Source organism: Sphaerodactylus townsendi, linkage group LG05 (genome assembly GCF_021028975.2).
Source record: "Sphaerodactylus townsendi isolate TG3544 linkage group LG05, MPM_Stown_v2.3, whole genome shotgun sequence".
Classification (NCBI taxonomy): domain Eukaryota; kingdom Metazoa; phylum Chordata; class Lepidosauria; order Squamata; family Sphaerodactylidae; genus Sphaerodactylus; species Sphaerodactylus townsendi.
The window spans coordinates 7,778,646-7,840,051 of record NC_059429.1 but is presented as its reverse complement, the minus strand read 5'-3'; the positions used below and the strand labels follow the sequence as shown (position 1 = coordinate 7,840,051).

The window sequence follows — 61,406 nt, the reverse complement described above, 5'->3', positions numbered from 1 at the left end:
GTCTGCCCTCCCAAGCTGCTGTTGGCACGGAGGGAATTGGTCTGTGTTACTGGAGATCACAAGCCCACCCCACCCTGACCCTGTTTTCTTGGCCTTCTTGGTTCTTGGCCTCTGGACTACTGCCCTGGCCATTAATGGCGCTCTAGAAACCCAGTGGACATTGGCGGCTGACTAGTACTTCTCTCCTCTATGGAGGATTCTAAAACGGTTGCTTATGTAGAAATGTGGTACACTTTCTCCTATTCCCTGTTCTGTGATGAAATTTGAACCAAGTTTAAACTCCATTTTAAGACAGAGGGCTGAGTTTTCTGATAGTTCCAAGTCCTCCGTGGCGAACCTTTGGCACTCCAGATGTTATGGACTACCATTCCCATCAGCCCCTGCCAGCATGGCCAATTGTGAATTGTAGTCCATAACATCTGGAGTGCCAAAGGTTCGCCACCACTCTTAGAAACATGTATGGTAGCTATATTTTTGCTGAAAACCGTCACGCTCCGTCCTCCAATGAAAGGCTGCTTATTTTCACTCTGGTTCTTTTTATGATGGTATCAACTCTTTCCTCTTTAACTCTGTGCTGTGTCACATCCTGGGATATCTGTTACCTATTTCAAATGTCGGCATATTTAATTTTTTTGGATATGCTTTTTAGCCTAGAGGCCAATAAAGTACTGATTGACCAGTACTTCTGAATTTACTTATTTCTGTATAGGAAAAAAATCCTCGAAGATATACTGGGCCATTGCTGAGAAGTGCCTACATTGTGGACTTATTGGGCTTTTCCCCACTTTTCCTGCTGCCACCGTCGCTGCGCACTGCTCTCAGCGCGCAGCATCCCTGGCGGGGTCATCAGAAGGCGCCGTTTTCGCCAGCGCCAGGGATGCCGTGCGCTGAGGGGGCGTGAGAGCGGCAGCGTCGGGGTGGCTGCGCTGTTGCCGCCCCTGACGTGGGGAGTGCAGTGGGACCCCGCGCTACTTGCGGAGAGTAGCGCGGGGCTTAAGGTAAGTGGGGAAGGGGCCATTGTGGAAGGAGCAGCAGCGGCGTAGTACACACCCCAGCTGGTTAAGAGCAGGTGCGCTCTAATCTGGAGGAACCGGGTTTGATTCCCCGCTCTGCCGCTTGAGCTGCGGAGGCTTCTCTGGGGAATTCAGATTAGCCTGTGCACTCCACCACACGCCAGCTGGGTGACCTTGGGCTAGTCACAGTTCTTCGGAGCTCTCACAGGATGTTTGTTGTGTGGGGGACGGGAGGAAGGGGATTGCAAGGAGACTCAATGGGGGGTGGGGGGGTATAAATCCAACACTACTTCTTCATTACTGAGGTATAGCCCCAGAAGTGTCTATATTGTGGACTTATAAATTATATTCATAATTATATTATATTCATAATTATTATATTATATTATAATTATTAATTATATTATAATTATTATGTTATATTCATACTTTATAAATTATATTCATAATTAATGAGTATAAATTCTCATATACTCACAATTTACAAACGCATAAATTATACAGTCCAGGATTGCTGGTGTGCCAATAACGGCTTGCTTGGTAGCTTCCCGGTGCCGGTGGCAGATTTGGGATGGCCACCAATCTCCAAGGGGGCAAGAGAGACCATGGACACGGAGAAAATGGCTACCGGGGCAGGTAGGCATTCCAGCTCCTCACCTGGCCCCGCCCCCCGAAACCTCCAGGAATTTCCCAGCTGGAGCTGGCAACCGGCGGAAGGCCACCGGGGGGGGGGCAGCGGTGGACCCCGTGCGCGCGCGTCCCCCCGCAGCCCCTCCCTCCGGGCCAAGGTGCCGCGGGGAGGGGCGGGGAGGGGAGGGGAGGGGGCGGCTGGAAAGTTCTCCGGGGGCGGGGCCGTCGGGGCGGGGGCGGGTCGGCAGAGCCCCTTAAGCACCGGCGCCGGGCTGGGCTGGGCTGGGGGGCAGCTGGCGGCGCCGGAGCGTGGGCGAAGGTAGGCGCCGGGCCACCCCCTTTGTCTGCCCCTCGGGGTTGGGGAGGGGGGCTGCAAGGGGCGGCTCCCCCGGCGGAGGGCATCCCTGTAGCCGTTGCGCCGGGCTGGCTCGGCCAGGGGCGCGCCGGGGTCCGCGGGAAGGAAGGGGGCGCGGTTGGGGAAGGGTCGCCGGCGCCTCTCCGCGGCTCCCCCCTGCCGCTCCTGGGTAGCCGGCTGAGGCCATCGGGGACGGGGACCCCCCCAGTCTGTGGGTCCCCCCCCCAGAAATCCCAGTTGGCCGGCAAATAGCGGCTGGCTGCCCAACGGCCTCTCTGGGACTCCAGGGGTGTCAGCCCCTCCTGGTGCGGGGAGCAGCAGGCGGCAGTGTCGCGGAGGGCGCCTGTTGCGCCCCTGCGTGAGTTGATGATCGAGGCCTGCTCGCTCCCAATTAATCCGGGGGTGGGGGTGGTACTGGGGGGTAACGTTGAAGCTTCTCTGCATCTGGTGCTCCTCCTGATGTGGCGTTTCCCCCCTTTAGAAGGGCTGGGTTCCTTCCACGTCTCTTGTGTGGGGACAATTATTTATTCATAGGATGGAGTGGGGCAGGATGGTGAGGCGAAGGGAGTCTGCGCCTGTTATTGTGTGTGTGTGTGGGGGGGGGGGATCTTGTCTTGCCTTTTGGAAGCCTTGGCAGAGGGCTGAGCTCACAGGCATCCGTTTTTATTTCTCTTTCTTTCTTTCTTTCTTTCTTTCTTTCTTTCTTTCTTTCTTTCTTTCTTTCTTTCTTTCTTTCTCTCTCTCTCTCTCTCTTTCTTTCTTTCTTTTTCTTTCTTTCTTTCTTTCTTCCTTCCTTTCCCTCTTTCTTTCTTTCTTTCTTTCTTCCTTCCTTTCCCTCTTTCTCTCTCTCTTTCTTTCTTTCTTTCTTTCTTTCTTCCTTCCTTTCCCTCTTTCTTCCTTCCTTTCCCTCTTTCTTTCTTTCTTTCTTTCTCTCTCTCTTTCTCTCTTTCTCTTTCTTTCTTCCTTCCTTTCCCTCTCTCTTTCTTTCTCTTTCTTTCTTCCTTCCTTTCCCTCTCTCTTTCTTTCTTTTTCTTTCTTTCTTTCTCTCTTTCTTTCTTTCTTTCTTTCTTTCTCTCTCTCTCTCTCTCTTTCTCTCTTTCTCTTTCTTTCTTCCTTCCTTTCCCTCTTTCTTTCTTTCTTTCTTTCTTTCTTTCTTTCTTTCTCTCTCTCTCTCTTTCTTTCTTTCTTTCTTTTTCTTTCTTTCTTTCTTTCTTTCTCTCTTTCTCTCTCTCTCTTTCTTTCTTTCTTTCTTTTTCTGTCTTTCTTTCATTCTCTCTTTCTCTTTCTTTCTTTCCCCCTTTCCCCCTTTCCCTCTTTCTTTCTCTCTTTCCCCCTTTCTTTCTTTCTTTCTTTCTTTCTTTCTTTCTTTCTTTCTTTCTTTCTTTCTTTCTTTCTTTCTTTCTTTCTTTCTTACCCCCACCCCTCCCAATCCAGGGCACACACCATGGCTACTTCGTTTGTGGTGGAGGCCCCCAACGTCGCCTACACCCCTGATTTAATTGAGGCCAAGTACACGTACAGTACCACTCTGGTGTCCCAAGAGGAAGGTATCACTAAGGTAAGGGGGAGTTGGCAGGAGTGGGGGGTATGCCTATGAATAAAGTTGCAGGCAAAGTCCCATGCATGCAGCAGAAAGCTGGGATCAGAAGTCAAGATTGGTTGTTAAGCAATGTGGTGGGGGGGGGGGATGTTGTCCAAAGGTAAGGATGTGAACAATGGGTGGGATTTGGGGCTGGGCTGCTGGCTCGGCCACCGGGTGGTATGAAGCCTCGAGCGCGATTGGCTGAAGGGCCGTGTCTGCCTGTGGCGGAATGTTTATGGACATTCCACTCTTCTGGTTGCTCAAGAGGCAGAGCTGTCAGATGTGAGGGGCGAAAGGGTTGTTTGGCTGTCTGTAAAGGCCTCACCTTGCCCTCCGGGAGAAACTTTTATTTCTGGGGCTGACCGAGCTCTTGAGACACAAATTGGGAGTCTTGAGTGGAAAAGTCAAACGGAGACGAGGACCAAGGAACCCTTGAGCATCTGTTTCTCTTGCTGTTGTTTCAGTCCGGCAATCATACTGTTTATTGACTTTAAACGTTTCTATGCTTCCTTTCTGGCCCATCATGGCCAGAAACATATTTGAAGAAGAAGAAGAAGAGTTTAGATTTATATCCCCCCTTTCTCTCCTGCAGGAGACTCAAAGGGGCTGACAATCTCCTTGCCCTTCCCCCCTCACAGCAAACACCCTGTGAGGTAGGTGGGGCTGAGAGAGCTCCGAGAAGCAGTGACTAGCCCAAGGTCACCCAGCTGGCATGTGTGGGAGTGCACAGGCTAATCTGAATCCCCCCAGATAAGCCTCCACAGCTCAGGCGGCAGAGCGGGGAATCCAACCCGGTTCCCCCTAGATTAGATACACGAGCTCTTAACCTCCTGCGCCACGGCTGCTTTTTGATTGATAAAAGCGCGGTTAAAATTATAAACATTGAAACCGTGCTAAAAAGAGGGCCAGAAGCCGTTACTGGGGGTATTCCAGATGAAACCCAAAAGACCTTCAGCTGCTGGCAAAAGACGTGGATAGAGGGAGTCACTCTCCCTGAGGTGGGAGTTGCACATTTTGGCACCACCACCAAGAAGTCCCTTTCTCAGATCATGACCCATTTAACCTCAGCAACTGATGCAAGACCTCCAACGATGATTGGGGTGTAGAGGTAGGTCCAAGATAATACCAGAAGAGGCTAAAGCTTTTCCTCCCTACAAACTGGGCCCCACTCACACCTGGGAAGTAACTGTCCAGCGTGGAAATCCGGGCACTGAGTCCACCCCATGTGGACTTCATGATGCCTGGCGATTTCAGTGGACTTTGCACTTATACATGCAACCCACTGTGGAAGTCTTAGACCAGTGATGGCGAACCTTTTTGAGACCGAGTGCCCAAACTGCAACCCAAAACCCACTTATTTATCGCAGAGTGCCAGCACGGCAATTTAACCTGAATACTGAGGTTTTCGTTTAGAAAAAATGGTTGGCTCCGAGGCGTGCGTTACTCGGGAGTAAGCTTGGTGGTAGAAGGTGGCTTTGCTTTGAAGCAACTGTGCAACTCTTCCAACGGGTGAATCACGACCCTAGGAGCAAGCCACATTGCCAGCAACCGAGCTTACTCCCAGGTAAAGGATTGTGCTTTAGTTCTTTGCATGAAAATCAGTGGGGTTTAACAGCCCTTAACAAGGTTACCTACGCTGCTTCCCCAAAACCAGGACCAGCAGTGGCGTAGGAGGTGAAGAGCTCATGCATCTAATCTGGAGGAACCGGGTTTGATTCCCAGCTCTGCCGACTGAGCTATGGAGGCTTATCTGGGGAATTCAGATTAGGCTGTGCACTCCCACACACGCCAGCTGGGGGACCTTGGGCTAGTCACAGCTTCTCGGAGCTCTCTCAGCCCCACCTACCTCACAGGTGTTTGTTGTGAGGGGGGAAGGGCAAGGAGATTGTAAGCCCCTTTGAGTCTCTTGCAGGAGAGATTGTAAGCCCCTTTGAGTCTCTTACTTGGACAGATTTATGGAGGAGAAGTTGATTTATGGCTACCAATCTTGATCCTCTTTGATCTGAGATTGCAAATGCCTTAGCAGACCAGGTGCTCAGGAGCAGCAGCAGCAGCAGCAGGCCCTTGCTTTCACATCCTGCAGGTGAGCTCCCAAAGGCACCTGGTGGGCCACTGCGAGTAGCAGAGAGCTGGACTGGATGGACTCTGGTCTGATCCAGCTGGCTTGTTCTTATGTTCTTAACAATACTCTGTGTTTTATTTTCTTCCCCCATTCTGCACACAATAAACTCCATCTTGTGGCACGGTAGTGGGCTTGGCTGGAGGCTGCTGCTAAGCCCAAGGGGTGATTTCCATGTGGCACGGGAGCAGCCCTGTGGTTTGGCCTCTCTGCTGGCATCCCTTAAACGCCGTCCTTTCATGATGGCATGCTGGAGGATGGCACTGTGGCTGGCTCTGTCTGAGGTTTAAGGAGCAGCAATGGCGTAGGAGGTTAAGGGCTCGTGTATCTAATCTGGAGGAACCGGGTTTGATGCCCAGCTCTGCCGCCTGAGCTGTGGAGGCTTATCTGGGGAATTCAGATTAGCCTGTACACTCCCACACACGCCAGCTGGGTGACCTGGGGCTAGTCACAGCTTCTCGGAGCTCTCTCAGCCCCACCTACGTCACAGGGTGTTTGTTGTGAGGGGGGAAGGGCAAGGAGATTGTCAGCCCCTTTGAGTCTCCTGCAGGAGAGAAAGGGCGGATATAAATCCAAACTCCTCCTCCTCCTCCTCCTCCTCTTCTTCTTCTTCTTCTTCTTCTTCTTCTTCTTCTTCTTCTTCTTCTTCTTCTTCTTCTTCTTCTTCTTCTTCTTCTTCTTCTTCTTCTTCTTTATGATGTCTACATTGGGGGGTTCCCACAGGTGAAGCCCTGCGACACTGCCCTCACCTTCCGGACGGAGAGGCATGTCCCAAAGCTGGGAGTGATGCTGGTTGGCTGGGGAGGGAACAACGGCACCACGGTGACGGCCGCTGTCCTGGCCAATCGTCTGGGACTGTCCTGGGTGACTAAGACCGGCACTAAGGTGAGTGAACGCCATTCATATTTTGGTATGTCTCATCCCTCCCTGCAGCTTTGAAACCTTAAAGGCCATGATTGACGCCTGCTCTCTTGAGCTCTCCATAGAGACCAGAGTGGCGGGGTCTGTTCAGGAGTGGCCCCTTCTGCTGGAGAATGCCCTCCCTTTATGACTCCTCCCCTTCAGGAAGATGCGGAAGGCGGAGTCTTCTTGTGATCTCTGGGCAGACTGCCTTGAGATGGCTGTGGGCTACCTGGTGGCATGGCAAGAACGCTGTGGCCAGAGCCGTAGTGAGGGGGAACTGCGCTCGGGGCACGCATGCACCCTGAGCCCTTGCCATGCCCCCACCCACCCCGGAACGCCCCTGCACCGGCGTGCACCCGGTGTGTCACGCCCCCCTCTCTCCCTTGGCGCTACGCCACTGCCTGTGGCACAGAGTGGTAAAACCGCTGTACTGCGGTTAAAGCTCTGCTCACAACAAGTTTGATCCCAACCGAAGTCCATTTCAGGTCTTCGGCTCAAGGCTGACTCGGCCTTCCATCCTTCCAAGGTCGGTAAAATGAGTGCTTTGGTTGCTGTGGGAGGCCAAGATGCCAGGGTAAGGGACACAAAGAAATAAAACCAAATGAACTTTCAGATACTGCCTCCAAATGAGTTTAAAAAAAAAAACACCACATTTTTTTCCTGTAACCGCCGCAGGATTAGGCAGGGGTGTGTTTATTTTTTCTAAAAAAAACTGGTTTAATTTTGGGATGTTGTGTGGTTTCCGGGCTGCATGGCCGTGTTCCAGTAGCATTTTCTCCTGACGTTCCGCCTGCGTCTGTGGCTGGCATCTTCAGATCCTCTCGTGAGCAGCCTGGGGATTGAAGCCCAGGTCAGACACTGTGCCTTGCTCAAAACTTTCTGAAGCCAGAAGTGTCTCAACTGTTGGAAAATGTTTGGCACGGCAAGATTAGGGGAACGTCCCCCTCCCTGCCTCTGCACTGACGCCAGCTCTCTCTCCTTCTGGTCCTCAGCATGCCAACTATTATGGATCCCTCTTGCAAGCCTCCACCGTGTCCCTGGGCACTGGCCCTTCTGGAGAAGTGTACATTCCCTTCCGGGATCTCCTCCCAATGGTGCATCCTGATGACATCGTTTTTGACGGTAGGCGTGGGGCTTGCTGTGTCAGCTGTGAAAGAGAATGCACTGGTTGTGGGTGGTCAGAATGAGGGTGGCCAGCTGGGATTGGCAAGCTAAGCAAAGGGGCGGCAGCTAAGAACATGCACCTGCACCATTTTTTAATGTGGTTCTGGTTCTGGTATGTTTCTTCTTGAGCCAGCGTGGCGTAGTGGTTAAGAGCAGGGGCACTCTAATCTGGAGGAACTGGGTTTGATTCCCCACTCGGCCACTTGAGCTGTGGAGGCTTATCTGGTGAGCAAGGTAAGCTTGTGCACTCCAGCACATGCCAGCTAGGCGACCTTCGGCTAGTCACAGTTCTTCAGAGCTCTCTCAGCTCCACCCACCTCACAGGGTGGTTGTTGTGGGGGGGGGGGGAAGGGCAAGGAGATTGTCAGCCCCTTTGAGTCTCCTTACAGGAGCGAAAGAAAAATATAAATCCTCTCTTCCTCCTCTTCTTCTTCCTCTTCTTCCTCCTCTTTTTCTTCCTCTTCTTCCTCCTCTTCTTCCTCCTCTTCCTCTTCTTCTTCCTCTTCTTCCTCTTCCTCTTCCTCTTCCTCTTCTTCTTCCTCTTCCTCCTCCTCTTCTTCCTCTTCTTCCTCCTCTTCTTCTTCTTCCTCTTCCTCTTCTTCCTCCTCTTCTTCTTCTTCCTCTTCCTCTTCTTCTTCTTCTTCTTCCTCTTCCTCTTCCTTCTTCCTCTTCCTTCTTCCTCCTCTTCTTCCTCCTCTCCTTCCTCTTCTTCCTCCTCTTCTTCCCTCCTCCTCCTGCTGCTGCTGTGAAAAAGGAGGATTTTGAAGTTAGTAGGCCAGGCTTAACAAGTAGCCCTCAAGAACAAATGCCAGACACTCAGCCGCACAAAAAATAAACCCCCATTTGACTTTTAACCGGAGGGCAATTCGGCTGGCTGGCTGCTCCTGGCTTCAGGAGTGCAGTGTATGGCTGTTCACACTCGCAGGTTGCGCAGAGGGTCTGTCTTCTCTCCGCTAGGGTGGGACATCTCTTCGATGAACCTGGCAGACGCCATGCAGAGGGCTGCAGTCTTGGACTGGCCGCTGCAGCAGCAGCTCCGGCCATTCCTGGAAAGCCTGAAGCCCCGGCCGGGCATCTACAACCCCGAGTTTATTGCAGCCAACCAGGAGAAGAGAGCAGACAACGTGTTGGGGGGGACCAAAGCTGAGCAGGTGGGTGTTGCCGAAACACAAGAGCCTGTAAGGGTCTGTTACTCCAGTCCATAATTGAGACTCAAAGAAGATTCGAGAGCTTTATTGAACCGTGTCAGAATCCCTGGTGCAAAGAAGCCGGAGCTGGGCTCTGGCCTTTGCGAGGGGGATATATCTTCACACATTGCTCCCCCAACGGTTCCCCCCTCCCTCGGATTCCCAGGGTTAGTTACATGTTTAAAACAGCTTTTGTTACGTATTCTTGTCCAGGGTTGCTATAGAGCTCAGCCTCCTCTAGTGAGTGGAGGAGGGAAGATGTCTGCATACTTAACTACAGTACAACCTCGGTTTTCCTTGGTAATCCGCCCGAAAAGAATAGATGAAAACCGAGGCAAACCTTTCATAGGAATCAATGTAAATCCAATTAATTCATTTTAGGCACTCCAAAAAACATACCAAAAGCACATTTTTTGGGGGAATAAACATAGTGTTTAATGCTGAAAACGGTAACAAACAATAACACTAGGACCAGCTTCAGAGCCAGTGGACCAATGTCGCACCAGAAAGCTGTCCAAAGAGGTCTGTTTCTGACGCCTCTTTAAGATTTGTCTGAAATGGGGCAAGACGTTGTCATGAAACAAGTTGCAGACACGGCCTGCAACAGCTTTGTCCGGGTGATTTTTCTCCACAAACCCCTGCACCTGACTGCAAATCGATTAAAACCGAGGCAAATTTTTCACTGAAAAAATAGATGGAAACCGAGGAAAACCGAAGGCAATGAAAACCGAGGTTCCACTGTAGTTACAAGCAGCAATAGAAGGCAGGAAGGCCCCTAGGCCCGTGGTGGCGAACCTTTGGCACTCCAGATGTTATGGACTACAATTCCCATCAGCCCCTGCCAGCATGGAGTGCCAAAGGTTCGCCACCACTGCGGCCTAGGCCACAGATAACAAACACTGCAGGTATGAGTTTTACCCCCACCCATTGATGCCAGGCTGGGCTAGGCTGAAGCCTGACAGAGTCGATGAATCTCTTCAGACCCTAAGCCCACACGTGGACTTGGACTGCCCGTGGCTTTCAAGGGCCTCAGTCTTTTACTTAGCAGCAACTCGACCTGCGAGTTTCTGCCTGCAGAGGAGGGGCTGCACCACAGACCTATTATGCGTCCCCACAGGGTGGTGGTGATAAGAGCCCTTTCGGGCAGGCCCTTAAATGGGTTTAGAATAGGCATGTTCCTCTCCAGTTGGGGCTTGGGCATTTCCCAGAATTACCACTGTTATCCAGGCAATTGGTTAGTTTCCCCGGACAAAATGGCTGCTTTGGGGCACAAACCCATTTCTGATGCTCGCTTGGGAAACTTCATGATAGGGGAGAGTCCGTGCCTCCCGAGTTAGTCGCTCCCAAACTTTACAATGGAATGTTTCATCTTCTCGATGCTTTCCCCAATCTGTTCAAGACATGTTGTGTACACCCCTGTAAGGTAGACCTAGTCTTATCCTTCTGTTTTTTTAAATCTGGAAACGGAGGCTTGCCACAGCGGGGAAAGACGTTTTCAGCAAGATGTAACTTCATTACATGATTGTGCTATTTTCATGGTTACTCACATGCTAAATGGGTGGATCCAGAGATGGGATCCAGCAGGTTCTCACCAGTTCCCGAGAGTGGGTTACTCATTATTTGTGTGTGCTGAGAGGGGGTTACTAATTGGGTCCGCTTTTCTGTTAGAAATCCCATTAGGTCCAAAAATCATCAAGTCTTGTTGTTTCCTCTGTGGCTGGTTAGCGAAGGTAGAAAACGGGATCATTCTCCCGGTTGGGCTGTTTTAAAAACATGTTTTAGAAATAGGGTAAAGTTCCTTGTTTAAGGAAAGTCTCCTTCTTTTGATTTCTAGAAACAAAATCAAGTATTTGAAAGTATGAAGTATTTGACAGGCAGTCAATTAGAGGAGAAGTAGTTGTTTCTGTTGGCAGTAGACGATAGGACTTGCTATAATGAGTTTAAATTATGGACAGAAAGATACCAGCTGGAAATTAGGAACTTTTTTGTTTACAGTGAGAGTTTTTTACAGTAACAGAGAAATTATTACTGCCCCGCCCCCGGAATGCCCGGCCATGCCCCCATCGTGCCCCGCCCAGCCCCATTGGTGCTACGCCACTGTTTGAATCCCACCACCTTGGTAACCTGTTACTAAAATTTTTGGATCCCACCCAACACATGCAAATCAAGCTTGCTAATCGCACCCTTTACGCTTCAGGCAAACGGTTCTTTCTCCCACCCTGGACATTCCACAGGTATATAGACTCCACTTGCTTTACTACCATCAGATCCTCTGAAGATGCCAGCCACAGATGCAGGCGAAACGCCAGGAGAAAATGCTACTGGAACACGGCCACGCAACCCGGAAAACCCACAACACCCTAGTGATTCCGGTTGTGAAAGCCTTCGACAATACATTGTTAACTTTTTTTTCTTTGGGGGAGGGTCGGGTTATAGAAAAAAATAATTTGTGTAGGCGAAAGCAATCTGTCAGAATTGAATCGGGTCCCGAAGTTCAACTGCTGATGGTGAGCAGTTCTCAGAAATGCACCCGGGAAATGCCGAAAAGCTTCTGTTGCAAGGCTGGTGTACAACAGGTGCTGTCGCAAATATTACACCAATGCGTACTCCAACTCACTGAGTGAGTACCAGTTCAATAATTTCAGAAGGTTCAAAATTGGCTTGACAAAGGACTGTCGAAATAAAACCTAATCTACAGGTTTTATAGCAGTGATGGCGAACCTTTTTGAGACAGAGTGCCCAAATTGCAACCCAAAACCCACTTATTTATCGCAAAGTGCCAACATGGCAATTTAACCTGAATGCTGAGGTTTTAGTTTAGAAAAAAAGGTTGGCTCAGAGGCGTGCATTACTCGGGAGTAAGCTTGGTGGTAATCAGTGGCTTTGCTTTGAAGCAACCATGCAACTCTTCAAACGGGTGAATCACGACCCTAGGAGGGTTTACTCAGAAGCAAGCCCCATTGCCAGCAACCGAGCTTACTCCCAGGTAAAGGATCGTGCTTTAGTTTTTCGTGTGAAAATCAGTGGGGTTTAACAGCGCTTAACAGGGTTACCTATACTGCTTCCCCAAAACTAGGTCTTAGGTTTAATGCTAATAATCGAGCCCAGCGGCCCAGGCTAACCTACATGTGTGTGCGAGGGGGTGGGTGCGATTTCCCCCTGTTTGTGCATGCCCACAGAGAGGGCTGTGAGTGCCACCTCTGGCACGCGTGCCATAGGTTCGCCATCACTGTTTTATAGCCATACTTGATGGTGTACTTACCTGTGGAATTATTTTTGAATCTTTTGAAATTATCATTTGTGATAGAAAGATACTATTGAAATGATACTCACTTAGTGAGTTGGAGTACGCATTGGTGTAATATTTGTGACTGTATCTGTCGCAAGGCTGGCAATTCAGTGGGGCCGTCTGTGGCACGAATCTAAACCTTTGAATATCCGCACCCCTTTCCCCTCCCATCACTGTAGATGGCTCAGATTCGCTGTGACATTCAGGACTTCAAGAATTCCAGCGGCGTGGACAAGGTGATTGTCCTCTGGACAGCCAACACGGAGCGGTTTTGCGACGTGCAGCCTGGCGTCAACGACACGGCCGCTCATTTGTTGGAGGCCATTGAGGTGAGGATCCCACACATTTCTTCTGCTCTTCGCTTGGATCCAGAGACGTAGCTCGGGGAAATGAAGCCCGATGCAAAATCGGAGTTTTGCTGCACCCCCCGCCCCATGTTCATTTGTGTTTTTTGTATTTTTCTGTGTTTTTTCAGTTTTTGGCCTGCAGGGGGCGCAGTTTTTAGGCTAGCAGCATCAAAATGTCAGGGTATCTTTAGGAGACGCTCCTGATGATACCACCCAGGTTTGGTGAAGTTTGGTTCAGGGGGTCCAAAGTTATGGACCCTCAAAGGTGTAGCCCCCATCTTCTATTAGCTCCCATTGGAAACATAACTTTGGACCCCCAAACCAAACCTCACCAAACCTGGGCGGTATCATCAGGAGCGTCTCCTAAAGATACCCTGAAATTGTGGTGCTGCTAGTCTAAAAACTGCGCCCCCTGCAGGCCAAAAACTGAAAAAACACTAAAAAAAAACAAAAACCCCACAAACAGGGGGGCGGAGCTTGGGACATGTAATGGGGGGGTTGGACCTACATCCTTGGCGAGTAGCAGAGTGCTGGACTAGATGGACTCTGGTCTGATCCAGCAGGCTCTTTCTTGTGTTCTTACGTTCTTAACACTCTCAGCCTTACCTACCTCACAAGGGGTCTGTTGTGGGGAGCGGAAAGGAAAAGGAGTTTGGAAGTCACTTTGAGATTCCTTACAGAAGAGTTTGGAAGAAGAAGAGTTTGGATTTATATCCCCCCTTTCTCTCCTGCAGGAGACTCAAAGGGGCTGACAATCTCCTTGCCCTCCCCCCCCCCCCTCACAACAAACACCCTGTGAGGTAGGTGGGGCTGAGAGAGCTCAGAAGAACTGTGACTAGCCCAAGGTCACCCAGCTGGCATGTGGGGGAGTGCCCAGGCTAATCTGAATTCCCCAGAGAAGCCTCCACAGCTCAGGCGGCAGAGCGGGGAATCAAACCCGGTACCTTCAGATTAGATGCACGAGCTCTTAACCGCCTATGCCCCTTCTGCTCTCTCAGGAGAGAAAGGTGGCTGTAAATCCAAACTCTTCTTCCTCTAGGCCCGTGGTGGCGAACCTTTGGCACTCCAGATGTTATGGACTACAATTCCCATCAGCTCCTGCCAGCATGGCCAATTGGCCATGCTGGCGGGACAGGAAGTATGAAGTCCATAACATCTGGAGTGGAGATACTCTCACAGGCTTAGGCTGGGCCTCTGCTCTTGATCAGGAGCTGCCTGGTGTGATAGCCAGGACTGTAGTTACAGTTTTGTCGAAGTAGTTGCAGTGAAGGTATCCTGCCCCCCTGAGAAGGGGAAGGCCTCTGCTGCTCCCTGAAGTTGTGGTTGTTTTTCCTCAGCGTGGCCTGGAGGTGTCGCCTTCTACCCTCTTTGCCGTGGCCAGCATCCTGGAGGGCTGTTCCTACATCAACGGCTCCCCACAAAACACCTTCGTGCCGGGGGCTGTGGAACTCGCGATCCAGAGAGGGGTCTTCATCGCGGGCGACGACTTCAAGTCTGGCCAGACGAAGCTGAAGTCCGTCCTGGTGGATTTCCTGGTCAGCTCGGGGCTTAAGGTGAGGATGAGGGCAGAAGCGGGCCCTCATCAGGTAGGTGAAAGATGCTCACCTCTAAGGATGCTGAATGTGCTGAATATGCTGCCACAGGAGGTGGTGACGGCCACTCACCTGGATAGCTTTAAAAGGGGCTTGGACAGATTTATGGAGGAGAAGTCGATCTGTGGCTACCAATCTGGATCCTCCTTGATCTGAGATTGCAAATGCCACACCACCATGTGCTCGGGAGCAGCAGCAGAAGGCCCTTGCTTTCACATCTTGCAGGTGAGCTCCCTAAGGCACCTGGTGGGCCACTGCAAGTAGCAGAGAGCTGGACTAGATGGACTCTGGTCTGATCCAGCTGGCTTGTTCTTACGTTCTTACGTTCTTAAAAGGCTGCGTGATCCCTGCGACCCTGTTCAGAACTGGGCTTCTGTTCCTGATGGTCACTCATTAAAGGCCAAGTTAATCTAAACGTAAGAAGAAGAAGAAGAGTTTGGATTTATATCCCCCCTTTCTCTCCTGCAGGAGACTCAAAGGGGCTTACAATCTCCTTGCCCTTCCCCCCTCACAACAAACACCCTGTGAGGTAGGTGGGGCTGAGAGAGCTCCGAGAAGCTGTGACTAGCCCCAGGTCACCCAGCTGGCGTGTGTGGGAGCGCACAGGCTAATCTGAATTCCCCAGACAAACCTCCACAGCTCAGGCAGCAGAGCTGGGAATCAAACCCGGTTCCTCCAGATTAGATACACGAGCTCTTAACCTCCTACGCCACTGCTGCTCTCTATTAAAGGAATTGCTGTCCCTAAAAACATAATTTTTGGTAGAAGCAAATTTTGGATAAAGAGATGTACTAGGACGCACAATCCTCTTTCCCATTTCCCAATGCTCTAATCTGGAGTACTGGGTTTGTTTCCCCACTCTTACGCATGCAGGCCTGCTGAATGACCTTGGGCCAAGCACAGTTCTCACAGAACTCTCTCAGCCTCCCCTGCCTCGCAAGCCTCTGTTGCGGGGAGAGGAAGGGAAGGAGTTGGCAAGCCCCTTTTGAGACTCGTTAAGGTTGAGAAAAGTGGGGTACAAATCCAAACTCTGCTTCTAAGGCACAGCTGATGACAGTCAGTGGGGCACAGAGCAGAGGTGGGATCCAGCAGGTTCTCACAGGTTCCCGAGAGTAGGTTACTAATTATTTGTGTGTGCCGAGAGGGGGTTACTAATGGGTGATTTTGCCACGTGATTTTTGCCTTCGTTACGCCCCTCCTCTCAGCAGTAGCACGCAGAACTTGAAGCAGTCTAGCAGGAGGGGCACCGGCGTGCGTGGCAGCCTGCGCCTGCGTGCATTCGTTTCCCGCCCAAGGACCGGCGCAGCGGCTGCGTCCTTGCCACAGCCCCGCCCAGGAATGCCCCGCCCCAAAATGCCAGGCCACGCCCCCGCAGTGCCACGCCCAGCCCCATTAGCCCACCATGGGAACCTGTTACTAACATTTTTGGATCCCACCACTGGCACAGAGGCTGAGGCCTTCCTGCCACTGGGATTCAGAGGTAGAATGCCTCTGATTGTGGAAGTTCCCTTAGTCACTATGGCTGGTAGCCCCCTGAGAGACCTCTCTTCCACAAATCTGGCCCCCTTTTAAAGCCGTGTAAGATGGCAGAGGCAAGCGTTGCACCAGGATTTGTTGTTCCGTCTCGTCGCGCAGCGCTTCGGCTTTCTCAAGGGCTGGAAACTTGGCCCGGGCCTCCTTCCCTTCAGCTGACCCCTCTTTCTCTCCTTCCCCCGCAGCCCGTCTCCATCGTCAGCTATAACCACTTGGGCAACAACGACGGCTGCAACCTCTCGGCCCCGGCCCAGTTCCGCGCCAAGGAGGTCTCCAAGAGCTGCGTGGTGGATGACGTGGTGCAGTCCAATCCGCTCCTGTACGGGCCGGGAGAGCGGCCGGACCACTGCGTGCGTGGACAGCGTCCCTGGGTTTAGCACAGAGGTGTCAAACTCGCGGCCCTCCAGATGTTGTGGACTACAGCTCCCATCATCCCCTGCCAGCATCATGCTGGCAGGGAATGAAGAACTGTAGTCCACAACATCTGGAGGGCCGCGAGTTTGACACCTGTGGTTTAGCCTGTCAAGCGGGGGGGGGGCGGGGGGGAAGCCACCTCCCTCCCTGTTGGGTGGGATTCCCAGTCTCCGGGGGGCTGAAGGTCTTCAATTCCCCAACCTGGAGCAGGCAGCCTTACTGTTACGGCTCTTCTCGCCCCCCTAGGTGGTCATCAAGTACGTGCCCTACGTGGGCGACAGTAAACGGGCCCTGGATGAATACACCTCTGAAATCGCCTTGGGGGGCACCAACACCATTGTCATACACAACACTTGCGAGGTGGGTGAGGAGCTGTGCCATGGCTGGGCGGGGGGGTGCAGAGGATGTAGGTGTGGCTCAGGTGAGGCCGCAGGGCTGTCCTTTCTCCCACCCCCCCTTCCTTGCACTGAGCAGCAGCAGGAAAGAGGGGGTGTTTGGGGAGATTCCCAATGGGGACAGCTTCCTTGCAACGCCCTCTCTCCTCTCCGCAGGACTCCTTGCTGGCCGCCCCCATCATCTTAGACCTGGTGATCCTCGCGGAGCTGTGCCAGCGGATCCGGGTGGGCGTCGAGGGCGAGGCGGAGCCGCAGCCGCTCCACAGCGTCTTGTCCCTGCTCGGCTTCCTCTGCAAGGCGCCCCTGGTGCCCAAAGGTACCCCCGTGGTGAACGCCCTCTTCCGCCAGCGGGCCGCCATTGAGAACTTCTTCAGGTGAGTGTAGCGGTCACCGTGGTCGCCGTGTTGTAGCTCCGGAACGCAGAGGCGGAGCTTCCGCGGGGACGTCTGGGAACAAATGCCCCAGGCCGCGACCCCGAGGCAGCGGTGCCTTGCCCCATCATCCCCCTCCCCACCCCCAGCAAGTAAGCAAGGCTGCCGTCTTGGGCTCGCCTCCCCCTGCCCCCACGAGCAAGCCCGGGCTCTGCCACCCCCACTCTAACCTACAGCGTCCTACCCTTTCCCCACCCAAGCCTCATTTTCTACTCTTCCCCCACCCCTACCCTCGCTTTGCCTCCCTCCCCCACCCCAATTCTAACTCCCAACGCTCCCCACCCTCATATTCACCTACCTACCCCCACCCACTTTTCCCCCTCCCCCTCCTAATCTTCCCCCCTCCCCCGCACCTAGTCACACCTTCCGATCCTCCCCAACCCAAGCCTGACCTTCTAACACTCCCCTCCCCCGAGCCTCACCTTGCCAAACCTCCCTCGTCTCACGCCCTCACCTTGCCACTCTCCCCCGCCCCAATGCTAACCTGCCAGCCCTTCCCACTTCCATATTCACCTACCAACCCTCCCATCCCCTAGACCAGGAGTCTTCAAACTATGGCCCTCCAGATGTTAATAGACTACAATTCCCATGAGCCCTACCACTTGGCCATGCTGGCAGGGGCTGATGGGAATTGTAGTCCATAACATCTGGAGTGCCAAAGGTTCGCCACCACGGATCCTAGACCAGGAGTCTTCAAACTATGGCCCTCCAGATGTTCATAGACTACAATTCCCATGAGCCCTACCACTTGGCCATGCTGGCAGGGGCTGATGGGAATTGTAGTCCATGAACATCTGGAGAGCCATAGTTTGAAGACCCCTGCCCTAGACACACCTTCCAAGCCTCCCACCACTCAAAGCCTTACCTTTCAAGCCACCCCCACCCTCACCTTGCCACCCTGCCCCACGCCAACACTAACCTGTTAACTCTACCCACCGTCATGCTCTCCTCCAACCCTCCCCCACCCCTAGCCACACCTTCCACCCCCACGACCCTAAGCCTTCTCTTTCAACCCTCCCCCATGCCTCACCTTGTCACCCTGCCTCACCAGAACCCTCACCTTTCTTACCTCCCTCACCTGAAGCCTCCCATTCCACCCTATCCCAATCTGCCACCCCACGCCTGCCCTTTCAACCCTCCCACCACCCCAAGCCACTCCATTCCATCTTCCTCCACTCCAGCCCTCACTTTGCCACCCTCCCCCCCACCCCCTCCTCTCCTCCCTGCACCTATCCTCACGTCTAATCTGGAGGAACCGGGTTTGATTCCCAGCTCTGCCGCCTGAGCTGTGGAGGCTTCTCTGGGGAACTCAGATTAGCCTGTGCACTCCCACACACACGCCAGCTGGGTGACCTTGGGCTAGTCACAGCTTCTCGGAGCTCTCTCCGCCCCACCTACCTCACAGGGTGTTTGTTGTGAGGGGGGAAGGGCAAGGAGATTGTCAGCCCCTTTGAGTCTCCTGCAGGAGAGAAAGGGGGGATATAAATCCAAACTCTTCTTCTTCTTCTCTGTCAGGGAGACTCTTTGCCAATTTCCCTCCTCTGTTTCTGTCTTGCCGCAGGGCTTGCGTGGGGCTGCCCCCCCAGAACCACATGCTCTTGGAATACAAGGCCCAGCAACTGTGGGGCTGCGCCAGGTACCCCCGTGCTGCTTCCACGCCGGCTTGGCCGGCACCTGCCCAGAAGACGGCCTCCCACCTGAACGGCTTCTTCCGCCCCCCGGAAGGCAACAGGCCCACGCCCAGCAATGACCCGTGCCATCTCCTGGAGAAGTAGCCACGCCGGATCCCTGACCAGCACCCGACTGGGCACAGGGCAGGCGTTCTCTGACGGGACTATGCTTTCCCCTCCCCCTTTCCCTTTTCTTTTTGTACTGAGTAGGATTTGGAAGGGAAGGAGTTAAAACTGCGCATTACCGGGTGGGCAGAATACCTCCCCCCCCCTCCCTCTTTTGAATGACATGTCATTCAAAAGCTGTGAACGTGCGACTCTGAAACAATAAACGTTTGGAGAGGAGAAGAAGAAACTGATTTTTTGTCACAGGGTGATTTGCGGTTCTCACTTTGCAGCTGGTGGGAGAAGAGCCCCACCGGCCGTTTCGGAAGGGCAGCCTCCGAAGGCTGCTTCATAGCAGCTTGATCGCCTGCGACCCAACAGGTGAAGCTGTGAGGCTTTGAGTGATCTATCAGCAGAGTTTAAAGCAGAGTCAACTCTGGTAAGATGAGAAGGATTTTAGTCTTCTTGCACTCACTGCAACCTTCTACCACTCTGGAAATGAATACTCTCCACGCAAGATATTCTTCCCATAGGAAGGATTTTGCTTCGTCAGTTGCAAGGTTACACAAGTCTATTCTATACAAGACTATAATGCTATGCAGAACTCTTCAGCTGTAACAAAGTTCAACATACACAGGACTTAGGCCGATTCTGCATGGGCCGAAAACGGTGTGGAAACGGTGTAAAAGGGTTTAAAATGGGGTGAAACGGTTTATACTGTTTTCACACCGTTTTCACACCACCGTTTTTGGCCCATGCGGAATCAGCCTATGGCTCTATCTCAACTCAGCACAGCATATACAATACATACATCAGGGATACTTTTCCCAGCCCACACAACAGCCTCTCATTGGTGTAGGGCAGTGTTTCCCAGCCTTTTCGAGGTCAGGGTACCCTTGACCTCACTCTTCATATCTCACGGTACCCCTGCCGCCACCCTCCACCGTTCCCTCCCATTGCCCCTGCTTGCCACACACCCCACCTTCCCCTCCCAGGGTGAAGGGAAGCACTGGGGGTGGTGGTGGCTGCTGACCTTGTGGCAGGCCCTGCCCCATGGGCCAGCTCCATGTCCTTGCTGGCGCCGGTGGGAGATGCCACAAAAATGAGGGGGGAGGGACCGTAGTGTTGCCGCGGTACCCCTGGGACATGCTCACGGCATGGTTGAGAATGGCTGGTCTAGGGGTTTACTGCTGAATTCACCAATCACGTTAAAGGTCAATCTTTGCTACATTTGCCCCTAGACTGTCTCCATCCTCTGGGTTTTGTAAACTTTCTGCTAACTTGAAATGACCCTTTAGTGAACTTTTCAATCTTTTTATATATATATCACATGATCTGTGCTGGAGGCACGGTGCCCTTCTTGGGGGTAGGGTTGTAGAAGGCGGTGGGAGAAAATGGAGGCCAAGGGGCCATGGATTGGGGGGGGGGCGCAGAGTGCAGGGTTAGCGTTGCCTCCTTAAGCTCCAGTGGTTGCTTTAGGACTGGGATGCCTCAAAAATTGTCAGTTTTCCACACTTCTGGCGTTTTTGTCTTCTGTTTTTAAAAAGTGACATGCAACGAGATATAAATGCTTTCACCGGGGGCGGGGGGAGCATCTACTTTCACTGGGGCGGGGGGAAACATCTGCTCCTGCCACACAGATTTCAGCTTTGCCTAGTTCAGCGAAGAAAACCGGGGTTGAGAGAGTTTGATCCTTCTCGGGCGCTTCCCAGTATCGGAACCAAGTTCTGGCCGCTTACAAATTGGGATGAAAGGCAGCTGGAACAGGAGAATCTTGGCAGGATCTTCCTTCGGCTTTGGCTGCAAGAGCCCACGAGGAAACCCCGCAATGATACAGCAACGTTGCACAGAGATCGTTTCACAACACTTCACGGGTGCTAACCCTATTCTAATATACGGTAATGAAAGAAATTAAGTGCATAGTATATATAAAGTGCCAGTGTCAATAAATCATATCAAGGTACAATTTCATGATTTCATTCAAGGTATACCTTCGAAAACGCATTCAGACGCGTGGTGCGATTCTATACAGGATTCTCATTTTTCTATGTACCATCCATGAATGGACTCGAGGCACAGGATATATCTGCTCTGTTGTGAAGTTCCATTTGGGAATCACATAAAAATGGAGAGATAAAATTTCCGTTGGAATTGGAACAGTGTGGTCTCATATGGACTTGTGATTAATTGTTATGTCAATACAGGTGATGAAAATTTGTGAAGTTCCATTTGGAAACCATACAAAATATGGGCATGTTAAGAATTTTTGGAATTCATTAATTTGGAGTCTCATATGGACCTTTGTCATTATACTTTGAATGAAATCATGAAATTGTACATTGATATGATTTATTGACGCTGGCACTTACAACAACAACAACAAACAAACAAACAAAGAACCTTTATTGGCATAACAATATTATATACACAGATCCACTTAACCAAGTAGAGGGAAACCACTGGCACTTTATATATACTTTATTTCTTTCATTACAGTATATTAGAATAGGGTTAGTATTAGTGTAAGTGTATTTACATGTGTGCAATAACAATGAAAAAATAACTTTGGACAAATGTTGTTTTGAATTGTTCATTACAAATGATGTCCGCATACAAATCTAGGTCAGAGTGCCAATTTTGAGTTGTTCAGTTCTGTCGCATTGTGCTTGGCACACTGTTTTCTATCTTGTGGACTTCACGGGTGCTAGCATTGCCTCTCACTCTCTGGCTTCTTCTCAGTCAAGGTAGCGGAAGGGAATTTTTGGCCCCTTTTCACGCTGCTGTTCATTCTCAGTGGAGCGGTACGGGGCAGGCGTTTCATCAAACCGTCGACGAGTCATCTCTGCAGCCATTTCAAACTGTGCTGTGCTTCCCCCCCGCCCGTTTTCATAGCATGTTCTTTGTGTTGTTTTAATTCTAAGATTAATGTGACAACACTAGACCACCATAGCAATCTAACGCATCTGGAGGGGAGGGGGGAAACCCAAGGTTGGTTTGATACGCAGGAGGTTAGCCTACCCCTGAAGGAAAAATCAGCCACTCAGGTGAGTCCATTGGAGTGCTACTCTGAAGTCATAACCAGCTAACATTTTTGTGCCTCAGCCAGGTTTCTATTTTGTCTTCCCAGGCCCCTTCCGCACAGGCAAAATAATGCATTTTCAAACCACTTTCACAACTGTTTGCAAGTGGATTTTGCCATTCCGCACAGCTTCAAAGAGCACTGAAAGCAGTTTGAAAGTGCATTATTCTGCATGTGCGGAAGGAGCCCCAGAGACCTTTTTTGACTGGCATATAGACCAAGCCTCACACGAACAGTCAAATCTGGTCCCTACTGAGTTCTGAACCAGTGGGGGGAGAATGTGGGACTAAGTGATCACCTCTTCCTCTGTGCCAGGGGTTTGCAACCTGCGGCTCGCCAGATGTTCATGGACTACAATTCCCATCAGCCCCTGCCAGCATGGCCAATTGCCGACCCCTGCTCTATGCCATTTTAATGCAGCAAAGCGCACACACACACACCCCACACACACCCGCAGGGGAAAACATACAAGCCCTGTCTGGTTCTCTATATGTTTTTCCCTGCCAATAGTGCGAAGAGGGGATTGATAGCAGGAATTCAGAGGATTGATTTGACCAGTATTTTCTCAAATACAAAACAAGGGTGTGTCCCCTCTCCCCCCAGATCATACTATTTTAAGAAGAAGAAGAAGAGTTTGGATTTATATCCCCCCTTTCTCTCCTGCAGGAGACTCAAAGGGGCTTACAATCTCCTTGCCCTTCCCCCCTCACCACAAACACCCTGTGAGGTAGGTGGGGTTGAGAGAGCTCCCACACTCAAGGGCTTGTGTGGGAGTGTACAGGCTAATGTGAATTCCTCAGATAAGCCTCCACAGCTCAGGCGGCAGAGCTGGGAATCAAACCCGGTTCCTCCAGATTAGATACACGAGCTCTTAACCTCCTACGCCACTGCTTTAAAAAGGGGATTGTCTTACATTTGCATGAGTTACATCCAGTAATAATTTCCGGTAGGGGCAGAATGTTTTTAGGGGGTTGTCTAACGTTCAGGTTCATCTTCCCGTCTAGTACACATGCTATTTCGTCACGCCATGCGTAGCTGACACATGGAATTCGCTTCCATGAGATGGAATCGGCTTGACTAACTTTTATTCCGGTGACTTTTGAGACTTGAGTTGGGCTCAAAGCCCAAAGCCCTGGAAATTCTCAATCTACATGAAAGCAAGGTACGCCGTGTATGCTCCAGATGGGTGGCTAAACAGAAATCATGAACAATCCCTTATGAGTGGGGTGCTGTGTGGTTTCCGGGCTGCATGGCCGTGTTCTGGCAGCATTCTCTCCCGACGTTTCGCCTGCATCTGTGGCTGGCACCTTCAGAGGATCCTTAGATCCACAGATGCAGGCGGAACGTCAGGAGAGAATGCTGCCAGAACACGGCCGTACAGCCCGGAAACCACACGGCACCCCAGTGATTCCGGCCGTGGAAGCCTTCGACACTGAATCCCTTATGGGTCAGTGATGGCGAACCTTTTCGAGACCGAGTGCCCAAATTGCAACCGAAAACCCACTTATTTATCGCAAAGTGCCAACACTGCAATTTAACCTGAATACTGAGGTTTTAGTTTAGAAAAACCGGTTGGCTCCGAGGCACACGTTACTCAGGAGTAAGCTTCATGAAGCAACCGTGCAACGCATCAAATGGGTGAATCACGATCCTAGGAGGGTTTACTCAGAAGCAAGCCCCATGCCAGCAACCGAGCTTATTCCCAGGTAAAGAATCATGCCCAGGCCAGCCTAGATGTGGGTGTGGGGGTGATTTTCCACCCCCTCCCATATGATGAACTCTTTGCACAAGTGCCCACAGAGAGGGGTCTGAGTGCCACCTCTGGCACCCGTGCCATAGGTTCGCCACCATTGCCTTATGATCTGCACAACAAAGTACAAATAAGGGAGTGAGATACAAAGTCCAAGAGAAAAGAGGGTGATGTCACGCGCCAACCCTGATGTGGTTTCGTGGGTGCAGGTGCTCGCTTCCGCAGCTCTGATAGAATTCCCGTTCTCTTGTTTGCCTGTATAATTTCTGGAGAATTAAAGGCTAGTCCAGGGCTCTCCAGGTGTTCATGGACTACAATTCCCACCAGCCAATTGGCCATGCTGGCAGGGACTGATGGGATTTGTAGTCCATGAACATCTGGAGAGCCGCGGGTTGCAGACCCCTGGGCTAGTCGAAGCGCTGATTATGGCACAAACTGTGTGGCGTAGGAGGTTAAGAGCTCGTGTATCTTATCTGGAGGAACCGGGTTTGATTCCCAGCTCTGCCGCCTGAGCTGCGGAGGCTTATCGGGGGAATTCAGATTAGCCTGTGCACTCCCACACACGCCAGCTAGGTGACCTTGGGCTAGTCACAGCTTCTCGGAGCTCTCTCAGCCCCACCCACCTCACAAGGTGTTTGTTGTGAGGGGGGAAGGGCAAGGAGACTGTAAGCCCCTTTGAGTCTCCTGCAGGAGAGAAAGGAGGGATATAAATCCAAATTCTTCTTCTTCTTCTTCCTTCTTCTTTTTCTCCTTCTTCCTTCTCCTTCCTTCCTGCCTCCTCCTCCTCCTTCTTCTTCTTCTTCTTCTCCTTCTTCTTCTCCTTCTTCTCCTTCTTTTCCTCCTTCTTCTCCTTCTTCTCCTTCTTCTTCTTCTTCTTCTTGAGTGAAAAAGGAGGATTTTGAAGTTAGTAGGCCAGGCTTAACAAGTAGCCCTCAAGAACAAATGCCAGACACTCAGCCGCACAGACAATAAAATAAACCCCCAGGAGAGAAAGGAGGGATATAAATCCAAATTATTCTTCTTCTTCTTCTTCTTCTTCTTCTTCTTCTTCTTCTTCTTCTTCTCCTCCTCCTCCTCCTCCTCCTCCTCCTCCTCCTCCTCCTCCTCCTCCTTCCTCCTCCTTCTTCTCCTTCTTCCTTCTTCTTCTTCTTCTTCTCCTCCTCCTCCTCCTCCTCCTCCTCCTTCTAATAAAGAAATGATTCATGAAGGAGCTTTATTTTTACAATGGATGAGGCTGAGGAACCAGATCTCTGTGTCCTCACTTTGCTGTATGATGCTGTGCATGTTGTCTGATTTCCTCTTTGGGTTGCCAACTTGGAGTTGGGGGATTCCTGGAGATGTTGAGAATGGATCCTGGGGAAGGGCAGGAACCCTCGCCCCCACCTTGAGGCTGGTAACTCCCCCTGCAAGCAGCCTGCCGGGTGACTGAGCCCAATCCTCCCTCGTTTCTTGAGAGGGAAACGGAAGTGCATCCTCTGTTCGGTCAGCTATTTTTGTTCTGCTTCCTGTGGTTTGCTTCTTTTTTGATTTGCACTCTTGCACAGTTTGGGGGAAGGGAAGGAGAACTTCGGCCTGAGCTGGAACGAAAGAGAAACGAAGGCCGACATTTGGAGTTTTCCAGCGTTGCGTTTGGACTGCAAAATTCCAACTCTTGTCGCGATGCTTGTTTTGTCTGCAAGATTTGGGCAGCGCAATTCAGGACTTTCAGCTAGGACTGCCAACGTTGGCGTGTAAAATTCCTGGAGGTTTTGGGGTGCCACTTGGAGAGGGCAAGGTTAGGGGAGGGCCCTCAGTCGAGCATGTATTTATTTTATTTATTTATATCTTCGATTTTTATACCGCCCGATCCCCGAAGGGCTCCGGGCAGTGAACAACATAGTTCAAAACATTTAAACAGGAGCAGATCATACACAATACAATACATAGGCTCCATCCTATTAATTATCAATAAAACATCTTAAAATCCATGTAAAACGGTGGATAACAGTTAATAAATAAACAGGAGGCGTCCAAACCCCGATTAAAACCTACCCCAAAAAGGGGGATGGCAGGCCCCTCAATATGAGGGGCTCTGATGTACCAGTGCCAGAGCAAAGAGCAGTGGGGGGGCACCACATTGGCGGCTGGGCACTCCAAAGGCCCAGTGGAACAACACGGTCTTATAGGCCCTGCGGAACTCACCGAGGTCCCGCAGGGCCCGGACAGTTGGAGGAAGGGGCCCAGCCCATTTTCTCCATCTCTGTAGCCAGAAGACAGGTTTGCCAGGGGTTGGGACATTCCTGGAGAATTGGGGAGGGGGGCGGGTTACCCTACCGCCCTGGCATAGCCATGCTTCTCAAGTACCCCTGCCCACTTACCAGGCCAAAGGGTGATGTTGGCGTGGCAGAGATGGAACCCCCTCCTCTGGCAATCGCCAGGTCAACCTACAAGAATTCTTTTCCAGTTCTCATGCTCTCAACCTGCTTGTCATGTCATCACGTTTTTAGCTGAACAGCCAAGAAGAATACGTTCGCGACATGATACAACAGCCCTGCTGAGTAGATGATGATGATGAAGAAGAAGAAGAGGAGGAGGAGGAGGAGTTTGGATTTATATCCCCCTTTTCTCTCCTGCAGGAGACTCAAAGGGGCTTACAATCTCCTTGCCCTTCCCCCCTCACAACAAACACCCTGTGAGGTAGGTGGGGCTGAGAGAGCTCCGAAGAACTGTGACTAGCCCAAGGTCACCCAGCTGGTGTGTGTGTTGGAGTGTATAGGCTAATCTGAATTCCCCAGAAGAAGAGTTTGGATTTATATCCCCCCTTTCTCTCCTGCAGGAGACTCAAAGGGGCTGACAATCTCCTTGCCCTTCCCCCCTCACAACAAACACCCTGTGAGGTGGGTGGGGCTGAGAGAGCTCCGAGAAGCTGTGACTAGCCCAAGATCACCCAGCTGGCGTGTGTGTGGGAGTGCACAGGCTAATCTGAATTCCCCAGATAAGCCTCCACAGCTCAGGTGGCAGAGCTGGGAATCAAACCCGGTCCCTCCAGATCAGATACACGAGCTCTTAACCTCCTACGTCACTGCTGCTCCTTTCTACTCATTTCTAGCCGCAAGAAGACTCCTCATGTCGTTGCCTCCCCCGATTATCTTAACCCAGATACTCCCTTCTGTTACTAATTTCTTTGGACCACCTTACAGCGCACCCCGTTGTTTCTCAAACAATCCACTCGGACACCTCCCAGAGGTTGTCCTGACATCCCCCAAGGGTTGACCTGATACGCCCAGAGCTGGTCGTTCCTTCTATAAATATCCTGCCCCCCCCCCCCGAAACCATTTGTCCAGCGCCGTTGACCCCTTTGCTGCTGTGCCCACGCATGCAACACACCCCGGAACCAGACACTGGCCGTTTGCTCTGTACTTTGGATCTTCTTCTCTTCATGATCAGGTCGTATTACCCATATACGCCATATCCTTCTTTTATTCCAAATCTATTTTTCAACCTAACTCTATCTTAGGAACTCTATGTGCGCGTGTTTGCTGAATTGAATCGAATGCTTGTGAAGGAGCAGCAGTGGCGTAGTGTTTAAGAGCAGGCACATTCTAATCTGGAGGAACGGGGTTTGATTCCCCGCTCTGCCGCTTGAGATGTGGAGGCTTATCTGATGAACCAGATTAGCTTGTGGACTCCCACACACACCAGCTGGGTGACCTTGGGCTAGTCATAGCTCTTCGGAGCTCTCTCAGCCCCACCCACCTCACAGGGTGTTTGTTGTGGAGGGGTAGAAGGGAAAGGAGATTGTCAGCCCCTTTGAGTCTCCTTACAGGAGATAAAGGGGGGATATAAATCCAAACTCCTCTTCTTGTTCTTGTTCTTCTTGTTCTTGTTCTTCTTGTTCTTGTTCTTCATGTTCTTGTTCTTCTTGTTCTTGTTCTTCTTCTTGTTGTTGTTGTTGTTCTTGTTCTTCTTCTTGTTGTTGTTCTTGTTGTTCTTGTTGTTCTTGTTCTTGTTCTTCTTGTTGTTGTTCTTCTTGTTCTTGTTGTTCTTCTTGTTCTTGTTCTTGTTCTTCTTCTTGTTCTTCTTGTTCTTGTTCTTCTTGTTCTTGTTCTTGTTCTTCTTGTTGTTGTTGTTGTTTGTTCTTCTTCTTCTTCTTCTTCTTCTTCTTCTTCTTCTTCTTCTTCTTCTTCTTCTTCTTCTTCTTCTTCTTCTTCTTCTTCTTCTTCACTGGTACTAAAGATTCCTTGCTCAGCCTCTTGCAGCATCAATAAGCAGTCTGCTCTAAGCTAATATTCCCCAATATTGAGAGACTGAGATTCCACCTTGGGTAACAGTGGAACCTGAGGAGGGCGGGGCTTGCAGAGGGGAGGGACCTCGAAAGGGTGTAAAGCCATAAAGTCCACCTTCCAAAGCTGCTCTTTTCTTCAAGGGAACTGATCCCTGTTGCCTGTTGATCAATTGTGCAACCCCAGGAGATCTCCAGCAACCACCTGGAGGATGGCAACCCTGCCAGATCAGTTGTGATTCCAGAACTCCAGTCCTCATCTTTTGTAGAGGCAAGTCCTGTCTTACAAACTTACTACAGTTCTTTGAGGGTGTAAACAGACATGTGGATAAGGGGGAACCAGTGGACATTGTCTACTTGGATTTCCAAAAGGCTTTTGACAAAGTTCCTCACCAGAGACTGTTGAGAAAACTCAGCAATGAAGGAATAAGAGGGGAAGTCCTCCTATGGATTAAAAACTGGTTGAGGAACAGGAAACAAAGAGTGGGTGTAAATGGGAAGTTCTCACAATGGAGAGATGTAGGGAGTGGTGTCCCCCAAGGATCCGTTTTGGGACCAGTGCTCTTTAACTTATTCATAAATGACCTGGAAGTAGGGGTGGGTAGTGTGGTGGCCAAGTTTGCAGATGATACCAAATTATGTAGGGTGGTAAGAACCACAAAGGATTGCGAAGAGCTCCAAGCGGACCTTGATAAATTAGGTGAGTGGGCTAAGAAATGGCAAATGCAGTTCAATGTAGCGAAATGTAAAGTGATGCAAGTGAGTAGGGCAAAATCCAAACTTCACATACATTTCGCTACAGGGGTCAGTGCTATCAGTCACAGACCAGGAAAGGGATTTGGGCGTCTTAGTTGATAGTTCCATGGGAATGTCAACTCAATGCATGGCAGCGGTGAAAAAGGCAAACTCTATGCTGGGGATAATTAGGAAAGGAATTGAGAATAAAACTGCAAAGATTGTCATGCCCTTATATAAAGCCGTGGTGCGACCGCACTTGGAGTCCTGTGTTCAGTTCTGGTCGCCACATCTCAAAAAGGATATCGAAGAGATAGAAAAAATGCAGAGAAGGGCAACGAGGATGATTGGAGGATTGGAGCACCTTCCTTATGAGAGGCTGCAGCGTTTGGGACTCTTTAGTTTGGAGAGGAGGCGTCTGAGGGGGGATATGATTGAAGTCTACAAAATTATGCATGGGGTAGAAAATGTTGACAGAGAAATTTTTCTCTCTTCCTCACAATACTAGAACCAGGGGGCATACATTGAAAATGCTGGGGGGAAGAATTAGGACTAATAAAAGGAAACACTTCTTCACGCAACGTGTGACTGGTGTTTGGAATATGCTGCCACAGGAGGTGGTGATGGCCACTAACCTGGATAGCTTTAAAAAGGGCTTGGACAGATTTATGGAGGAGAAGTCAATCTATGGCTACCAATCTTGATCCTCCTTGATCTCAGATTGCTAATGCCTTAGCAGACCAGGTGCTCAGGAGCAGCAGCAGCAGAAGGCCATTGCTTTCACATCCTGCATGTGAGCTCCCAAAGGCACCTGGTGGGCCACTGCGAGTAGCAGAATGCTGGACTAGATGGACTCTGGTCTGATCCAGCAGGCTAGTTCTTATGTTCTTATGTTCTTATGTTCATCTGCAGGTTGGCAACCCTGGCTTCAGCCATACTGGTGTCTTGTTTTTTTTATGGGGGAGGGGGTTGAGTGGGGATTCAAGTGAATGGGGAGCTGCAGGTGAAGTGGCCAATTGGCCATACTGGCAAGGGCTGATGGGAATTGTAGTCCATAACATCTGGAGTGCCAAAGGTTCGCCACCACAGTGGGTCAGGACGAGTTTCAAATGTTTGGGGATTTTTATGCTCTGTTTTGGTAATTGTAAAATTTTGAGGTTTATACGTTTTTAAAGAGTCTTCTGTTATTAATTTTAGGAAATGATAACAGCATCCCTTGTTACAAAAAGTTAAGTGAAATAAGGTGGATTCTCAAAGTCCCTTTCTGTTAGAATAATCAGATTTTATGTCAAGTTTGTGTCATTTTATTGTTCAGATTTTAGCTTTGGGGTTTTTAATGTGTTATACGTTGTTACAACTATTCATAGTTAAACGAATTACTATTTTAAAAGCAAAGTTGTGATTAGATTTAGATTACATTGTGTGTTTATGTATTTAGCATTTTAAAACTTTTTAGGTTAAATGTTTCTTTGGGTTATTGTATGGATATTTACTGTTGTTTTAAATTGTATGTATGATTTTATATATGATGTTTTATACTGTACACCACCCTGAGCCCTTCAGGGATAGGGCGGTATATTAAATCAATCAATCAATCAATCAATCAATCAAATAAACAACAACAACAACAACAACAACAACAACAATAATAATAATAATAATAATAATATGGCCTTTGGTTAATAAACGGTGATTGGATTTGGATGGTTTGGGGATTATCTTTAAGCAAGTGATGACCTAACTATACGGCAAAAAGTTTGCCTGGGTGTGTTCCCACCAGAGGCGTAGCTCCAAGGGGGCCGGGGGGGTGCACGACGCACCGGGCGTGTGTCCCTGTGGGGATGTGGCGAGGGCATTCCGGGGCAGGGCAGGGCAGGGGCGTAGGACGCATCAGTGCACCGGGTGCTTTCCCCCCTTGCTACGCCTCTGGTTCCCACTCTGTCGTATCATGACCCTCCTACTTTAAGGTGACCAGATTGTCACCTTTGTAAGCTGGCGCACACGCAGCCGCAGGAGCGCACTGCCTTCTGGGGCGGGAGGAGCAGTGCGCTCCTGCGGCCGCGTGTGCGGGAGGCTGCCACACTGGCTTCTGGGGCGCTCCCGGTTTCCCCCCCGTGACAGGGCGGGAAACCGGGGAGCGCCCCAGAAGGCAGTGCGCTCCTGCGGCCGCGTGCGCGGGGAGGCTGCCGCACTGCCTTTTGGGGCACGCCCCAGAAGGCAGTGCGGCAGCCTTCCAAAAACCAGGACAGTTCAAAAAAACCACGGGACGCGGGATAAATTGTTTTAAGGTGGGACTGTCCCGCCAAAAGCGGGACATCTGGTCACCATATCCTACTTGGCCGCCCTGTTGACCCACCTGAAAGTACAAAAAAAGGGAGCTGGTGGAAGAGATGCTCTCCTTGGCTGGCTCAGTATTGCTGGGGGAGAGCAGAGAAGGAGAAATGGCTCTCAAGTTCCCTTATTCTTTGGGCATCCTCAGCAGAGGCCCCTCAACACTTCAGTGCAGCCATCTAATCAGTCATCGCCATGTGATCGCAGGGATGCCGGCCAGGCCCGAGCGGCAGGGAAGCGTGCTTCTTCCACTGCAAAGAAATCCCCACCGCCATGCAAATTGTGGGCACGCGGCTGGAAGGGGAAACTGCAAGCCAAGCAGTACGAACCGATTTTCAAGCGTGTCACTTGGGAAGTTTGCAGATCTTTCCTGCTGAGAAACGCGACTTCGTCTCCTCGTCGAGGCTGAGGACGATTCTCAGAGGGATGAGCTACTGATCTGTAGGCTCACTCTGGTGAAAGATCCTATTAAATGTGCCAAGACTGTGTAGATCACAGGTGTCAAATTCGCGGCCCTCCAGATGTTATGGACTACAGTTCCCATCATGGGGATCAGCATGCTGGCAGGGGATGATAGGAGCTGTAGTCCATAACATCTAGAGGGCTGCGATTTTGACAGATGATTTGGCAGAGCTTGAAGCTGTGCTTATCAACTCCGCTCTAGTCCAACAGGTCTTACAGGGGTTTCGCAGAAGCCTACCCAACCTATTTGACCAAAGGCAACAGTGGGACCATAGAAATATTTGCATGCACCTTCTCCAAAAAACATGTCCTCTGATTTCAGCTTAAATGATGTTTGCAAAGAAGGGACTACAGAAAAAACTCCATATTCAAAGGCAGTCTACCAGATTCTGGGGATGAGAGACAGGAGAGGGCCGTTACCTCGGGCAGAGGGGGTTGGCTGCTCGGCGCCTCCGGCTCCCGCGCCGTGAGAGCAGGCGGCCCCGAGCAGGTCACCGCCACCATTCCCCATCTGCCCCAGGGAGAAGGTGGCTGCCTTCTCCCTGGGGCAGAGGGGGAATGGAGGCGGCCTGCTCAGGGGAGGGGGAGATTCGGGCACTCATGTACCCGGCGAGAGGCCTCCATGTGCCACCTGTGGCAGGCATGCCATAGGCTCGCCATCATGGAGCTAGGTACTCATTTACCGACCAAGGAATGGATGGATGGCTGAGTTGACTATGAGCCAATGTAACCTCTACTTGTGGGTTCTGTGGGGCAGAACTTGAAATGAGTTTGCAACAACAAAATTTTAAAAACAAAATGGTTTACTTTCTTAACATATAACATCAACATTTAACATCACACTTCAAGGTCCTGTTCAGGTTGCATTTTCAAGTCCTGATATTTACAGTCTACTGATACTGCCAAGTCCAATTCTTCTTTGCAAGCGGGTTGGCTCCTGAAGACTCCAAGGGCTGGATGAACAGGATTCAACATGATGAAGGTTTCCAGGAGAACTCTCACCCATTACAGCCACAAAAAGAAACCCTGAAACAATAAACTCCAACATTTACAACATAGCAAAAACAAACAACTACCTTCCCAGTAGTTCCCAACAACATTGCAGTTACCTTAACAAGGTGTTGAAGGCTTATACAACCAAGGTCCGAGTCTGGTAGCCTTGTCTCCTCCAAACTACATGCGCTGTGCTGCAGCCTCTTGTTGCTTTGAGTCTCCACCCCTTACTGGGTCAACCCATTCTGAGCATGGGGGGTTACACCAGCTGCCGGGATATCTGACCCCCAGGGGGCTCGAACTCCTGACCGAGTGAATGGCAGTGCAAGCACTTAACCACTACGCTGTGTGGCTTCTTGGCAAAGGAGAAGCTACATTGAACCAGTGATTTGGGGGCCGAAACAGCAAAGAGGAAACACTGAGGGGTTTTTAAGTGTCAAAAAAGCAGGGTTGTTTGGGTTCGAGAGAGCCAGCGTGGCGTAGTGGTTAAGAGCAGGTGCACTCAAATCTGGAGAACCGGGTTTGATCCCCTGCTCTGCCACTTGAGCTGTGGAAGCTTATCTGGTGAACTGGATTAGCTTGTACGCTCCCACACACGCCACCTGGGTGTCCTTGGGCTGGTCACGGTTCTTCGGAGCTCTCTCAGCTCCGCTCACCTCGCAGGGTGTTTGTTGCGAGGGGGGGAGGGCAAGGAGTTTGTCGGCCCCTTTGAGTCTCCTTACAGGAGAGAGGGGGGGGCGTATAAATCCAACTCTTCTTCCAGTCACTGAAGGCCAAGAGATGCTGGGCAACAGGCTTGACCGGGGCTCCCCCTGGTCATGTTCAAGTTGCCCAAACAAAGCAGCCACCAGCTTGGGACTACGGCCTGAGGATTGAGCAACGAGCTCTTCCCTGAAGCCGTTTCCCCCTGCCTCTCCCCTCCCTCGGTCTTTCACGAGAAAGAAGGAACTGATGGTTGCCCTCCCCTTTTTCACAAATGCCCAAACCCAGAAGCAGCCTCACACAACAGCTGGGCGCGGCAGAAGGGTCAGGATATCAGGTATGGGTGTTGGGGGGGGGGGTCAGGAGCATTGCTGGGGGTGGGGGGCGGGGGGAGCCTCATGTGGACATCTGCAATTTGGGTTCTATTTCCTTTCGACCTGCAGCCAGCAGAGCCTGCCTCTGTCAGGGAGGTTGCTTGTGGCCCAAACGCCCCAAGAGGAAGAAGGCTAATTTGGATTCATACCTCACTTTTTTCTCTTATAATAATAATAAGAATTTGGATTTATATCCCCCCTTTCTCTCCTGCAGGAGACTCAAAGGGCTCACAATCTCCTTTCCCTTCCCCCCTCACAACAAACACCCTGTGAGGTGGGTGGGGCTGAGAGAGCTCCGAGAAGCTGTGACTAGCCCAAGGTCACCCAGCTGGCGTGTGTGTTGGAGTGTACAGGCTAATCTGAATTCCCCAGAAGAAGAGTTTGGATTTATATCCCCCCTTTCTCTCCTGCAGGAGACTCAAAGGGGCTTGCAATCTCCTTGCCCTTCCCCCCTCACAACAAACACCCTGTGAGGTAGGTGGGGCTGAGAGAGCTCCGAGAAGCTGTGACTAGCCCAAGGTCACCCAGCTGGCGTGTGTGTTGGAGTGTACAGGCTAATCTGAATTCCCCAGAAGAAGAGTTTGGATTTATATCCCCCCTTTCTCTCCTGCAGGAGACTCAAAGGGGCTTGCAATCTCCTTGCCCTTCCCCCCTCACAACAAACACCCTGTGAGGTAGGTGGGGCTGAGAGAGCTCCGAGAAGCTGTGACTAGCCCAAGGTCACCCAGCTGGCATGTGTGTTGGAGTGTACAGGCTAATCTGAATTCCCCAGAAGAAGAGTTTGGATTTATATCCCCCCTTTCTCTCCTGCAGGAGACTCAAAGGGGCTGACAATCTCCTTGCCCTTCCCCCCTCACAACAAACACCCTGTGAGGTGGGTGGGGCCGAGAGAGCTCCGAGAAGCTGTGACTAGCCCAAGGTCACCCAGCTGGTGTGTGTGTTGGAGTGTACAGGCTAATCTGAATTCCCCAGAAGAAGAGTTTGGATTTATATCCCCCCTTTCTCTCCTGCAGGAGACTCAAAGGGGCTTGCAATCTCCTTGCCCTTCCCCCCTCACAACAAACACCCTGTGAGGTAGGTGGGGCTGAGAGAGCTCCGAGAAGCTGTGACTAGCCCAAGGTCACCCAGCTGGCGTGTGTGTTGGAGTGTACAGGCTAATCTGAATTCCCCAGATAAGCCTCCACAGCTCAGGCGGCAGAGCTGGGAATCAAACCCGGTTCCTCCAGATTAGATACACGAGCTCTTAACCTCCTACGCCACTGCTGCTCCAAGGAGTCTCAAGGCTGCTGACAAACTCCTTTCCCCTTCCTCTCACCACAGTAGACACCCTTGTGAGGTAGGTGGGGGCTGAGAGAGTTCTGACAGAACTATGACTGGCCCAAGGTCACCTAGCAGGCTTCATGTGCAGGAGCGGGGAAACAAATCCAGTTCACCAGACAAGAGACCACCGTCCTGTGGAGGAGTGGGGAATTAAACCCGGTTCTCCAGATTAGAGTCCACCTGCTCTTAACCGCTACACCCAGCCGGCTCTCAAGCATTTTGCCAAGTTAAAATGTGACAAAATGTCAGACTCCAGATGTGACTGTTGGATGTTTTTCCAACCTGGCTTTTGACGTTTGGGTTGTAGAAGCAGAGCGGGATAAACCGTCAGTAAGAAGCAGGTTGCGTGTCGGATGGATAGGTAACCCTATAACAGTGGTGGCGAACCTATGGCACGCGTGCCAGAGTTGGCACTCAGAGCCCTCTCTGTGGGCATGCACACACAGAGTTTGTCTTGTAGGGGGAGCGGAAAATCACCCCCCCACACACACACACACACACCTAGGCTGGCCTGGGCATGATCCTTTACCTGGGAGTAAGCTCGGTTGCTGGCAATGGGGCTTGCTTCTGAGCAAACCCTCCTAGGGTCGTGATTCACCCGTTGGAAGAGTTGCACGGTTGCTTCACCAAGCTTGCTCCCGAGTAATGCACGCCTTGGATCAAACTGTTTTTTCTAAACTGAAACCTCAGTATTCAGGTCAAATTGCCGTGTCGGCACTTTGCGATAAATAAGTGGGTTTTGGGTTGCAATTTGGGCACTCGGTCTCGAAAAGGTTCGCCACCACTGACCCATAAGGGTCGTTGTATTGCATTCCCGCGGAGTTCCGCCACGTTGTAGGATTGCGACCTGAGTCACGAGAATTAATTTTTTAAGATAATAGCAAGTGGGGCATGCCCGCACGGGGCCACACATTGGGAATTGCAACTGCATGAAAGGTAGTTTAGAAGACCCCTTTCCAAAGTATACCCCCCCCCCCCAAAAAAATATATCAGGAGACGATGGCCAAACAAATAAAGCTGTAGAGTTGGGCTGACACAGGAGATATGGTCACCGTAGAATTCCTGTGGCTAAGATTCGGTTCTGGGCTGCAGGGCTTCTGAGCCCAAGGGCTTCTAGATATTTTTGGCTACCGAGCTTCTCAGAGTCGTCAGTCCTTTGTGGCCTGTTGTTGTTGTTGTTGTTGTTGTTGTTGTTGTTGTTGTTGTTGTTGTTGTTTAGAACTAGACAACCTCCCTTTCCCATATCCTCCCCCACCCCTGGTTCCCTGCGTGTTTTAACCTGGTGGGCCACTGCGAGTAGCAGAGAGCTGGACTAGATGGACTCTGGTCTGATCCAGCTGGCTTGTTCTTATGTTCTTATGTTCTTAATTTGACCAAGGCAGAGCGTTGACTCCGAAGGCCGTTTCCCCCATGGTTTGGGTGCTGAACTGTGCTTCTCGTTTCCCATTTCTCATCTCCGTGTAATAATTTCTCTGTGCTTTCTCGAGCACGTACAACAGTGGTGGCGAACCTTTTCGAGACCGAGTGCCCAAACTGCAACCCAAAACCCACTTATTGATCGCAAAGTGCCGACACGGCAATTTAACCTGAATACTGAGGTTTTTGTTCAGAGAAAACAGTTGGCTCCGAGGCATGCGTTACTTGGGAGTAAGCTTGGTGGTAGTTGGTGACTTTGCTTTGAAGCAACCGTGCAACTCTTTTAACGGGTGAATCGTGACCCTAGGAGGGTTTACTCAGAAGCAAGCCCCATTGCCAGCAACCGAGCTTACTCCCAAGTAAAGGATCACGCTTTAGTTCTTCTCTTGAAAATCAGTGAGGTTTAGCAGCGCTTAACAGGGTTACCTACACTGCTCCCCCAAAACTAGGTCTTAGGTTTAATGCTAATAATCAAGCCCAGTGGCCCAGGCCAGCCTAGATGTGTGTGTGTGGAGGGGTGACTTTGTGCATGCTCACAGAGAGGGCTCTGAGTGCCACCTCTGGCACCCGTGCCATAGGTTCGCCACCACTGACATATGAAATGACAGGGAAAGCAAGGAAACACAGCGAGTGGAAAACAAGGGAGGGCAGATGTTCGAAGAAAGACTGCAGCCGTTGGGCACCCAAACCGTGTGTGACAAGAACCCCAGGGTCTCTTAGCAGTGAAGAAACATTGGGTCCGTTTTACGTAATGCTGAGTCACTTGCTTAAGACATTCAGCAGGTCCAGACCAAGATAAGAACATAAGAACAAGCCAGCTGGATCAGACCAGAGTCCATCTAGTCCAGCTCTCTGCTACTCGCAGTGGCCCACCAGGTGCCTTTGGGAGCTCACCTGCAGGAGGTGAAAGCAATGGCGTGCTTCGGCTGTTGCTCCTGATCACCTGGTCTCTTAAGATCTTCCTATCTCCCCATCCTAGGGCTATCAGTGGGTATTTGGTGGGCCAGAACAGAACCAGTATCAGGATAACCTCAGGTTGGGTGGCTGCCAGGGGGTCTGGTTGAGCCCACTGCTGCCAAATCCTGTAACGTGCCAGTACCCTGCCTGCCCATTTGTGGCTGCTTTGCCACCCAGGTATCCAGGGCACGCATGGCCCAGTCAATGGCATAGCGCCAAGGGGGTAGGGTGGAACATGATGCACCGGGCAAGCGCCATGGTGGGGGTGCGGCAGGCACGTTCTGGGACATGGCAGGGGCGTGGCAGGGGGGCTGGGCACATGCTTGCCCCTGGCACAGTTCCCCTCGCTACGGCTCTGTCCAGAGGTGGGATCCAGCAGGTTCTCATGGGTTCCCGAGAGTGGGTTACTAATTATTGGTGTGTGCCGAGAGGGGGTTACTAAGTGGTGATTTTGCCACGTGATTTTTGCCTTCGTTACGCCCCTCCTCTCAGCAGTAGCGCGCAGAACTGGAAGCAGTCTAGCAGGAGGGGCACCAGCGTGCGTGGCAGCCCGTGCCTGCGTGCATTTGTTTCCCGCCCAAGGACTGGCGCAGCGGCTGCATCCTTGCCACAGCCCCGCCCAGCAATGCCCCGCCCCCGGAATGCCCGGCCACGCCCCCGGAATGCCCCGCCCAGCCCCTTTGGCACTACGTCACTGTTTGAACCCCACCATCATGGGAACCTGTTACTAAAAATTTTGGATCCCGCCACTGGGTTGATCCCACACTCAACAATTTCTGCTTCTCCAGGATGTCTGGGCTACTGGTTGCGCTGCTGCTCCTGCGCCTCGGGCATCCCTTGGAAGCTGCCTGCCTAACCAGCTTGTGGGTCCCGGATGGGAAGCAGCTGGACTTGCAGACCTGTGTGAACGTCAGCGGCAAACAAATCACCGAGATCCCTGCGATTCCCAGTCAGGGGAGCTTGCTGAAGGTGTTGGATCTGTCCCACAACGGCCTCCGCAGCCTGCCGGGCGGGTTTTTGAATAACACCCGGAGTCTGGAGCGCCTGTTCCTCCAAGGCAACGGCCTCCGTGAGCTTCCACCTGCGTTCTTTGAGAGCATGGACCGCCTGAAGGAGCTGAGGCTAGAGGGGAACCCGCAGCTGACCTCTGTTCCTGCCTCCCTGCTCTATCTCTGCCTGGAGACCCTCACGGTGGACTGTCGGTGCAACACGGCCGGGGACGTCGCCTCCTATTGCCAGTGGCTGAACTGCACTCGGGAAATCTCCTGCTACTGTTCCTCCTCTCAAGGCGTCTTCAACCTCACGGACTTCTATGCCCAGCAGTGCCACGGCTTGTCCGTGGCCGTGTATGCCGCCATTGCCGTCTCCGTCCTGGCCGTGCTCCTGGGAGCCGCTGTGGCCTTCGTCCTGATCCGGAGGAAGAAGGGGGCCACCGCCGTCCAGGAGAAAAGGAAATCGATCACGTCCAACGGAGCTCAGCCGCGGTACATCAGCCACGCCGGGCCCCAAGGTGACCCAAGGCAGAACGTGGGAGCGCATGCCGATTATGAGAACGTCTTCGTTGGCCAGACTCAGAAGGCCGCCGGAGGGCACAAGGAGCGACACAGCAGGAAACAGCCCAAGAGCAGGCAAGTGGGGATGCCGCACAGTGGGGGGTGCCGAGGAGCACTGCAGTTAAGAGCAGGTGTACGCTGATCTGAAGGAAACAGGTTTGATTCCCCGCTCTGCCGCTTGAGCTGTGGAGGCTTATCTGGGGAATTCAGCCTGTACACTCCAACTCGTGCCAGCTGAGTGACCTTGGGCTAGTCACGGCTTTTCGGAGCTCTCTCAACCCCACTACCTCACGGGGTGTTTGTTTGGGGGGGGGGGAAGGGTAAGGAGATTGTAAGCCCCTTTGAGTCTCCTACAGGAGAGAAAGGAGGATATAAATCCAACTCTTCTTCTTCCTCTTCTTCTTCCTCTTCTTCCTCTTCTTGTTCTTGTTCTTGTTCTTCTTATTCTTCTTGTTCTTGTTCTTCTTGTTGTTGTTCTTGTTCTTCTTGTTGTTGTTCTTGTTGTTCTTGTTGTTGTTCTTGATCTTCTTCTTGTTGTTATTGTTGTTCTTGTTCTTGTTCTTGTTGTTCTTGTTCTTGTTCTTCTTCTTCTTCTTCTTCTTGTTGTTCTTGTTGTTGTTGTTGTTCTTGTTGTTGTTGTTGTTCTTGATCTTCTTCTTCTTCTTCTTCTTCTTCTTCTTCTTCTTCTTCTTCTTCTTCTTCTTCTTCTTCTTCTTCTTCTTCTTCTTCTTCTTCTTCTTCTTCTTCTTCTTCAGCTGGAGATGCCCCGCCTGGCATCAGATGTCCAGAAACAGACCCATAGCAAAGATTTCCACCCCTGAACCGTGTAGGGAAGCCGGTCTCCAGGTGGGACATGGGGACACCCCATAATTCCAGTTCATCTCCAGACTACAGGAATCAGCTCCTCTGACGAAACGGGCTCCCGTGGAGGGTGGTCCTCAGGGCATCGTGCCCCAGCCTCCTTCCTCTCCTTCTCAGCCTCCATCCCCAATTTTCCCCAACCTGGATCTGGCAACCTTGCCTCCCACCCCCTGCTGGTGGCCAGGGGGGACCTGGCAACTCTAGAACCATGGCCTGCTTTTCTGGGATGGGGAGCCCCATCTATTCAGCCACTGTAGAGAGCCAGCATGGAGGACTGGTGGAGAGAGGTGGACTGTAATCCGGAAAACCAGGATTGATTCCCCCGTCCTCCAATTGAGCGGTGGACTCTCATCCAGGAAACTGGATTTGTTTCCCTGCTCCTCCACATGAAGCCTGCTGGGTGACTGTGGGCTAGTCACAGTTCTCTCAGAACCCTCTCAGTCCCCACCTGCCTGACAAGGTGTCTGTTGTGGGGAGAGGAAGGGAAAGGGGTTTGTAAGCCACTTTGAGTCTCCTTACAGGAGAGGAGGAGGAGGAGGAGAAGTAGAAAAAGAAGAAGCAGTTGCCTAGCAGGCTTCATGTGGTGGAGCAGAGAAACAAACCCAGGGAATCGATCCTGGTTTTCCAGATGAGGGTCCACCTCTCTTAACCACTCCACCGTGCTCTGTTGAACAGAGAGGAAGGGAAGGAGTTTGCAAACCGCTTGCAGACTCCTTACGGTTGAGAAAAAAGAGGTAGTATAAATCCAAACTTCCTCTTCATTCCTAAAGTGTAATTTTGGAGGAATAACACCCCCCACCCCGTGGAAAAACAAAGTCCTATTCAATTCATTTTCATGAACTTAGACACCCCATAACAAGTCCATAACCGTGACAGACCGGCTAAAGCAGTGGTTCTCAACCTTCCTAATGCCGCGACCCTTTAATACAGCTCCTCATGTTGTGGGGACCCCCAACCCTAACATTTATCCATTTTACAGATGGAGAACACTGATGCAGAGAGTCTTAGGCAGTGATTCTCAACCTTCCTAATGCCACGACCCTTTAATACAGTTCCTCATGTTGGGGTAACCCCCAACCCTAACGTTTATCCATTTGACAGATGGAGAACGCTGATGCAGAGAGTCTTAGGCAGTGGTTCTCAACCTTCCTAATGCCGCGACCCTTTAATACAGCTCCTCATGTTGTGGGGACCCCCAACCCTAACATTTATCCATTTTACAGATGGAGAACGCTGATGCAGAGTCTTAGGCAGTGCTTCTCAACCTTCCTAATGCCGCGACCCTTTAATACAGCTCCTCATGTTGGGGCAACCCCCAACCCTAACATTTATCCATTTTACAGATGGAGAACGCTGATGCAGAGAGTCTTAGGCAGTGGTTCTCAACCTTCCTAATGCCGTGACCCTTTAATACAGTTCCTCATGTTGTGGGGACCCCCAACCCTAACATTTATCCATTTTACAGATGGAGAACGCTGATGCAGAGAGTCTTAGGCAGTGGTTCTCAACCTTCCTAATGCCGTGACCCTTTAATACAGTTCCTCATGTTGTGGTGAGCCCCAACCCTAACATTTATCCATTTGACAGATGGAGAACACTGATGCCGAGAGTCTTAGGTGACCCCTGCGAAAGGGTCGTTCGACCCCCAAAGGGGTTGTGACCCACAGGTTGAGAACCACTGGGCTAAATAAATAAAATAAAATTGGAGCAGTTTTTTGTGCATTGCGTTACAACTGTTTAGTTGGAGCGCAAACGTGTCTGAAATTGGCCCTGCTGATGGGCTGAGAAAAACCTGCACCTGTGGTGGCAGGGGCAAGGGGGAGCGTCAGTCCAAGCACTAGTGGGATCCGGCCTACTAGTCCCTTTGAGATTGGGCCACGCCTCAGTGCAGGCTCTGCTTTATGCCCCGCAGGTGTCAGAAGTGCCCTTGGGCTTCCATCGGGTAACTGAGGGTAGGGAGGAGGTTGCCTAGGCCTGGCCCCACAGCACAGCAGGATAGATCCATCCTCAGGAGGGTAAAGTGGCAGGGGGGCTTGTGGCGTGTGGCACGGTTTCCAAGCAGTGACCTCTTCTAAACCGTGCAACACACCACAAACACAACCTTCGCTCCTCGGCAGATGATTTGGCACTTCCTCTTTGGCAATCTCTCTCTCTCTGTGTGTGTGTTTTGAGCTGGCCAAAGGGGAAGGAGGGGCAGGGGATTTCCCAAGCAGCTACCCAGTTTTGGATTTCCCAGGAAGCTTTGCTGCTACTCAAAGTGGATACTAGACTTGATGTATACGTGCTCTCTCCAATATCGGAGGAATACGCCTATTATATTAGATGCTGTGGAACCCAAGCGGAGAATGCTGCTGCAGTCGTCAGGTTTATGGACTTCCTAGAGCAGGAGCGGCCAACCTATGGTGCCCCAGATGTTCATGGACTACAATTCCCATCAGCCCCTGCCAGCATGGCCAATTGTAGTCCATGAACACCTGGAGCCCCATAGGTTGGCCACCCCTGAATTAAAGGGAAAGCATTGCTGAATGCTGGCAAGGGCTGATGGGAATTGTAGTCCATGAACACCTGGAGCCCCATAGGTTGGCCACCCCTGAATTAAAGGGAAACCATTGCTCAATGCTGGCAAGGGCTGATGGGAATTGTAGTTCATGAACATCTGGGGCACCATAGGTTGGCCACCCCTGAATTAAAGGGAAACCATTGCTCAATGCTGGCAAGGGCTGATGGGAATTGTAGTCCATGAACACCTGAAGCCCCATAGGTTGGCCACCCCAGAATTAAAGGGAAACCATTGCTGAATGCTGGCAAGGGCTGATGGGAATTGTAGTCCATGAACATCTGGAGCCCCATAGGTTGGCCACCCCGGAATTAAGGGGAAACCATTGCTGAATGCTGGCAAGGGCTGATGGGAATTGTAGTCCATGAACATCTGGGGCACCATAGGTTGGCCACCCCTGAATTAAAGGGAAAGCATTGCTGAATGCTGGCAAGGGCTGATGGGAATTGTAGTCCACGAAAATCTGGAGCGTCATAGGTTGGCCACCCCTGTCCTACAGGCACCTGGTTAGCCTCTGTGCGAATAAACTGCGGGTCTTGATGGGCCTTGGGCTGATCCATCCGGGCTTTTCTTACGCCCCGAAGCATCCACCTTTGTAAGCAGAATTGCTCTTGCAAACAGGGTAAGAGGAACAGTTTCAAGTGCAGCAACGTCTGGAGCAATCAGGCTCTCATCGAAGTCACTGCAGCAACGACGCACCAAAAAAAGATAGGAAGTAAATTTAGCTTATAACCTTCGTTTTTCTCTTCCTCATTCCGAGTGGCTGCAAAAAAAATAAAATAAAATCAGGGGGGGAAAACCCAGCTTTCTTCCTGCTGGGTGTGTGTGTGTAAATGAAACGAGCTCAAGCCAGAACTTCCCAGAAGAGGAACTGCTCCACTTGGTAGACACTCTGCACATGCTCAGGGCCTGTGCGTGTAGCTGTAAAAGCTCTTGGGTGAGAAGTAATTGACCAGGACTCTGACAATTTCTAGCAGTCCTCTAGGTTCTGATACAGAAGAAGACACGGCCTTCTCTGAATGCAGACTTTCAGTCCACTTTCAATGCACTTTGAAGCTGGATTTCACTGTGCGGAATAGCAAAATCCACTCGCAAACAATTGTGAAGGTGGATTGAAAGTGCATTATTCTGCATGTGCGGGATGGGCCCCAGAGTTACGGCTCCAGGGGGGCCAGGAGGCAAAGGGATCTTGCGGCCTGGTTGCCGGGGAGTAGCTCCAGTAGGATGCAGTTCCGCGAACAAATTATCCCCCTCCTGTACGACAGCATTGCTTGCAAAAGTAGGGGTTGCACTTGGCATGTGTTATATAGAAGTTATTTTTATTTGTGCAATCAAGTTTCCAAAGCATGTCACGCACTTTACGCTTCTGTCCAAGGTCGATTCCCCACTGAGGATTAGATGCGTGATCGTCACGCAAAATGTCCGGGTTTCCAGCAGAACTCCACACTGCACGAGCGCCGAACACGCTTTCGTCCCGTTTCTGGCGCTCCCCCAACTCCCAGCACGTGTTATTTTAGAACCTGCCAAAAAGTCGACCTTTTCAAAAAACGCGTGGGCAATCTGGAGGGGTGGGGAAGTGGGGGGGGGTGAATCCGGATTCATTTTTCCCGCCGCTGGTAATGACGTGGAGCCTCCCATCCAATGAGAACTCAGTGGGCTGTGGCCGCCGGTTGGCCGCCGGTTGGCCCACATCTGTGTGGTCACGGGGCACCACACTCCCCACACCAAAACATTAATTGATTGTTGTTAATTGTAATAGTAAATTAATATTTGCAACAGTCTATTATGATAACATTTATTGGAATGAAAATTCATGAGCGAAAAATGCAAGAGGGAGGGAGGTTAGGGTAAGGTGACCAGATTTTTCGTATTAAAAAGTGGGGCGCGCACCCGCAGCAGCACACTGCCTTTTGCGGCAGCGCTCCCCAGTCAGGAAACAGGGAAGCGCCCCAGAAGGTGCCTGTTTCCTGACTGGGGAGCGCCGTCGCAAAAGGCAGTGCTGCTGCGGGCCATTGTCCGTAATCGGAACAATGGCATAAGCCCGGCGGGACGCGGGACATTCTACGCAAAAGCGTGAGTGTCCTGCAAAAATCGGGACGGCTGGTCACCGAGAGGGTTAGTGGGGTTGTGGGATTAACTTAGGTAAAATTACTTCCCTGTCATTGGGCGATGCCATCTCTCTTCGTTTCTCCAGCCGTGGGGAGTTTCTTTCAGTGGCAGCAGCTTCTCAGCAGGAGTCCCTCAGTTCAGCAAAAAGTAATCCATAAAAAAGCGTTGGAGCAAAAAATAAGAAAAATCTTCCCTCGTCTTAACTCAGCAACTGTTACTTAAAGGCTCTCCTCAACGCAGCTAAAAGTACTGGGGCCACAACCTTTGTCGGGAATATAGGCGCAAGAATGACGCAGAGTCAGTTGCTTTGCTGAAATAACGTTTACTTACTAACAGGGAAGGGTAACTTGGAAGAAAACGAGAAGACAATCTTCTAACTAGCTAGCTCGTGAGCCAGTTTCAAATCCAAATCCAAAACCTTTATTAGGCATAAAACCGGAGTGTGTCACGAATTCCAAATACAATAAAAAGATCATTATTGCACAACTTGCAGTACACAGAGTAAAAATGTAGCAACAGCTTCAGAGATTTCAGCATTAGAGTTAGTTAGAAGCTTAGCCATTTTTATCTTATCAGAAAGGAGCATAAATCCTGTTGGTAATACAGTTCTCAAATCAGTTCTGATGTTGTTGTATTTTGAACAGTGAAGCAGAATATGAGAAAGTGAATCAGTTGTATTAGGACAGAAACGACAGCAACGCTCATTTTGTGGGATATTAGAGAAGCGACCTTGAAAGTTAGCCAGTTTACTGCTTAGACCAGTGGTGACGAACCTTTGGCACTCCAGATGTTATGGACTACAATTCCCATCAGCCCCTGCCAGCATGAGCAATTGGCCATGCTGGCAGGGGTTGTTGGGAATTGTAGTCCATAACATCTGGAGTGCCAAAGGTTCGCCACCACGGGCTTAGACTATCACATGGCTAAGACTGTTAGAGGGTTAGACGGAGCACGTGCAGAGAGCAGCAAAGAAGATATATCTAAAGCCTACCTGCAGACTGGCATGTAGCCCATGCCAGACCTGCTTGACCAATAGGTATCAATTACCTGGTCACTGACTTCTGACCTCACTAGCTAATTAGCATGCAACAATTAACTCCTTCATTCCTGGATTGTGGGCCTGGCACTTGCCAGATCCCATCAGGGTTGCAACAGCTTCAGCCTTTTCAAATGTCATTATCACAAAGTCAACTTTCTTTGACTGCTTGGGGCTGTCATGAAACCATGGATCTGTGTCCTCCCTCAGGACCATCTAGACCAGTGACCGCAAACCTTTTTGAGACCGAGTGCCCAAATTGCAGCCCAAAATCCACTTATTTATCGCAAAGTGCCAACACGGCAATTTAACCTGAATGCTGAGGTTTTAGTTTAGAAAAAACGGTTGGCTCCGAGGCGTGCGTTACTCGGGAGTCAGCTTGATGGTAGTCGGTGGCTTTGCTTTGAAGCAACCATGCAATTCTTCCAACGAGTGAATCACAACCCCAGGAGGGTTTACTCAGAAGCAAGCCCCATTGCCAGCAACCGAGCTTACTCCCAGCAATCGCGCTTTAGTTCTTCGCGGGAAAATCAGTGGGGTTTAACAGCGCTTAACAGGGTTACCTACACTGCTCCCCCAAAACTAGGTCTTAGGTTTAATGCTGATAATCGAGCCCAGCGGCCCAGGCCAGCCTAGATGTGTTTGGGGGCTAGGGGCGACTCTGTTTGCACGTGCCCACAGAGAGGGCTCTGACTGCCACCTCTGGCACCCGTGCCATAGGTTCGCCACCACTGATCTAGACTTACGGGAAAAGGTTGCCTTGTTCCCTTCTCTCTCTCTTTAAAAAAAAATATTTTTACCAATTACAAAAATACAGGGAGAAAAAACGAAAAAGCGTTCAGAATTGACAGTAATTAAACCTATCAATCATGTCAGTCTTCACAACTGAAAAGAGTAACTATAACGAACTTATAATCTTGCATAATCAGAATCTGATGCAATCCATCTCAAAATTAAGCATGAAATAGGTCTGCATTTCTAATCTTATTACTAAGAACGCATCAACGTTAACCGGTAAACTGGATTAAGATCGTTAATCTTATTAGGCAATTAAACTGATAGTAACTGGGATCTTATTGGATAGATTTAATTAAGTTCACAGGCAAATATATGTAGTTACATATACATAAAAACGAACTATTACAACAGCCTAAGAAACCTTTGCTCTTGTCTGGGTGTTAGAATGTCACATGTGCTTGGCTGACAATTGTCTGCTAAAACGTATATGCAAATAAATATTAAATATGGTTGGGAATATGAATAGTAACATCCTAAATAATCAAGTAGGTGCATTAGGACTGTTCCCTCCTTTCTCAAACCCCTCAGCCCCATTAGCAATTACTCCTTCCCCCACCTTCTCCTTAACCCTTAAACTGCAAGAACAAACTTGTCCCTTTGATTATTGCCCTTTAGGCAGTGGTGGGATCCAAAAATTTTAGTAACAGGTTCCCATGGTGGTGGGATTCAAACTGTGGCGTATCGCCAATGGGGCTGGGCGGGGCACGATGGGAGCGTGGCCGGGCATTCCAGGGGGCGGGGCATTCCTGGGCAGGCCTGTGGCAAGGACGCAGCCGCTGCGCCGGTCCTTGGGCGGGAAGCAAATGCACACAGGTGCAGGCTGCCACGCACGCCGGGGCACCTCCTGCTAGACTGCTTCAAGTTCTGCGCGCTACTGCTGAGAGGAGGGGCGTAACTCAGGCACAAATCACGTGGCAAAATCGCCAATTAGTCACCCCCTCTCGGCACACACAAATAATTAGTAACCTACTCTCAGGAACCTGTGAGAACCTGCTGGGTCCCACTTCGGGGGAGGGGGTTGCCCTTAACACCAGAGTGGGATAGCTGGTGACGTCGGCAGCGCACGCTGGTGGACATCTGACCCTGTCAAGGATCAGGCGACTGAACGGGCGGCTGTTTTCTTTTTGCATTCAGGTCACACCGGAAAGTCCAGAAGGACGAGGCCTCCCCTAAGGAACAACCCATCTATGCCAATACTCAGGAGGTGTACTGTAACTACGCCAAGACCCCAGCTCCTCTGGATGAAGACCTTTACGTCATGCCAGACCAGTGACTCCCCACCCACTGCCCCACAACGGTCGCCTGTTAACTTTTATTGCATTGTGTGCCTTTGCTTTCGGCTGGAGGGAGCGCATACCGAGTGCAGTGGTGCCCGTCGCCACCATGAGACACAGAGCGGCAGCCAGCCTCCTCCACTGCACTCAGTTGCCGCAAGTCAACATTCACCTCTCCTCTTAATTTTATAGCAACGCGCACGGTATTTCTTTCCTGCCTTCTGCAAGGAATTTCATCCCTTTGTTTCATCATTTTGGGGAGAGTGGCTATTTCTTCTAGCTCCCAGACCACCCCCACTTTCCCCATCCATGATCTATCTTAGGGGTCTGCCACCTGCGGCTCTCCAGATGTTCACGGACTACAAATCCCATCAGCCCCTGCCAGCATGGCCATGCTGGCAGGGGCTGATGGAATTGTAGTCTGTGAACATCTGGAGAGCCGCAGGTGGCAGACCCCTGATCTGTCTTCTCTAGGTAGTACGTGAATATCAGAAGAGCCCTGTGGGATCCGACCAGTGGTCCATCCCATCCGGCATCCTCTCTCAGGCAGTGGCCAATCAGAGGCCTTCCCCCCGATGCTGCTTCCTTTAATCACCATGACTACCCTGTTTCCCCGAATATAAGACATCCCCGGAAAATAAGACATAGTAGAGGTTTTGCTGAAGTGCGAAATATAAGGCATCCCCCAAAAGTAAGACGTAGCAAAGTTTTTGTTTGGAAGCATGCCCGACAAACAGAACACAGAAAAATAAGACATCCCCTGAAAATAAGACATGGCGCATCTTTGGGAGCAAAAATTAATAACGCTGTCTTATATTCGGGGAAACACGGTAGTACCAGTGGTGGGATTCAAATAATTTAACAACCGGTTGTTTACAAGCACCATTTTAACAACCGGTTCTGCCGAAGTGCTGCGAACCGGCTGAATATCCCACCACTGACTAGTACCCTCTGATAGCCCTTCCATGAGTCTGTCGATTTCGAATACCTTTAATGGCATACAAATAGTTTAACATTAACATTGCAAGATAATAACAGCTTTTACCATGAGTCTGTCTAATTCCCCTTTAAAGCCATCTACTCTTATGGCCGTCACTACATCCAGCGGTAATGAATTTCACAATCAATTCCTCGGCAACTGACTGCTTGTAAAGAAATATTTCCTCATTCCTGCCCTGAATCAGTTTCCCAGCAACTTCACTATTATGGCAGAGTAGGTTTGCCAGCCTCCAGAGAGGAACCGGGAAATCTCCTACTAGAACCAGGGGGCATCCATTGAAAATGCTGGGGGGAAGAATTAGGACTAATAAAAGGAACCACTTCTTCACGCAACGTGTGATTGGTGTTTGGAATATGCTGCCACAGGAGGTGGTGATGGCCACTAACCTGGATAGCTTTAAAAGGGGCTTGGACAGATTTATGGAGAAGTCGATTTATGGCTACCAATCTTGATCCTCTTTGATCTGAGATTGCAAAGGCCTTAACAGTCCAGGTGCTCGGGAGCAGCAGCCGCAGAAGGCCATTGCTTTCACATCCTGCACGTGAGCTCCCAATGGCACCTGGTGGGCCACTGCAAGTAGCAGAGAGCTGGACTAGATGGACTCTGGTCTGATCCAGCAGGCTAGTTCTTATGTTCTTATGTTCTTAGTAGTTTGTTAACTGATCTCCAGTCTAGTAAAATCAGTTCCCTTGAATAGAACGGCTGCTTTGGAGAGGGGGCTCTATGGCATTAGATTCAGCTGAGGTGTCCACCCCCAAACCCCTCCCTCTTTTCGCTCCAGCCCTCCCCCCCCCCCCAAAAAAAAATAATCAGGAATTTCCCACCCCAGAGGCCACTTTCTTCACCTCATACATAAGTTTATAAACTTTTTAAAATAAATGTAAGTTGTCCTGCAGGAGGCAGCAGTTCTCTTCGTTTCAGAGATGCGGGTTCCTCTGTCCTATCCCCGTCCCTTTCCCCCCCAAGATGGGACCATGGTACAAAGGTTATTTAGGGCATCTGTGCAGCAGACTTATTTGCATACATTCCTGATCCCCATTTTGAAGTGTACCTTTGTGGTGGGGGGAAGGGGGGGTCATCCCACAACAAAACCTCAGCCCCCCCTTTCCAAATTACAGCTCCCAGGATTTTTTTTGTGGGAAGACAAATTGGTTAAATTGGCATGATACGTCTCCTGTAAACTTGAAGTGCAGATACGCCCGCCCACCCACCACCACCCCAGAGTGGCTCACTGGTGGAGACTAGCTTGAGGACACACAAAAGGAATAACACACAAGGCACTCGCTGCCACATAGGGCTGCCAGCCTTCCAACCTGGAGGTCTCCTGGACTGGCAGTTACAGATATCCAGAGGCGTAGCTACAAGGGGGCCGGGGGTGCGCATTGCGCCGGGCTTGCGCCTGGGGGGGGGGCAGCAAAAATTTCAGGTTTGTTTTTTGTATTTTTAGTGTTTTTCAGTTTTTGGCCTGCAGGGGGCGCGGTTTTTAGGCTAGCAGCATCAACATTTCAGGGAGTTTTCGGGGGACCTCCTGATGATACCACCCAGGTTTGGTGAGGTTTGGTTCAGGGGGTCCAAAGTTATGGATTCCCAAAGGGGGTGCCCCATCCCCCATTGTTTCCAATGGGAGCTAATAGGAGATGGGGGCTACACCTTTGAGAGTCCATACATTTAGACCCCCTGAAGCAAACTTCACCAAACCTGACTGGTATCATCAGGATAGACTCCTAAAGATGCCCTGAAATTTTGATGCTGCTAGCCTAAAAACTGCGCCCCCTGCAGGTCGAAAAATGAAAAAACACTAAAAAAAATAACCACAAACCAACCACAAACGAACAGGGGGAGAGAGCAAAACTCAGATTTTGCACCGGGCTCCATTTTCCCAAGCTACGCTTCTGCAGATATCAGCTCCCCTGGAGGGTGCTTTGGGGGTCTATGGCAGTGTCGACGAACCTTTTTGAGACCGAGTGCCCTACAAGTTACCTACACTGCTTACCCCAAACTAGGTCTTATGTTTAATGCTAATAATCGAGCCATCAGCCCAGGTCAGCCTACATGTGTGGGGGGGGGGGGCACTCTGTTTGCGCGTGCCCACAGAGAGAGCTCTGAGTGCCACCTCTGGCACCCGTGCCATAGGTTCGCCACCACTGGTCTATGGCATGATCACCCACTGATATTGCTCCCAACCCCCTCCTTCCCCAGTTTGAACCCCCAAACCTACAGGAATTTCCCACTCAGAGCTGGCAACCCTATTCCACAAGGTACTAAGGAGACCAGACAGATTCAAGGCACAGGGGTCCATCAACCGTTCTTATCTCTGATGGCTAAGTAGAGCTTCCACTTTCTAAGGGATGGGGGCAAGCACAGTCGGGGGGGAGGTGTCTCTGGAGCAGCAGCGGCGTAGGAGGTTAATAGCTCGTGCATCTAATCTGGAGGAACCGGGTTTGATTCCCCGCTCTGCCGCCTGAGCTGTGGAGGCTTATCTGGGGAATTCAGATTAGCCTGTGCACTCCCACACATGCCAGCTGGGTGACCTTGGGCTAGTCACAGCTTCTCGGAGCTCTCTCAGCCGCACCCACCTCACAGGGTGTTTGTTGTGCGGGGGGAAGGGCAAGGAGATTGTCAGCCCCTTTGAGTCTCCTGCAGGAGAGAGAGGGGGGATATAAATCCAGCTCTTCTTCTTCTTCTTCTTCTTCTTCTTCTTCTTCTTCTTCTTCTTCTTCTTCTACTACTACTACTACTACTACTACTACTACTACTACTTCTCCTACTTCTCCTACTTCTCCTACTTCTCCTTCTCCTTCTCCTTCTTCTTGAGTGAAAAAGGAGGATTCTGAAGTTAGTAGGCCAGACTTAACAAGTAGCCCTCAAGAACAAATGCCAGACACTCAGCCGCACAGAAAATAAAATAAACCCCCAGGAGAGAAAGGAGGGATATAAATCCAAATTGTTGTTGTTGTTGTTGTTGTTGTTTGGGGGGGGGTGGGGGGGGGGGGGGGCCCGAGGGGGGGGGGGGGGGGGGGGGTAGGGGGGGGGAGAGGGGGGGGGGGGGAGGGGGGGGGGGGGGAAGGGGGGAGGGGGGGGGGGGGGGGGGCGGGGGAGGGGGAGGGCGGGGGTGGGGGGGGCGGGGGGTGGGGGGGGGGGGGGGTGGGTGGGCGGGGGGGTGTGGCGGGGGGGGGGGGGGTGGGGGTGGGGGGGGGGGGCGGGGGTGGGGGGGGGTGGGGCGGGGGCGGGGTGGGGGGGGGGGGGGGGGGGGGGGGGGGGGGGTGGGGGGGGGGGGGGGTGTTTTTGGGGGGGGGGGGGGTGGGGGGGGGGGGGGGTGGGGGGGGGGGGGGGTGGGGGGGGGGGGGGGTGGGGGGGGGGGGGGGTGGGGGGGGGGGGGGGTGGGGGGGGGGGGGGGTGGGGGGGGGGGGGGGTGGGGGGGGGGGGGGGTGGGGGGGGGGGGGGGTGGGGGGGGGGGGGGGTGGGGGGGGGGGGGGGTGGGGGGGGGGGGGGGTGGGGGGGGGGGGGGGTGGGGGGGGGGGGGGGTGGGGGGGGGGGGGGGTGGGGGGGGGGGGGGGTGGGGGGGGGGGGGGGTGGGGGGGGGGGGGGGTGGGGGGGGGGGGGGGTGGGGGGGGGGGGGGGTGGGGGGGGGGGGGGGTGGGGGGGGGGGGGGGTGGGGGGGGGGGGGGGTGGGGGGGGGGGGGGGTGGGGGGGGGGGGGGGTGGGGGGGGGGGGGGGTGGGGGGGGGGGGGGGTGGGGGGGGGGGGGGGTGGGGGGGGGGGGGGGTGGGGGGGGGGGGGGGTGGGGGGGGGGGGGGGTGGGGGGGGGGGGGGGTGGGGGGGGGGGGGGGTGGGGGGGGGGGGGGGTGGGGGGGGGGGGGGGTGGGGGGGGGGGGGGGTGGGGGGGGGGGGGGGTGGGGGGGGGGGGGGGTGGGGGGGGGGGGGGGTGGGGGGGGGGGGGGGTGGGGGGGGGGGGGGGTGGGGGGGGGGGGGGGTGGGGGGGGGGGGGGGTGGGGGGGGGGGGGGGTGGGGGGGGGGGGGGGTGGGGGGGGGGGGGGGTGGGGGGGGGGGGGGGTGGGGGGGGGGGGGGGTGGGGGGGGGGGGGGGTGGGGGGGGGGGGGGGTGGGGGGGGGGGGGGGTGGGGGGGGGGGGGGGTGGGGGGGGGGGGGGGTGGGGGGGGGGGGGGGTGGGGGGGGGGGGGGGTGGGGGGGGGGGGGGGTGGGGGGGGGGGGGGGTGGGGGGGGGGGGGGGTGGGGGGGGGGGGGGGTGGGGGGGGGGGGGGGTGGGGGGGGGGGGGGGTGGGGGGGGGGGGGGGTGGGGGGGGGGGGGGGTGGGGGGGGGGGGGGGTGGGGGGGGGGGGGGGTGGGGGGGGGGGGGGGTGGGGGGGGGGGGGGGTGGGGGGGGGGGGGGGTGGGGGGGGGGGGGGGTGGGGGGGGGGGGGGGTGGGGGGGGGGGGGGGTGGGGGGGGGGGGGGGTGGGGGGGGGGGGGGGTGGGGGGGGGGGGGGGTGGGGGGGGGGGGGGGTGGGGGGGGGGGGGGGTGGGGGGGGGGGGGGGTGGGGGGGGGGGGGGGTGGGGGGGGGGGGGGGTGGGGGGGGGGGGGGGTGGGGGGGGGGGGGGGTGGGGGGGGGGGGGGGTGGGGGGGGGGGGGGGTGGGGGGGGGGGGGGGTGGGGGGGGGGGGGGGTGGGGGGGGGGGGGGGTGGGGGGGGGGGGGGGTGGGGGGGGGGGGGGGTGGGGGGGGGGGGGGGTGGGGGGGGGGGGGGGTGGGGGGGGGGGGGGGTGGGGGGGGGGGGGGGTGGGGGGGGGGGGGGGTGGGGGGGGGGGGGGGTGGGGGGGGGGGGGGGTGGGGGGGGGGGGGGGTGGGGGGGGGGGGGGGTGGGGGGGGGGGGGGGTGGGGGGGGGGGGGGGTGGGGGGGGGGGGGGGTGGGGGGGGGGGGGGGTGGGGGGGGGGGGGGGTGGGGGGGGGGGGGGGTGGGGGGGGGGGGGGGTGGGGGGGGGGGGGGGTGGGGGGGGGGGGGGGTGGGGGGGGGGGGGGGTGGGGGGGGGGGGGGGTGGGGGGGGGGGGGGGTGGGGGGGGGGGGGGGTGGGGGGGGGGGGGGGTGGGGGGGGGGGGGGGTGGGGGGGGGGGGGGGTGGGGGGGGGGGGGGGTGGGGGGGGGGGGGGGTGGGGGGGGGGGGGGGTGGGGGGGGGGGGGGGTGGGGGGGGGGGGGGGTGGGGGGGGGGGGGGGTGGGGGGGGGGGGGGGTGGGGGGGGGGGGGGGTGGGGGGGGGGGGGGGTGGGGGGGGGGGGGGGTGGGGGGGGGGGGGGGTGGGGGGGGGGGGGGGTGGGGGGGGGGGGGGGTGGGGGGGGGGGGGGGTGGGGGGGGGGGGGGGTGGGGGGGGGGGGGGGTGGGGGGGGGGGGGGGTGGGGGGGGGGGGGGGTGGGGGGGGGGGGGGGTGGGGGGGGGGGGGGGTGGGGGGGGGGGGGGGTGGGGGGGGGGGGGGGTGGGGGGGGGGGGGGGTGGGGGGGGGGGGGGGTGGGGGGGGGGGGGGGTGGGGGGGGGGGGGGGTGGGGGGGGGGGGGGGTGGGGGGGGGGGGGGGTGGGGGGGGGGGGGGGTGGGGGGGGGGGGGGGTGGGGGGGGGGGGGGGTGGGGGGGGGGGGGGGTGGGGGGGGGGGGGGGTGGGGGGGGGGGGGGGTGGGGGGGGGGGGGGGTGGGGGGGGGGGGGGGTGGGGGGGGGGGGGGGTGGGGGGGGGGGGGGGTGGGGGGGGGGGGGGGTGGGGGGGGGGGGGGGTGGGGGGGGGGGGGGGTGGGGGGGGGGGGGGGTGGGGGGGGGGGGGGGTGGGGGGGGGGGGGGGTGGGGGGGGGGGGGGGTGGGGGGGGGGGGGGGTGGGGGGGGGGGGGGGTGGGGGGGGGGGGGGGTGGGGGGGGGGGGGGGTGGGGGGGGGGGGGGGTGGGGGGGGGGGGGGGTGGGGGGGGGGGGGGGTGGGGGGGGGGGGGGGTGGGGGGGGGGGGGGGTGGGGGGGGGGGGGGGTGGGGGGGGGGGGGGGTGGGGGGGGGGGGGGGTGGGGGGGGGGGGGGGTGGGGGGGGGGGGGGGTGGGGGGGGGGGGGGGTGGGGGGGGGGGGGGGTGGGGGGGGGGGGGGGTGGGGGGGGGGGGGGGTGGGGGGGGGGGGGGGTGGGGGGGGGGGGGGGTGGGGGGGGGGGGGGGTGGGGGGGGGGGGGGGTGGGGGGGGGGGGGGGTGGGGGGGGGGGGGGGTGGGGGGGGGGGGGGGTGGGGGGGGGGGGGGGTGGGGGGGGGGGGGGGTGGGGGGGGGGGGGGGTGGGGGGGGGGGGGGGTGGGGGGGGGGGGGGGTGGGGGGGGGGGGGGGTGGGGGGGGGGGGGGGTGGGGGGGGGGGGGGGTGGGGGGGGGGGGGGGTGGGGGGGGGGGGGGGTGGGGGGGGGGGGGGGTGGGGGGGGGGGGGGGTGGGGGGGGGGGGGGGTGGGGGGGGGGGGGGGTGGGGGGGGGGGGGGGTGGGGGGGGGGGGGGGTGGGGGGGGGGGGGGGTGGGGGGGGGGGGGGGTGGGGGGGGGGGGGGGTGGGGGGGGGGGGGGGTGGGGGGGGGGGGGGGTGGGGGGGGGGGGGGGTGGGGGGGGGGGGGGGTGGGGGGGGGGGGGGGTGGGGGGGGGGGGGGGTGGGGGGGGGGGGGGGTGGGGGGGGGGGGGGGTGGGGGGGGGGGGGGGTGGGGGGGGGGGGGGGTGGGGGGGGGGGGGGGTGGGGGGGGGGGGGGGTGGGGGGGGGGGGGGGTGGGGGGGGGGGGGGGTGGGGGGGGGGGGGGGTGGGGGGGGGGGGGGGTGGGGGGGGGGGGGGGTGGGGGGGGGGGGGGGTGGGGGGGGGGGGGGGTGGGGGGGGGGGGGGGTGGGGGGGGGGGGGGGTGGGGGGGGGGGGGGGTGGGGGGGGGGGGGGGTGGGGGGGGGGGGGGGTGGGGGGGGGGGGGGGTGGGGGGGGGGGGGGGTGGGGGGGGGGGGGGGTGGGGGGGGGGGGGGGTGGGGGGGGGGGGGGGTGGGGGGGGGGGGGGGTGGGGGGGGGGGGGGGTGGGGGGGGGGGGGGGTGGGGGGGGGGGGGGGTGGGGGGGGGGGGGGGTGGGGGGGGGGGGGGGTGGGGGGGGGGGGGGGTGGGGGGGGGGGGGGGTGGGGGGGGGGGGGGGTGGGGGGGGGGGGGGGTGGGGGGGGGGGGGGGTGGGGGGGGGGGGGGGTGGGGGGGGGGGGGGGTGGGGGGGGGGGGGGGTGGGGGGGGGGGGGGGTGGGGGGGGGGGGGGGTGGGGGGGGGGGGGGGTGGGGGGGGGGGGGGGTGGGGGGGGGGGGGGGTGGGGGGGGGGGGGGGTGGGGGGGGGGGGGGGTGGGGGGGGGGGGGGGTGGGGGGGGGGGGGGGTGGGGGGGGGGGGGGGTGGGGGGGGGGGGGGGTGGGGGGGGGGGGGGGTGGGGGGGGGGGGGGGTGGGGGGGGGGGGGGGTGGGGGGGGGGGGGGGTGGGGGGGGGGGGGGGTGGGGGGGGGGGGGGGTGGGGGGGGGGGGGGGTGGGGGGGGGGGGGGGTGGGGGGGGGGGGGGGTGGGGGGGGGGGGGGGTGGGGGGGGGGGGGGGTGGGGGGGGGGGGGGGTGGGGGGGGGGGGGGGTGGGGGGGGGGGGGGGTGGGGGGGGGGGGGGGTGGGGGGGGGGGGGGGTGGGGGGGGGGGGGGGTGGGGGGGGGGGGGGGTGGGGGGGGGGGGGGGTGGGGGGGGGGGGGGGTGGGGGGGGGGGGGGGTGGGGGGGGGGGGGGGTGGGGGGGGGGGGGGGTGGGGGGGGGGGGGGGTGGGGGGGGGGGGGGGTGGGGGGGGGGGGGGGTGGGGGGGGGGGGGGGTGGGGGGGGGGGGGGGTGGGGGGGGGGGGGGGTGGGGGGGGGGGGGGGTGGGGGGGGGGGGGGGTGGGGGGGGGGGGGGGTGGGGGGGGGGGGGGGTGGGGGGGGGGGGGGGTGGGGGGGGGGGGGGGTGGGGGGGGGGGGGGGTGGGGGGGGGGGGGGGTGGGGGGGGGGGGGGGTGGGGGGGGGGGGGGGTGGGGGGGGGGGGGGGTGGGGGGGGGGGGGGGTGGGGGGGGGGGGGGGTGGGGGGGGGGGGGGGTGGGGGGGGGGGGGGGTGGGGGGGGGGGGGGGTGGGGGGGGGGGGGGGTGGGGGGGGGGGGGGGTGGGGGGGGGGGGGGGTGGGGGGGGGGGGGGGTGGGGGGGGGGGGGGGTGGGGGGGGGGGGGGGTGGGGGGGGGGGGGGGTGGGGGGGGGGGGGGGTGGGGGGGGGGGGGGGTGGGGGGGGGGGGGGGTGGGGGGGGGGGGGGGTGGGGGGGGGGGGGGGTGGGGGGGGGGGGGGGTGGGGGGGGGGGGGGGTGGGGGGGGGGGGGGGTGGGGGGGGGGGGGGGTGGGGGGGGGGGGGGGTGGGGGGGGGGGGGGGTGGGGGGGGGGGGGGGTGGGGGGGGGGGGGGGTGGGGGGGGGGGGGGGTGGGGGGGGGGGGGGGTGGGGGGGGGGGGGGGTGGGGGGGGGGGGGGGTGGGGGGGGGGGGGGGTGGGGGGGGGGGGGGGTGGGGGGGGGGGGGGGTGGGGGGGGGGGGGGGTGGGGGGGGGGGGGGGTGGGGGGGGGGGGGGGTGGGGGGGGGGGGGGGTGGGGGGGGGGGGGGGTGGGGGGGGGGGGGGGTGGGGGGGGGGGGGGGTGGGGGGGGGGGGGGGTGGGGGGGGGGGGGGGTGGGGGGGGGGGGGGGTGGGGGGGGGGGGGGGTGGGGGGGGGGGGGGGTGGGGGGGGGGGGGGGTGGGGGGGGGGGGGGGTGGGGGGGGGGGGGGGTGGGGGGGGGGGGGGGTGGGGGGGGGGGGGGGTGGGGGGGGGGGGGGGTGGGGGGGGGGGGGGGTGGGGGGGGGGGGGGGTGGGGGGGGGGGGGGGTGGGGGGGGGGGGGGGTGGGGGGGGGGGGGGGTGGGGGGGGGGGGGGGTGGGGGGGGGGGGGGGTGGGGGGGGGGGGGGGTGGGGGGGGGGGGGGGTGGGGGGGGGGGGGGGTGGGGGGGGGGGGGGGTGGGGGGGGGGGGGGGTGGGGGGGGGGGGGGGTGGGGGGGGGGGGGGGTGGGGGGGGGGGGGGGTGGGGGGGGGGGGGGGTGGGGGGGGGGGGGGGTGGGGGGGGGGGGGGGTGGGGGGGGGGGGGGGTGGGGGGGGGGGGGGGTGGGGGGGGGGGGGGGTGGGGGGGGGGGGGGGTGGGGGGGGGGGGGGGTGGGGGGGGGGGGGGGTGGGGGGGGGGGGGGGTGGGGGGGGGGGGGGGTGGGGGGGGGGGGGGGTGGGGGGGGGGGGGGGTGGGGGGGGGGGGGGGTGGGGGGGGGGGGGGGTGGGGGGGGGGGGGGGTGGGGGGGGGGGGGGGTGGGGGGGGGGGGGGGTGGGGGGGGGGGGGGGTGGGGGGGGGGGGGGGTGGGGGGGGGGGGGGGTGGGGGGGGGGGGGGGTGGGGGGGGGGGGGGGTGGGGGGGGGGGGGGGTGGGGGGGGGGGGGGGTGGGGGGGGGGGGGGGTGGGGGGGGGGGGGGGTGGGGGGGGGGGGGGGTGGGGGGGGGGGGGGGTGGGGGGGGGGGGGGGTGGGGGGGGGGGGGGGTGGGGGGGGGGGGGGGTGGGGGGGGGGGGGGGTGGGGGGGGGGGGGGGTGGGGGGGGGGGGGGGTGGGGGGGGGGGGGGGTGGGGGGGGGGGGGGGTGGGGGGGGGGGGGGGTGGGGGGGGGGGGGGGTGGGGGGGGGGGGGGGTGGGGGGGGGGGGGGGTGGGGGGGGGGGGGGGTGGGGGGGGGGGGGGGTGGGGGGGGGGGGGGGTGGGGGGGGGGGGGGGTGGGGGGGGGGGGGGGTGGGGGGGGGGGGGGGTGGGGGGGGGGGGGGGTGGGGGGGGGGGGGGGTGGGGGGGGGGGGGGGTGGGGGGGGGGGGGGGTGGGGGGGGGGGGGGGTGGGGGGGGGGGGGGGTGGGGGGGGGGGGGGGTGGGGGGGGGGGGGGGTGGGGGGGGGGGGGGGTGGGGGGGGGGGGGGGTGGGGGGGGGGGGGGGTGGGGGGGGGGGGGGGTGGGGGGGGGGGGGGGTGGGGGGGGGGGGGGGTGGGGGGGGGGGGGGGTGGGGGGGGGGGGGGGTGGGGGGGGGGGGGGGTGGGGGGGGGGGGGGGTGGGGGGGGGGGGGGGTGGGGGGGGGGGGGGGTGGGGGGGGGGGGGGGTGGGGGGGGGGGGGGGTGGGGGGGGGGGGGGGTGGGGGGGGGGGGGGGTGGGGGGGGGGGGGGGTGGGGGGGGGGGGGGGTGGGGGGGGGGGGGGGTGGGGGGGGGGGGGGGTGGGGGGGGGGGGGGGTGGGGGGGGGGGGGGGTGGGGGGGGGGGGGGGTGGGGGGGGGGGGGGGTGGGGGGGGGGGGGGGTGGGGGGGGGGGGGGGTGGGGGGGGGGGGGGGTGGGGGGGGGGGGGGGTGGGGGGGGGGGGGGGTGGGGGGGGGGGGGGGTGGGGGGGGGGGGGGGTGGGGGGGGGGGGGGGTGGGGGGGGGGGGGGGTGGGGGGGGGGGGGGGTGGGGGGGGGGGGGGGTGGGGGGGGGGGGGGGTGGGGGGGGGGGGGGGTGGGGGGGGGGGGGGGTGGGGGGGGGGGGGGGTGGGGGGGGGGGGGGGTGGGGGGGGGGGGGGGTGGGGGGGGGGGGGGGTGGGGGGGGGGGGGGGTGGGGGGGGGGGGGGGTGGGGGGGGGGGGGGGTGGGGGGGGGGGGGGGTGGGGGGGGGGGGGGGTGGGGGGGGGGGGGGGTGGGGGGGGGGGGGGGTGGGGGGGGGGGGGGGTGGGGGGGGGGGGGGGTGGGGGGGGGGGGGGGTGGGGGGGGGGGGGGGTGGGGGGGGGGGGGGGTGGGGGGGGGGGGGGGTGGGGGGGGGGGGGGGTGGGGGGGGGGGGGGGTGGGGGGGGGGGGGGGTGGGGGGGGGGGGGGGTGGGGGGGGGGGGGGGTGGGGGGGGGGGGGGGTGGGGGGGGGGGGGGGTGGGGGGGGGGGGGGGTGGGGGGGGGGGGGGGTGGGGGGGGGGGGGGGTGGGGGGGGGGGGGGGTGGGGGGGGGGGGGGGTGGGGGGGGGGGGGGGTGGGGGGGGGGGGGGGTGGGGGGGGGGGGGGGTGGGGGGGGGGGGGGGTGGGGGGGGGGGGGGGTGGGGGGGGGGGGGGGTGGGGGGGGGGGGGGGTGGGGGGGGGGGGGGGTGGGGGGGGGGGGGGGTGGGGGGGGGGGGGGGTGGGGGGGGGGGGGGGTGGGGGGGGGGGGGGGTGGGGGGGGGGGGGGGTGGGGGGGGGGGGGGGTGGGGGGGGGGGGGGGTGGGGGGGGGGGGGGGTGGGGGGGGGGGGGGGTGGGGGGGGGGGGGGGTGGGGGGGGGGGGGGGTGGGGGGGGGGGGGGGTGGGGGGGGGGGGGGGTGGGGGGGGGGGGGGGTGGGGGGGGGGGGGGGTGGGGGGGGGGGGGGGTGGGGGGGGGGGGGGGTGGGGGGGGGGGGGGGTGGGGGGGGGGGGGGGTGGGGGGGGGGGGGGGTGGGGGGGGGGGGGGGTGGGGGGGGGGGGGGGTGGGGGGGGGGGGGGGTGGGGGGGGGGGGGGGTGGGGGGGGGGGGGGGTGGGGGGGGGGGGGGGTGGGGGGGGGGGGGGGTGGGGGGGGGGGGGGGTGGGGGGGGGGGGGGGTGGGGGGGGGGGGGGGTGGGGGGGGGGGGGGGTGGGGGGGGGGGGGGGTGGGGGGGGGGGGGGGTGGGGGGGGGGGGGGGTGGGGGGGGGGGGGGGTGGGGGGGGGGGGGGGTGGGGGGGGGGGGGGGTGGGGGGGGGGGGGGGTGGGGGGGGGGGGGGGTGGGGGGGGGGGGGGGTGGGGGGGGGGGGGGGTGGGGGGGGGGGGGGGTGGGGGGGGGGGGGGGTGGGGGGGGGGGGGGGTGGGGGGGGGGGGGGGTGGGGGGGGGGGGGGGTGGGGGGGGGGGGGGGTGGGGGGGGGGGGGGGTGGGGGGGGGGGGGGGTGGGGGGGGGGGGGGGTGGGGGGGGGGGGGGGTGGGGGGGGGGGGGGGTGGGGGGGGGGGGGGGTGGGGGGGGGGGGGGGTGGGGGGGGGGGGGGGTGGGGGGGGGGGGGGGTGGGGGGGGGGGGGGGTGGGGGGGGGGGGGGGTGGGGGGGGGGGGGGGTGGGGGGGGGGGGGGGTGGGGGGGGGGGGGGGTGGGGGGGGGGGGGGGTGGGGGGGGGGGGGGGTGGGGGGGGGGGGGGGTGGGGGGGGGGGGGGGTGGGGGGGGGGGGGGGTGGGGGGGGGGGGGGGTGGGGGGGGGGGGGGGTGGGGGGGGGGGGGGGTGGGGGGGGGGGGGGGTGGGGGGGGGGGGGGGTGGGGGGGGGGGGGGGTGGGGGGGGGGGGGGGTGGGGGGGGGGGGGGGTGGGGGGGGGGGGGGGTGGGGGGGGGGGGGGGTGGGGGGGGGGGGGGGTGGGGGGGGGGGGGGGTGGGGGGGGGGGGGGGTGGGGGGGGGGGGGGGTGGGGGGGGGGGGGGGTGGGGGGGGGGGGGGGTGGGGGGGGGGGGGGGTGGGGGGGGGGGGGGGTGGGGGGGGGGGGGGGTGGGGGGGGGGGGGGGTGGGGGGGGGGGGGGGTGGGGGGGGGGGGGGGTGGGGGGGGGGGGGGGTGGGGGGGGGGGGGGGTGGGGGGGGGGGGGGGTGGGGGGGGGGGGGGGTGGGGGGGGGGGGGGGTGGGGGGGGGGGGGGGTGGGGGGGGGGGGGGGTGGGGGGGGGGGGGGGTGGGGGGGGGGGGGGGTGGGGGGGGGGGGGGGTGGGGGGGGGGGGGGGTGGGGGGGGGGGGGGGTGGGGGGGGGGGGGGGTGGGGGGGGGGGGGGGTGGGGGGGGGGGGGGGTGGGGGGGGGGGGGGGTGGGGGGGGGGGGGGGTGGGGGGGGGGGGGGGTGGGGGGGGGGGGGGGTGGGGGGGGGGGGGGGTGGGGGGGGGGGGGGGTGGGGGGGGGGGGGGGTGGGGGGGGGGGGGGGTGGGGGGGGGGGGGGGTGGGGGGGGGGGGGGGTGGGGGGGGGGGGGGGTGGGGGGGGGGGGGGGTGGGGGGGGGGGGGGGTGGGGGGGGGGGGGGGTGGGGGGGGGGGGGGGTGGGGGGGGGGGGGGGTGGGGGGGGGGGGGGGTGGGGGGGGGGGGGGGTGGGGGGGGGGGGGGG

At 57.9% G+C, this 61,406-nt stretch overlaps 2 protein-coding genes across 3 annotated transcripts; both read left to right on the top strand.

Moving 5' to 3' along the window:
- Positions 1-1,832: 1,832 nt before the first annotated feature.
- On the top strand, positions 1,833-18,969 carry ISYNA1 (inositol-3-phosphate synthase 1). 2 transcript variants are annotated; one of them, XM_048498315.1, is made up of 11 exons: positions 1,833-1,962; positions 3,433-3,556; positions 6,423-6,584; positions 7,595-7,724; positions 8,724-8,917; positions 12,422-12,571; positions 13,927-14,142; positions 15,900-16,064; positions 16,375-16,488; positions 16,680-16,897; positions 18,516-18,969. In XM_048498315.1, exons 2-11 carry the CDS (start codon positions 3,443-3,445, stop codon positions 18,727-18,729), a joined length of 1,677 nt encoding a protein of 558 aa, XP_048354272.1. In that variant the 5' UTR covers positions 1,833-1,962; positions 3,433-3,442; the 3' UTR covers positions 18,730-18,969. The 2 variants fall into 2 exon arrangements, with proteins under 2 accessions (XP_048354272.1, XP_048354273.1); XM_048498316.1 differs by lacking the exon at positions 1,833-1,962 and adding an exon at positions 2,216-2,356.
- A 3,862-nt stretch (positions 18,970-22,831) lies between these two features.
- On the top strand, positions 22,832-47,596 carry LRRC25 (leucine rich repeat containing 25). The gene is made up of 3 exons (XM_048496006.1): positions 22,832-22,970; positions 37,898-38,737; positions 47,158-47,596. The coding sequence occupies exons 1-3, from the start codon at positions 22,960-22,962 to the stop codon at positions 47,294-47,296; spliced, it is 990 nt and encodes a 329-aa protein (XP_048351963.1). The 5' UTR covers positions 22,832-22,959; the 3' UTR covers positions 47,297-47,596.
- Positions 47,597-61,406: the final 13,810 nt, after the last annotated feature.

Coding starts and splice junctions, on each gene's coding strand:
- LRRC25 (XM_048496006.1), top strand. Junction 38,738..47,157: donor AGGAAACAGCCCAAGAGCAG/GCAAGTGGGGAT, acceptor TTTTGCATTCAG/GTCACACCGGAAAGTCCAGA.
- ISYNA1 (XM_048498315.1), top strand. CDS start 3,443: ATGGCTACTTCGTTTGTGGTGGAGGCCCCCAACGTCGCCTACACCCCT. Junction 6,585..7,594: donor TGACTAAGACCGGCACTAAG/GTGAGTGAACGC, acceptor TCTGGTCCTCAG/CATGCCAACTATTATGGATC. Junction 14,143..15,899: donor TGGTCAGCTCGGGGCTTAAG/GTGAGGATGAGG, acceptor CTTCCCCCGCAG/CCCGTCTCCATCGTCAGCTA.